Raw genomic sequence first — 72089 nt, 5'->3', positions numbered from 1 at the left:
TGTCAAGACAAATGTCTTGAGCTTTGATGGTATTGCTTTCACAAATAAATCCCTGTTGTTCTCACAAAACACATGCATCAACATCAATAGTTTGCCATTTATTCCCATTTTTTTGGGTCCATACTCTATGTTCTATTTAATCCTAGCGCAATGATTGGGTATATGATATATACCGAAGCATTGCGTATTGTCAAAACAAAAGCTGTGACTTTGCTGTCAGTGGAGTCGTAAGTAAAATTGACTAGACGTCACCAAGCTTGAAATTCTTTTTCAAATTTAGTTGCATTATCCCAAACTACCTTTCGGATTTCAGTGGGCAAGGTGCCCTCATCACCTTCCCTTATAATTGCTGCCACGGTAGATTGTATCCATAATTGAGCCTGGATGCAGCTAAGAGCTAGAGAAATATTATTTTGAATTGTGCCAAATGTATTTGTGATTAGTTGGTGGTCCCTTTCATTAATTCTTTCCCATGTAGGCAATATATTAGCCAAAAGCCACTGGCTCGTTCCTAATGCTGTCAAAGATGATCGTAATGGGTGTTCTAATTTATGTAAATCTCTTGTTGCTGAATTTATTTTGTTTGCTAAAACTTCAGCATCCATGCTGTTCAATATTCCTAGTCCCGTTCCTAGGATGCCAGTTACATTTCTCCTTGATTGTTTTGGAGAGGTGAGGGTTCATCCATGTAGCCACGCTAACCATCCTGTAAAAGATGTATTCAGGAATGGTGAGCAAGCAGGTTTAATTGTCGAGATATCAACTTGCATTGATAGCTCCACTCGTTTTAGAGACCACGATGGATTAAATAGCACTTGCTGTTGTCCTATGTTCTTGATTATATAGGGACCAATGTTATAAATGTGAGGAGACAGTTTGATAGGAGGCTGAGTTGGTGAATGTGGTTGTGCGGTATCAATCCTGAATTGAAAACCTAAGCTGGAATGAGAGTTAGGGTTTGTCCAAAGACACCTTACGAGTACTGAATGGGATATAGTAAAAGTATACCAACATTCTTGTTGAAAAGGACAGGTATGTATGTTGTCTTTTCCTTCAATGTTGTTTACAAGAATGTGTAAGGTTGTTGTCATACATTTAGTATGATTTTCAATTCGGCATCTTATCAAAATGGTGTCTCCTTTGGTTCCCTTTAAGGATGGAATTTGTTGGTTTTCATTTTCGTCTTTAATAATCCATTCCTGCCTATGAAAGGTGATGTTGTTGTGTAGTGCTATTGCAGATAAATTTAGATTAGATGTAGGTATGTTAAAAGACACATATGCATCAATCCACGGCCACCCTGTCGTACACAAATTCCAAATTTTTCATTCACTAATCATAAAATCAAACAACAGTTCTACACCACGATTACCCCAAAAGCAAAAAGTGAGTACAGGTTGCGTGAAAGTGAAATTGTACCAACAATCTGGTTCTGGTGTCTTATAGCAAGACTTCTCATTGGTTTTAGGTTTAGAGAAATTGGTGTAGTATATTTTAATTTTAGTGGATTTTCTGTGGGTACATCCATTGATTGCATGGCATCCTATTTTTATTTCTTCCTCTGGTGTGGCTCGTAGTGATAAAATTTGATGAATGTTATTATTATTGTGAGATATCTTAATTTCTTTCTGGTGTAGTGTCTCCCATCTCCATTCATCTTTTGAACATGTCTCATTCCCATGTATAACTAAAATAGCAAGGTTCAAGTTTGTCTTTTCTGTTGGTAGGGTTCCCATATTTCCAGTGTAATTTAGTAGTGCATGGTCCCAGGGATCTTGTGTCTGAACTAAAAGGATTATACTTATCTCGACTAAAAGGAAGAATAAAATTGGGTTGGGGAGATGCTGCTGCTGTTGTTGCCATCGGTATAGGTTCATCTTCTTCTGTTTAAAAAAGAAGAAAGAAGACGTTTCGGTGGGGAAGGCCGAACGGGTTACCCCTTTTAGAAAGAAGGAAAAATCCATTTAGTACTGATTCTATGTTTTGCACCACTGCTATCAGTAGCTTCCCAAGCAAGTGGGCCACGGGGTTTAGTTAAAGTCATAGGCACAGTTCCAATTTGTGGTAAATTTACCATAACAGGTTGCCCTGGCTGTAATGTTAGCAGATATTTTCTTTCATCAGTAGGGGGGGTATTAGATTTAGCTTTTACAAAGAATGCTCAGCTCACAGGGCTTCCAGTGGGTCCGTATGGATTGTTTAATTGATGGAGTACTTCTAAAAGTTGTGTATCCCACCGGACTTTGTGTGGCTTAAGGCTCTGTTTTAATAAGCCATTAGCTCGTTCTATCATCCCATTTGATTGGGGGTAGTAAGGGGTGCGGAATACTCATTGAATTTCTTTCTGTTTTGTCCATTCTTGCACTTCCCTATTTGTGAAATGTGTGCCATTATCACTTTGGATAGCATCAGGAGTAGGTAGACTAGAGAACCAAGAAGATAGTCCTCGTACTGTGTTTCTTCTGTGGTGTATGATTGCACAGACCCTCACATATACATGCACAGAATCCTTTATTGTTACAATACTGGAGCCTTTATCATAACAGGGCAGTCCCACAGTCTCTCTCTCTCTCCATTGCTTCACCCTCCTGTTGCCCTCCGTTGCCTCTCTTAAATCTTCCTTCCAGCAACGATCACATGACTGCTCACAATTCCCTTCACCTGTTTTGGCTCTTGAATCAGCTGGTACTCATTGGCTCTTGAATCAGCTGGTACTCATTAGGCCACACCTCAGGGTAACCACAAGCAGCATTCCTAACTGAGAGCTTTTACATTTTGATGTTTACAGTTTCCTTACAGAAGGGACAACTAAGCCAGGTGTTCAGGTCTTTTCTCAGGCGTATGTACGCGCCTGCTAGTTCTCAGCGCACAGGCCAAAGTCCTATCTGATCTTGACTGAAACTCCCGATTTCACAATTCTTCTCCACATTCTTCCATCAGCTTTTCGGCATTTAGTTGCCATAAGCAAGCCGGAGACTACTTCTACCCCTGTGAGGATATATCGATATCCTGCAGACGATTTTAGTGGCCCAATGTAATCAATTTGCCATGTAGACCACAGAGTCTTTCCCTGACTGATATGTAAGGGGGGTGCTTTAGCAGGGTGATTCATTTGTAATTTTAATCTACATTGAGGGCATTCTGTAAGAATAATTTCACAGGTTTTCCTGTTTAGGGGCCAACCCCTACTTTGTGCAGCAAAATAAAGTGCTGCTTTACCTGTATGACCTAATTTTTGATGTAGCCATTCTCCCAATCGATACCACTCAGAATTTAAGGAATTTCCTATTTTTATTTTTCTAATTTTTGCCAATTCATCTACCTTTTGATTCCAGTTTGTGGCTGGTTCATTATTTTTGGCATGAGCTTTCACCCATCCCATCTTGAATGGAGTGTTTCTGGCTATTTTAAGGAATAGTTGCCAATCTTGAGATCTCCAAACTGGAGATCTATTTACTTCCCAGTTCAGGACTTCCCACTGACAAAGCCACTGCGTGGCACCTGCCCACACGGCACAGGAGTCGACATAGATCACTTTTGCTCCGTTTTGTGCTGCTAGAACAACTGCCCTTAATTCTCCTACTTGTGCACTACCTTCACCTTTTTCTATGATTTGTTTGCCAGTGTTGATGTTTAATGCAGCAGCCTTGTATTGCCATCTGCCATCTATTCTCCTTGCTGAGGCATCAGTAAACCAAATATCTTCTGATGGTGTTCCCTCGGTGAGGGGAGGTGAATTTAAAATAGGTGATGGTTTAAAAGGTTGTTGTAATGCTAATGGGTCTGCATTTATAGGCATCTGTAATTTAGAGAGTTTAGTGTGTCCTTCAGTTAATCTCATTTCTTCTGCAATTCCTGTCAAATAAGCATACCATTTCCTAATTGTAGGCTTTTGTGCAATTCCTTCTGGGGGGGCAGTCCCCTTTAGAACTGCTTCTAATAAATTAAATGGACCTCTGGTTTGTACAGGTTGTTCCTGGTGTATTTTCTCAGCTTGTTTCACTGCTCGGACTAAGGACAGAAGTCCCTTTTCCCACTCGGAATATCTCTGTTCTGTCTCTTTAAGTGCAGTCGAACTGAACATCAAAGGTCTTTTTGGTCCATCAGGGCCAGTTTGGAACAGGTTACAGTAAGTACCGTGTTCAGCAAAAACCCATTCTGCTATAATAGGGTCGTGGGGGTGTACTGGTCCCAATGATTTTAATTCCTGAATTAGAGTTTTGACTGCCTCTTCATGTTCTGAATTCCATTCCCATGATTTTCCTTTTCGTAAAAGTGAATATAGTGGGCGAGCAATGATAGAAAATCCAGGTACATGTTTCCTCCAATATCCTAAAGTACCCATAAGCTGTTGTAATTCTTTTCTAGATTGGGGCATCTGCAATTGTTCTATTTTACTTAGGGTGTCTGGTGGAATTGTTGCACTACCTGCAATCCACCAAATACCTAAAAATTTTACTTCTTTACTTGGTCCCTGACATTTCTCAGAGGGAATTTCAATTTCTGCATTATGTAACACTTGCCATACTGCTGTTGCTGCTTCCCCTACCTCTTCAGAGGAATCTCCTCCGATTAGAATATCATCTATATATTGGTACAGTTTCACATTCTGGGGAAGTGAGACTGTTTGTAAAAGCTCAGCAAGCGTGGCATGAGCGATTGTGGGTGAATGTTTATACCCCTGTGGGAGTCTGTTAAAGGTGTATTGTATACCTTCCCAAGTAAAAGCAAACTTCTCTTTATCTTTTTCCTGTAAAGGGACCATAAAGAACATATCCTTTACATCTAATGCTGCCATCCATGGGTGTGCGGCTGCTTGTAATGTGGCTGTTAAAGTTGCAATATTAGGTACGGCAGCCGTTAGCGGAGCTGTGTTGGCATTTAAGCACTGATAATCAATTGTTAATCGCCACCTCCCGTCTGGTTTTCGCACTGGCCAAACTGGTGAATTATATGGGGAGTGGGTTTTGGAAATAATGTGCCATTTTTCCAAATCTGTTATTACTTCAGAGATTCCAACTCGTGCCGCAGCAGAAATCAGATACTGCGGGACGTTAGTGATTTTTGAATCAGGGAGTACAGGAGCTGCACGGAGTACGCGCACTATCATTTCCTGATTTTTATCAGGGTTAGGGTCGACATTTGAACTGAAGGACCACACGCTGCCGTCCGGCAGACACCAGGTTCGACTGTTCAAAACATCGAAACCTAAAATATTTTCATTGTGATCTTTAATTGCAAATCAAGTAGATGATATACGTTTCTCACCCGGGAGCCATAAATTAACTTTTGCAGTTTGGCACATAACACTTGCTCCGTTCACTCCAGTGATTTTAACTCTTTGCCGTCCGGGTCGTACACCCAGCTTCTCGGCATCTTGCTGTGTTAATATTGAAATTTGTGCTCCCGTATCTATTAAAAATTTTACCAATTGTTGTCAAGGACCAACTGGAATTAAAATATATTTTGCTTTAATGATGGGTCTAGCCTCATATTCAGAGGAATCTAAGGGGAACAAGGGGTCATCATTTCCCTCATCATAGTCATCAGGATCACCACAAATATCACCATCCAGTTCCTCAGCGGATACAATTAATTTCCTAATCTGTACAATGTCAGGGGGATTGGGAGCCCGCATAAGCATCGTCTCGATCTTTTCTTCCAACTTTTGTGATTTCTCCTTTTCTTCCTGTAACTGTTTTTGCAGCTGCTCGATTTTCAAGGACAGTATTAATTCAGCTGCCTTTCTGCCTTCTATTTCTTCTTTCAGGTCCTGCTCCCTTCTATTGTTATTCTTTCTGTACTGATAAGCAGCTTCCAAACAGGTGCCTAACATTTTGCAAATAATTCCTTTTCCATCTTTTATATAGCCCTTAGCTACTTTTAGTTGTTTTTCCACAGCTTCCCAATCATGCCAATTATTACGAGCCCATTCTTCTGAGAATTTAAGACTTGGATTTATTCCATGTTTTTGTAAGTAATCAGTGATGCTACTTGCCATCCTGCCGACTACGCCAATTTGTCGCGAGTGAGTGGTTTAGAGGCCGCTTAAAGAATCACCGTCAAAGAAACTAGCAGAAAGTGATTTTAATAGAGATTTATAAAGGTGCGACCTAATAGAATTCGATGGCAAGGTTCACTCTATTACTTATTACATGGGTGAAACATATAAGGAAAATCATCTAAGGGTTTATATTTCAGGGACAGTCTAGGTTTCATTCACAATTTAGCAACACTTAGTTATCAACTAATCATTAACAAACTTTAGTAACGCCTAATCATTAACTATTCAATATTTGCAAAATAGGTTAGTAAGTCTACTACAATCACAACTTAATTACAGATTATGCTTACTATTAGTTCACACACACACAGAAACATATATATATATAAAAATATACAGAAGGTATAGCTGTTAAAAATTCCCCTCGATTCCAGTGAAGAAATATTCACGTCGAATGTCTAGGCATTCCCTCTCGGGGAAGATCATGGAGCGGTTGGTTTTGAGGGTGCTCACGAGCCATGTCCGGGACAACCAGGGGATCAGGCCCAGCCAGCACGGGTTCATGGAAGGCAGGTCCTGCTTGACCAACCTGATCTCCTTCTATGACCAGGTGACCCGCCTAGTGGATGAGGGAAAGGCAGTGGATGTGGTCTACTTGGACTTCAGTAAAGCCTTTGACACTGTCTCCCACAGCATTCTCCTAGAGAAGCTGGCGGCTCACGGCCTAGACAAGTACACTCTTCGCTGGGTAAAAAACTGGCTGGACGGCCGAGCCCAGAGAGTTGTGGTCAACGGAGTTAAATCCAGTTGGCGGCCGGTCACGAGCGGTGTTCCCCAGGGCTCAGTGCTGGGGCCGGTCCTGTTCAATATCTTTATCAACGATCTGGACGAGGGGATCGAGTGCTCCCTCAGTAAGTTTGCAGACGACACCAAGTTGGGCGGGAGTGTTGATCTGCTCGAGGGTAGGAAGGCTCTGCAGAGGGACCTGGACAGGCTGGATCGATGGGCCGAGGCCAACTGTATGAGGTTCAACAAGGCCAAGTGCCGGGTCCTGCACTTCGGCCACAACAACCCCAGGCAACGCTACAGGCTTGGGGAAGAGTGGCTGGAAAGCTGCCCAGAGGAAAAGGACCTGGGGGTGCTGGTTGACAGCCGGCTGAACATGAGCCGGCAGTGTGCTCAGGTGGCCAGGAAGGCCAACGGCATCCTGGCCTGTATCAGAAATAGTGTGGCCAGCAGGAGTAGGGAGGTGATCGTGCCCCTGTACTCGGCCCTGGTGAGGCCGCACCTCGAATACTGTGTTCAGTTTTGGGCCCCTCACTACAAGAAGGACATGGAGGTGCTGGAGTGTGTCCAGAGGAGGGCAACGAAGCTGGTGAAGGGCCTGGAGCACAAGCCTTATGAGGAGCGGCTGAGGGAACTGGGGTTGTTTAGCCTGGAGAAGAGGAGGCTGAGGGGAGACCTCATCGCGCTCTACAACTACCTGAAAGGAGGTTGTAGCGAGGTGGGTGTTGGTCTCTTCTGCCAAGTAACTAGCGATAGGACAAGAGGAAATGGCCTCAAGTTGCACCAAGGGAGGTTTAGATTGGACATTAGGAGAAATTTCTTTACTGAAAGAGTGGTCAGGCCTTGGAACAGGCTGCCCAGGGAAGTGGTGGAGTCACCATCCCTGGAGGTATTTAAAAGACGTGTAGATGAGGCCCTTAGGGACATGGTGTAGAGGGCATGGTGGTGTTGGGTTGACGGTTGGACACGATGATCTTAGAGGTCTTTTCCAACCTGTATGATTCTATGATTCTATGATTCTATAAACAACTCATTCTGATTCAAATCTGGATCCAAGCTGGAAGTGCCTTGGGTTTAGCATTTAGCACTGAGCCCATTTCAACACAGAACAAACAGCAGAAAGTTTCCACAGCATTTGCAGTTTTATTGGAAATCAGCAGATGGTGCTTCCACAAGGCCCTTTACAAGTTCTGCTTAATGAAATATATAGGTGGCTAGGTCGTGCTGAAATGTTAATTTTAACTGTCATGCCTGGCTGTGTATCCCACCTGTAAGGTCTGTTCATTGACCGAGTTTCTTGCATTTTTTTAATTGCTGACCTACCCGTAAAATGGGCGAATTATGTCAGAAGCTTCACTGTTACGCCTCTACGGATGACATAGTAGGTATTCAGAGTCTGTCATTCTACATCCCCTGAAGCTTGAACCAGTGATAAGAACAAACTGCATAGCTACTTTGCAAGGTTTCCTTGAAATCTAAAAATACTGACTTAAGTTAGACTGTGGGACAAAGCCCTGTGCAATCCTGGAATAAGTATCCCACCTGAAGAGGAAAAAGAGCTTCAGGGATCAAACAGCAGGCTTGGGACAGATAACAACTGGTGCTAGCACTGATGTGTTTAGGGGTAAAAGTATCAAAAGCAGAGGCGCAGCTGCTTGCACAGCCACCATCTATCTTGATTTCAGGGCCAGCAAGGGAAGTTACTCCATGCCTCCACTTATTTGGCTTGTACCCTCAGCTACACAGATACCTGTCCTTCTCCCCTTCCCTTCTGCCCCACAGTTGGCAAATAGCGGAGGGAAACAGTCATGAGGCAGAAGCCTTTTGTGCCCTCTTTCAACATGTGCCACCAGAACTGTTAGGATGTGACAGAAGAGATCATATGCTGTCAAGGGACAGTATGTTCCTCCTCTCCCTAGAGGCAGGCTCCCTTTCCACCTCCAGTGCAGCACGTGGGTGGGTCCTCCCTCATCTGGGTTATCAGACAGATAATCTGAGCACTGGTGACTGCATTATCCCTGCAGCTACCTGGTGCACATTCTGTATTTGACAGCAGAGCCTCAAAATAGGCCAGGACCCAATATTTCATTCATAATTGCACTCATATTATAACATGCAGATATATTATCATTACTGTAAATTTACAGTGACCTAGGACAAAACAAATGAAATTATTTTCTCAGAATGACACAAGAAAGACCAGTAGGGATTTTCCAACTGCTATGTTCTATTTTAACCCCAAATCCATCTTTCTCCTTTGCAAATTAACCTTACCAGTACAATGTCAGTCTATTTATATCCAATACCTTATTCCTTAGCAGTGGATTCCTGAAGGTATTCTTGCAAAATGCTTAACAGCCTAAGGCCTGGGAGAAATAAAAACTGTTTCCTTGGTTCCCAGCTATTTCTGATGGGATGAATAATCCCTTTAAATCTGACAGCAGCTAATATACCCAGTCAGTGGTAACAATTATTTCCTGAAAGCAACTGATCTGTGTACCTCAAATTCCGTCTTTCCTTAGAGATATCTGGGGAAAGGAAGCCACTCCAGGAACAAAATAAGATGTCATCATAGTTTGAAAAGGTCATCTGGTGAAATTCATGGAGAAGGGAGTCAAAGAAGTAGCTACTGACAATTTAAATTTAAAAGGAATCAGTTTCATGATCCTGAAGATGTCCCTCCACCCATCTCCCTAAAAAAACCCTAGAGTTTCCATTTTCCTTTCACCTTGGGATCTCTGAAGCTGATTTTTATTTACTTACTTTACAAGGAATTCAGATTAATACAAGTTTGCTATTTTCTGTTTTCTCCACAAAAGGAGAATGGCCACCAAAGCTCAGAAACCATCAGCAAAACAGGTGAGGGAATCTAGAGCAACCGCATGTAATCCTTGATGTGACATGAATTAACTGTGCAGAGACAAGACATCTGAGAGGGCGGCACACCTCATAGACCTTAGACCGTGGGGTTCCCATGGACCTGGTGGGAACACTCCTCAAGGAACACAGCAGAAATGCCCCTCTGGACAGCTGCATGCTAAACATCTGTCTTTCATTAAGGCCTTTCAGAGCATCAGAGCTCGGGTGCGATCAGAGTGGTCTCAGGGGGGGCATCCCTCGTGGCACGTTGTTAGAAAGACACTGGAGACATTTCCCGCATGTGACTGAAATCCCATCCTGTTCCACTAGAGGGTTATGCCTAAAGGATAAGCCTAAGCAGCGGCAGCAGCGGCAGTAACAGGCAGGATGGTGTGCTCTGCCTTGGTGTAGTGCTAATTTTCATTTTCCAAATACAGGGGTACAGCTTCTACTTTACACCACTAGTTGTTCTTGCAGGAACAATTTATGAAACATAAAAACCCCTAAATGTTATCCTTTTCCCCAGACGGTGTCTCTGCGCCTTCAAAGCTCCCCCTACAAATCTTTCTCGGTCTGATTTTGCTGCCTATGGAACAAGAAAACTTATCTGATTATAAGACATTAAGAAAAAATAAAATGCTAAATGATATGTAAGCTCTGCCATACAAAAGAACTACTTTTTTAATGATAAAGCACGTTTACAGCATAAAAAAGGAATTTTTGCAGAAGAGTTTGGCTGAAATAACAGACCATGCATAATAACCATGTAACTGAGAAAGTGATGGATACTGGTCTAATAACAGACATCACCTCTACCTGTATACCTTGTCTGAAAAGGAATGCTCAAAAAAGAGATATCAGATTTGAAGATAACCTTAATTCTGCCCATAAAAGGACATTGCTGTAATTGACTCACAAACATCCTATCACTTTAAGCAAAATATTAAAATATTAAAGAAAAAAAATTAATTGTAAATAAAAACCTACTATCTACCTTCGCTCCCCACATCCATACATACTTTTAGTTGTGACAATTCATCTTTGTATCAAGTTGTTACGTTTTTAACTTGGGGCTGGAACCTTGTTGCAGTTTAACCCGGCAGGCAGCCAAACACCACACAGCCACTCGCTCACTCCCCTCCTGCCACAGTGGGTGGGAATTGGAAAAAAGGAAGAAAAATTTGTGGATTCAGATAAAGACAGTTTAACAGACCAGAAAAGGAAGGGATAAAAACATTATTATTATTAATATTATTATTATTAATAATAATAATAATAATAATAATAGTAATAATGATGGTAGAATATACAAAGTAAGTGAAGCACAATGCAAATGCTCACCACAGGCTGACTGATAACCAAGTAGCGATCGCTACTTCCTGGACCACGCCTCCTATTTATATACTGAGCATGACGTCATATGGTATGGAATACCCCGTTGGCCAGTTGGGTTAGCTGTCTCGGCTATGCTCCCTCCCAGCTTCTTGTGCACCTGGCAGAGCATGAGAAGCTGAAAAGCCCTTGACTAGCAGGGTACTTAGCAACAACTAAAACATCACTGTGTTATCAACATTCTTCTCTTACTAAATCCAAAACACAGCACTAGGAAGAAATTTAACCCTATCCCAGCCAAAATCAGGACAGTATCCACCCCTTATTCTATACCATCTACATCATGCCCAGGTCTCACATTTTCCAATACATTCCAATTCATCACCACCACTTTTCCTGCCTTTTGATATATACACACAGATATCATTCCCTTAGTCTATGGGCCATCCCTCTAAAACGTCCATTGAGTTCATTTAGTCCATGACTTTGGGCTCCATCTGTCATAACAGTCTTTCAGGGCAGGAGAGATGGTGTGTGGTGTTGGATTGTTGCGTCCTGAAGCCAGTTCTGGTTCCATTATTGCTGCGCTCGTCCGGTTCTATCATCGTTGCACTTTGCTTGGTTTCATCGGAGTTCCTTCTTCATTAATTTGGGTGATTCTTACTGCAGTACCATTTATATGACATACAGCAAACATAGAAGTGATGACATACAGTATTCTATAGCAATTAACATCATACAATTCTGTTCATTGGCTATTTTCACCCAAAATCAAATCCCCTTGAGGTACACACCAGACTTCCCCATCCTTTCGCATTACCCACCAAGTGCACCCAGGTCCTTGAGCAAAAGCAATCCCACAAATGGGTTTTCCCTTGCCAGAGGCAGGAGTAACCCAGACTGTCTTCCCCACCATATTTCTTATGTGCATGACATGGACTTTATCCCCCTCTACAGTACGTAAAAGTTTTGACTGGGCAAGACCAGCTCGATTGAAAGATCCCCTGGTGTTGACTAACCACGTGGCTTTTGCTAAATGTGTATCCCAATGCTTGAATGTCCCACCACCCATTGCTCTCAGTGTTGTCTTTAGCAGTCCATTGTATCATTCGATTTTCCCAGAGGCTGGTGCATGGTAGGGGATGTGATATACCCACTCAATGCCATGCCCTTTGGCCCAGGTGTCTATGAGGCTGTTTTGGACATGAGTTCCGTTGTCAATTCTTTCTGGGGTGCCATGTCGCCATAGGACTTGCTTTTCAAGGCCCAGGATGGTGTTCCGGGCAGTGGCATGGGGCACAGGATATGTTTCTAGCCATCCGGTGGTTGCTTCCACCATGGTGAGCACATAGCACTTGCCGTGGCGAGTTTGTGGGAGTGTGATATAATCAATCTGCCAGGCCTCCCCATATTTGTATTTCAACCATCGTCCTCCATACCAGAGAGGCCTTACTCGTTTGGCTTGCTTGATTGCAGCGCATGTTTCACATTCATGGATAACCTGTGCAATAGCGTCCATGGTCAAGTCCACCCCTCGATCACGAGCCCATCTGTATGTTGCGTCTCTTCCTTGATGGCCCGAGGCGTCATGGGCCCACCGAGCTAGAAATAATTCACCCTTATGTTGCCAGTCCAGATCCACCTGAGCCACTTCAATCTTAGCAGCCTGGTCCACCTGCTGGTTCTTTTGATGTTCTGCAGTGGCCCGACTCTTGGGTACGTGAGCATCTACGTGATGTACTTTTACAGCCAGGTTCTCTACCCGGGCAGCAATATCTTGCCACAGTGCAGCAGCCCAGATGGGTTTGCCTCTGCGCTGCCAGTTGTTCTGCTTCCACTGCTGCAACCACCCCCACAGGGCATTTGCCACCATCCATGAGTCAGTATAGAGATAAAGTACTGGCCATTTTTCTCGTTCAGCAATGTCCAAGGCCAGCTGGATGGCTTTCACCTCTGCAAACTGGCTCGACTCACCTTCTCCTTCAGCAGTTTCTGCAACTTGTCGTATAGGAATCCATACAGCAGCTTTCCACCTCCGATGCTTTCCCACAAGGTGACAGGACCCATCAGTGATCAGGGCATATTGCTTCTCATTTTCTGGTAGTTTATTATACAGTGGGGCCTCTTCAGCACGCGTCACCTCCTCCTCTGGGGATATTCCAAAATCTTTGCCTTCTGGCCAGTCCATAATCACTTCCAAGACTCCTGGGCGACTGGGGTTTCCTATTCGGGCCCGTTGTGTGATCAGCACGACCCACTTACTCCACGTAGCATCGGTTGCATGATGTGTAGAGGGGACCCTCCCTTTGAACATCCAGCCCAGCACCGGCAGTCGGGGTGCCAGGAGGAGCTGTGCTTCAGTACCAACCACTTCCGAAGCAGCTCGAATCCCTTCATGTGCTGCCAATATCTCCTTCTCAGTTGGAGTGTAGCGGGCCTCGGATCCTCTGTATCCCCGACTCCAGAACCCTAAGGATCGACCTCGAGTCTCCCCTGGTGCTTTCTGCCAGAGGCTCCAGGTAGGGCCATTCTCCCCGGCTGCGGTGTAGAGCACATTCTTTACATCTTGTCCTGCCCGGACTGGCCCAAGGGCTACTGCATGAACTATCTCCCGTTTAATTTGCTCAAAGGCTTGTTGTTGCTCAGGGCCCCATTTGAAATCGTTCTTCTTCCTGGTCACTTGACAGAGGAGGCTTACAATCAGGCTGTAATCTGGAATATGCATTCTCCAAATGCCCACAACGCCTAAGAAAGCTTGTGTTTCCTTTTTGCTAGTTGGTGGGGACAGGGGTGTTATTTTGTTGATCACATCCATTGGGATCTGACGATGTCCATCTTGCCATTTTATTCCTAAAAACTGGATCTCCTGTGCAGGTCCCTTGACCTTACTTTGTTTTATGGCAAAACCAGCCTTCAGAAGAATTTGAATTATTCTGTCCCCTTTCTGAAAAAATTCTTCTGCTGTGCTGACCCACACGATGATGCCATCAATGTACTGCAGGTGTTCCGGAGCCTCACCCTGTTCCAGTGAGGTGTGAATCAGTCCATGGCAAATGGTAGGGCTGTGTTTCCACCCCTGGGGCAGTCGGTTCCAGGTGTACTGGACGCCCCTCCAAGTGAAAGCAAACTGTGGCCTGCACTCTGCCGCCAAAGGGATTGAGAAGAACGCATTAGCGATATCATTTGTGGCGTACCACGTGGCTGCCTTTGACTCCAGTTCGTACTGGAGTTCTAGCATGTCCGGCACGGCAGCACTCAGTGGCGGCGTGACTTCGTTCAGGCCACGGTAGTCTACTGTTAGTCTCCACTCTCCATTGGACTTTCGCACTGGCCATATGGGACTGTTAAAGGGTGAGCGAGTCTTGCTGATCACTCCTTGGATCTCCAGGCGACGAATCAGCTCATGGATGGGGATCAGGTAATCTCGGTTGGTGCAATATTGTCGCCGGTGCACTGTTGTGGTAGCGATCGGCACCTGCTGTTCTTTGACCCTCAGCAACCCCAGAACAGAGGGATACTCTGAGAGACCAGGCAAGGTGGACAGCTGTTTAATTTCCTCCGTCTCCAGGGCAGCTATACCAAAAGCCCACCGGTACCCTTTTGGGTCCTTGAAATACCCTCTCCTGAGGTAGTCTATGCCAAGGATGCACGGAGCCTCTGGGCCAGTCACAATGGGGTGCTTCTGCCACTCATTCCCAGTTAGGCTCACTTCGGCCTCCAATACAGTTAACTCTTGGGATCCCCCTGTCACTCCAGAAATACAAATGGGTTCTGCCCCTTTATAGCCTGATGGCATCAGGGTACACTGTACACCAGTGTCTACGAGAGCCTTATACTCCTGTGGGTCTTATGTGCCAGGCCATCGAATCCACACAGTCCAGTAAACCCGGTTGTCCCTTTCCTCCACCTGGCCGGAGGCAGCGCCCCTCTAGTCCCGGTCATAGTATCTGTTTCTCACTTCTTGCAAACGCGAGTCAAGAATTCCTTCATTACAATCCAAAGTAAGATCAGCCTTTCTACTTTGTCTGGGGAACTGTTCTCTGGAAAGTGGACCGTCGTGAGACAGATTTTTCCTGAAAACTGGAGCAGCATTTTTCCTGGGAGAACCCCCTTGTGTGATTGTTTTTCCTTGCAACTCACGTACACGTGCCTCTAGGGTCAAGGTAGGTTTTCCATACCACTGCCTCATGTCCTCTCCGTGGTCGCGCAGGTAAAACCACAGGGTGCCCCGGGGTGTGTACTTTCTATATCCTCTCTCTTGAGCAGAAAAACGTTGACTCCTAATGGCTGAGATACTGGTCCATACAGGTGGAGAATAGGACATATCCTCTTTGTGTTGCTGGACCTCCCGGGACAGTTTCTCCACAGCCGAGACAAGGGAGGAGGAGACAGTTTCTTCGTATTCCCGGAGATTGCTAACCATTTCATCCATCCTTGGTGCTTATTCCTCTTTCCAGCACAGTACTGCCAACGAACTGGCATATGACGCTGGTGCGCTCCGTACTAATTTCCGCCACATGGGTCGCGTGCACTGGACTTCATCTGGATCTTTGGGTGTTTGGTCATCGTCCAGGTCACTATAAACTTCCTCTAGCGCGCCTAGTTCTCTCAGGTACTGGATACCTCTCTCCATAGTTGTCCATTCGCTTGGGCGATATATAACATCTTCCTTGAAGGGATACCTTTCCTTCACGCTTGACAGCAGTCGCCTCCAGAGGCTGAGGGCCTGTGTCCCTCTTCCAATTGCTTTGTCAATGCCTCCTTCCCTAGAAAGGGATCCCAGCTGTTTGGCTTCTTTCCCCTCTAATTCCAGGCTACTGGCCCCATTATCCCAGCATCGGAGCAGCCAGGTAACAATATGCTCGCCTGGACGACGGCTGAAATCTTTCCGCATATCTCGCAACTCACTCAGGGATAGGGATCGTGTGGTTTCCATCTCGTTTATGAGTTCTTCCTCTTCTTCCTCCCCTCCTCGTGATGGCCCTGCTCTTTCATCATCCCTTTCTAAACGACCTGACCTCCGCTTCCAAGATTTCCTCTTCTGTACAGGGGCGACGGATATCAGCAAGGGTTGGTCCTCTGGTTCAGCTGTAGTGCCTGCTGCTGGGGTTTGGGTAGCTGCAGTGCTTGTCATGGGGGTTGGAGTAACTGTAGTGACTGTTGCCGTAGTTTGAGTGGCTGCAGTGCCTGTTGCAGGGGTTGGAGAAGCTACGGTGACTGTTGCTGGGGTTTGAGTAGCCACAGGGGTTGTCATGGGGGTTGGAGTAGCCGCAGTGCCTGCCGTGGGGTTTTGAGTAGCCACCGTGTCTGTAGCCACCCCCGGGACCCGCTGCTCCGCCCGCCCCGACGAGGCACCGCAGTTTGCCCTCCCTCTTTTCTTGTTCCTGAGGGTTGATCTCTGGACAGTATTCCTGAATAGTTGTTTAACCCTAAACAAGGCCTGAATCACATTCAGGAGACATAGTAGGAATATGAACATGCTTGTTTGAACATCCCAAGGATATTCAAAATTCTCAGGGAATATTGTGGACATCTTTGTGAAGAGGATAGAAGACAAAGGAGTTTCTGACGATATGGAAGGGAAGATGAACAAGTGGGAGAGAGTGTCCCATCCCGTCTCCCCCTTAAATTCATTCTCCGAGGAGAAACAAGTGCAATTACCAATAATTTCTAAGAGGTGGTTCCCGAGGTACAGAAATGACGGCAGTGCCGATTACAGATACCAGATTAGACTTACGACCAACGATTTTATCACCTCATAAAACAGCAACAAAATGATAAACTTGGCCCAGTTCCTAATAATGATAAACAGCACAACAGGGAACATATACTGCAAGCAGGGTATTACATAACGCAACATTGAGAGCCAGCCCCACAACTGTGACAGCCAATACATCAACATTTAGACCAATCAATATAATAAATGCTTATAACAACACACTTAACACACGTTGGTCAGATCTATCATTATCTCAACCCTTCGAGCCCCACGTTGGGTGCCAAAAAGGACTGTCGTGGTTTAACCTGGCAGGCAGCCAAATACCACGCAGCCGCTTGCTCACTCCCCCCACCCCCCAGTGGGACGGGGAGAGAATTGGAAGGGTAGGAGTGAGAAAAACTCGTGGGTTGAGATAAAGACAGTTTAATAGAACAGAAAAGGGAAAATAATAATAATAAATAATGATAGAATATACAAAATGAGTGATGCACAATGCAATTGCTCACCACCCACGCTGACCGATAACCAAGTAGCGATCGGTACTTCCTGGATCACACCTACCATTCATATACTGAGCATGACGTCACATGGTATGGAATACCCCATTAGCCAGCTGGGCTGGCTATCCTGATTATGTTCCCTCCCATCTTGTGTACCTAGCTCAGTCAGTAGGCACGGGAGCTGTCCTTGGACTAGGAGGGTACTTAGCAACAACTGAAAACATCAGTGTGTTATCAACATTCTCCTCATACTAAATCCAAAACACAGCACTAGAAAGAAATTTAACCCTATCCCAGCCGAACCTAGGACAGTGACGTACTTTTACAACCAGGTTCTCTACCCGGGCAGCAATATCTTACCACAACGCAGCAGCCCAGATGGGTTTACCTCTGCACTGCCAGTTGTTCTGCTTCCATTGCTGCAACCACCCCCACAGGGCATTTGCCACTATCCATGAGTCAGTACAGAGATAAAGTACTGGCCATTTTTCTCGTTCAGCAATATCCAAGGCCAGCTGGATGGCTTTCACCTCTGCAAACTGGCTCGATTCACCTTCTCCTTCAGCAGTTTCTGCGACTTGTCCTATAATACTCCATACAGCAGCTTTCCACTTCCGATGCTTCCCCAGAAGATGACAGGACCCATCAGTGATCAGGGCATATTGTTTCTTGTTTTCTGGTAGTTTATTATACAGTGGGGCCTCTTCAGCACGCGTCACCACCTCCTCCTCTGGGGATATTCCGAAATCTTTGCCTTCTGGCCAGTCCATAATCACTTCCAAGACTCCTGGGCGACTGGGGTTTCCTATTCGGGTCCGTTGTGTTATCAGCACGACCCACTTACTCCACATAGCATCGGTTGCATGATCTGTAGAGGAGACCCTCCCTTTGAACATCCAGCCCAGCACCGGCAGTCGGGGTGCCAGGAGGAGCTGTGCTTCAGTACCAACCACTTCCGAAGCAGCTCGAACCCCTTCATATGCTGCCAATATCTCCTTCTCAGTTGGAGTGTAGCGGGCCTCGGATCCTCTGTATCCCCGACTCCAGAACCCTAAGGGTCGACCTCGAGTCTCCCCTGGTGCTTTCTGCCAGAGGCTCCAGGTAGGGCCATTCTCCCCGGCTGCGGTGTAGTGCACATTCTTTACATCTTGTCCTGCCAGGACTGGCCCAGGGGCTACTGCATGAACTATCTCCCATTTAATTTGTTCAAAGGCTTGTTGTTGCTCAGGGCCCCATTTAAAGTCGTACTTCTTCCGGGTCACTTGATAGAGAGGGCTTATGATCTGACTGTAATTTCGGATGTGCATTCTCCAAAAGCCCACCACGCCTAAGAAAGCTTGTGTTTCCTTCTAACTAACTGGTGGGGACATGGCTGTTATTTTTGTTGATCACATCCATTGGGATCTGACGACGCCCATCTTGCCATTTTATTCCTAAAAACTGGATCTCCTGTGCAGGTCCCTTGACCTTACTTTGTTTTATGGCCAAACCAGCCTTCAGAAGGATTTGGACTATTCTCTCCCCTTTCTCAAAAACTTATTCTGCTGTGTTGCCCCATACGATGATGTCATCAATGTATAGCAGGTGTTCTGGAGCCTCACCCTGTTCCAGTGCGGTGTGGATCAGTCCATGGCAAATGGCAGGGCTGTGTTTCCACCCCTGGGGCAGTCGATTCCAGGTGTACTGGACGCCCCTCCAAGTGAAAGCAAACTGTGGCCTGCACTCTGCCGCCAAAGGGATTGAGAAGAAGGCATTAGCGATATCATTTGTGGCATACCACTTGGCTGCCTTTGACTCCAGTTCGTATTGGAGTTCCAGCATGTCCGGCACGGCAGCACTCAGTGGCGGCGTGACTTCGTTCAGGCCACGGTAGTCTACTGTTAGCCTCCACTCTCCATTGGACTTTCGCACTGGCCATATGGGACTGTTAAAGGGTGAGCGAGTCTTGCTGATCACTCCTTGGCTCTCCAGTCAACAAATCAGCTCATGGATGGCAATCAGGGAATCTCGGTTGGTGCGATATTGCCGTCGGTGCACCATTCTGGTAGCAGTCGGCACGTGTTGTTCTTCTACCCTCAGCAACCCCACAACAGAAGGGTCCTCCGAGAGACCAGGCAAGGTGGAAAGCTGTTTAGTTTCCTCCGTCTCCAGGGCAGCTATACCAAAAGCCCACCGGTACCCTTTTGGGTCCTTGAAATACCCTCTCCTGAGGTAGTCTATGCCAAGGATGCACGGAGCCTCTGGGCCAGTCACAATGGGGTGCTTCTGCCACTCATTCCCGGTTAGGCTCACTTCGGCCTCCAATACAGTTAACTCTTGGGATCCCCCTGTCACTCCAGAAATACAGGTGGGTTCTGCCCCTTCATAGCTTGATGGCATCAGGGTACACTGTACACCAGTGTCTATGAGAGCCTTATACTCCTGTGGGTCTGATGTGCCAGGCCATCGAATCCACACAGTCCAGTAAACCCGGTTGTCCCTTTCCTCCACCTGGCCGGAGGCAGGGCCCCTCTAGTTCTGGTCATAGTATCCATCTCTCACTTCTTGCAAACGCGAGTCAAGAATTTCTTCATCGTAATTACAATCCAAAGTAAGATCAGCCTTTCTACTCTGTCTGGGGAACTGTTCTCTGGAAAGTGGACCGTCGTGAGACAGATTTTTCCTGAAAACTGGAGCAGCATTTTTCCTGGGAGAACCCCCTTGTGTGATTGTTTTTCCTTGCAACTCACGTACACGTGCCTCTAGGGTCAAGGTAGGTTTTCCTTCCCACTTCCTCTTGTCCCCTCCGTGGTCATGCAGGTAAAACCACAGGGTGCCCCGTGGTGTGTACTTTCTATATCGTCTCTCTTGAGCAGAAGAACGCTGACTCCTAATGACTGAGATACTGGTCCGTACAGGTGGAGAATAGGACATATCGTCTTTGTGTTGCTGGACCTCCCGGGACAGTTTCTCCACAGCCGAGACAAGGGAGGAGGAGACAGTTTCTTCATATTCCTGGAGTCTGCCAACCACGTCATCCACCGTTGGTGCTTCTTCCTCTTTCCAGCACATTACTGCCAATGAACTGGCATACGATGCTGGTGCGCTCTGTACCAACTTCCACCACATGGGTCGCGTGCACTGGACTACATCTGGATCTTTGGGCGTTTGGGCGTTGTCCAGGTTACTATAAACCACCTCCAGCATGGCTAATTCTCTCAGGTACTGGATACCTCTCTCCATAGTGGTCCATTTGCCTGGGCGAAATATAACTGTCACTCCAGAAATACAGATGGGTTCTGCCCCTCTATAGCTTGATGGCATCAGGGTACACTGTGCACCAGTGTCTACGAGAGCCTTATACTCCTGTGGGTCTGATGTGCCAGGCCATCGAATCCACACAGTCCAGTAAACCCGGTTGTCCCCTTCCTCCACCTGGCTGGAGGCAGGGCCTCTCTAGTCCTGGTCATAGTACTCGTTACTCACTTCTTGTAAGTACGAATCGAAAGTCCCTTTATTAAGATCGGAAGTGGAATCAGCCCTTCTACTCTGGGGAACTGCTCACTGGAGACTGGAGCAGCAGTTTTCCTGGGAGAACCCCCTTCTGTGATTGTTTTTCCTTGCAACTCACGTACCCGTGCCTCTAGGGTCGAGGTAGATTTTCCATCCAACTTCCTCATGTCCTCTCCGTGGTCACGCAGGTAAAACCACAGGGTGCCCTGCGGTGTGTACCCACTATATCTTCTCTCTTGATCTGAGGGACGCTTACTCCTAATGGCTGAGATACTGGCCCGTACAGGTGGGGAGTAGGACATATCCTCTTTGAGTTGCTGGAACTCCCGAGACAGTTTTTCGGACAGTTTCTCCACAGCAGAGACGCAGGCCCGTAGGGAGGAAGAGAGACTTTCTTCGTATTGCCAGAGTTGGCCAGCCAATTCATCCACCGTTTGTTTCTCTCCATCTTTGCAGGTCATTATTGCCAATGAGTTTGCATGTGATGCTGGTGCGCTCCGTACAAACTTCCACATGACCACATGGGTCGGGTGCATTTGACTTTATCTGGATCTTTGGATAACTGCTCGTTGTTCAGGTCATCATAAATCACCTCCAGCACGGCTAATTCCCTCAGGTACTGGATACCTTTCTCCATGGTGGTCCACTTGCCTGGGTGACATATAACATCTTCCTTGAAGGGATACCTTTCCTTCACGCCTGACAGGAGTCGCCTCCAGAGGCTGAGGACTTGTGTCCTTTGTCCAATCCCTTTGTCAATGCCCCCTTCCCTAGAAAGGGATCCCAGCTGCTTAGCTTCCCTTAGCTCTAATTCCAGGCTACTGGCCCCATTATCCCAGCATCGGAGCAGCCAGGTGACAATGTGCTCGCCTGGATGACAACTGAAATCTTTTCGCATATCTCGCAGCTCACTCAGGGATAGGGATCTGGTGGTTTCCATCTCATTTACGGGTTCTGCCTCTTCCTCCTCCTGTTCTCGTGATGGCCTTGGTTCATCTTCATCCTTTTGTAAATGAGCTGATTTTCTTGTGTATTTCTTCTTGTGTATAGGGGCAACTTATACCAGCACAGGTTGGTTCTCTGTTTCAGCCGCAGTGCCTCTTGCCAGGGTTTGAGTAGCTGCAGTGCTTGTCACGGGGGTTGGAGTACCCGCGGTGCCTGTCACCGGGGTTTGAGTAGCCTCAGTGGTTGTCACGGGGGTTGAAGTAGCTGCAGTGCCTGTGGCTGGGGTTTGAGTAGCCACCATGTCTGTTGCCGGGGTTGATCTCTGGACAGTATTCCTAAATAGTTGTTTAACCCTAAACAAGACCTGAACCACATTCAGGAGACATAGCAATAGGAACATGCTTGTTTGAACATTCCAAGGATATTCAAAATTCTTAGGAACTGTTGTGTAGGGCTTCATGAGGAGGATAGAAGAAAAAGGAGTTTCTGGAGATATGAAAGGGAAGATGAACACGTGGGGCAAAGTGTCCCATCCTGTCTCCCCCTTAAATTCATTCTCCGAGGAGAAAAAAGTGTAATTACTAATAGCTTCTAAGAGGTGGTTCCTGAGGTACAGAGATGACGGCAATGCTGAGTACAGATACCAGATTAGACTTACGACCAATGATTTTATCATATCATGAAACAGTGTTACACAGTGCAGCAAAATGATAACCTTGACCCAGTTCCGAGCAGTCATAAACAGCACAACAGGGAATATATACTGCAAGCAAGGTATTACATAACCCAACATTGAGAGCCAGCCCCACAACTTTGAGAGTCAATAAATCAACATTGTGACCAGCGACTATTAAACCAATAGAATGAATGCTTATAACCAATTTTGCCTTAACACGCTTTGGTCAGATGTGTCGTTATCTCAACCCTTCGAGCCCCACATTGAGCGCCAAAAAGGACTGTTGTGGTTTAACCCAGCAGGCAGCCAAACACCATACAGCCGCTTGCTCTCTCCTGCCTGCCACAGTAGGATGGGGGAGAGAATCGAAAAAAGAAAAGTAAAATTCGTGGGTTGAGATAAAGACAGTTTAATAGACCAGAAAAGGAAGGGATAATAATAATAATAATAATAATAATAATGGTAGAATATACAAAATAAGTGATGCACAATGCAATTGCTCACCACCCACTGACCGATAACCAAGTAGCGATCACTACTTCCTGGACCACGCCTCCTATTTATATACTGAGCATGACATCATATGGTATGGAATACCCCATTGGCCAGCTGGGTCAGCTGTCCTGGCTATGCTCCATCCCAGCTTCTTGTGCACTTGGCAGAGCATGGGAAGCTGAAAAGCCCTTGAGTAGCAGGGTACTTAGCATCAACTAAAAACATGTGTGTTATCAACATTCTTCTCCTACTAAATCCAAAACACAGCACTAGGAAGAAATTTAACTCTATCCCAGCCGAAACCAGGACATATTAAAATATTAAAGAAAAATAAATAATTGTAAATAAACCCCTACTATCTACCTTCTCTCCCCACATCCAGACATACTTTTATCTGTGACCATTCATCTTTGTGTCAAGTTGTTACGTTTTTAACTTGGGGCTGGAACCTGTCCAGGATTTGACCTCTGTTCTGGTTTTGGCTGGGGTAGAGTTAATTTTCTTCATAGTAGCTAGTATGGGGCTATGTTTTGGATTTGTGCTGAAAACAGTGATGATAATACAGGGATGTTTTAGTTACTGCTGAGCAGCGCTTACACAGTCAAGGCTTTTTCTGCTTCTCACACCACTCCACCAATGAGTAGGCTGGGAACGCACAAGAAGCTGGGAGGGGACACATCCGGGACAGCTGACCCCAACTGACCAAAGGGATATTCCACACCATATGATGTCATGCTCAGCATATAAAGCTGGGGGAAGAAGAAGGAAGTGGGGGACGTTTGGAGTGATGGTGTTTTGTCTTCCCAAGTAACAGTTACGTGTGATGGAGCCCTGCTTTCCTGGAGATGGCTGAACACCTGCCTGCCGATGGGAAGTAGTGAATGAATTCCTTGTTTTGCTTTGCTTGCGTGCGCGGCTTTTGCTTTCCCTATTAAACTGTCATTATCTCAACCCACAAGTTTTCTCACTTTTACCCTTCTGATTCTCTCCCCCATCCCATTGTGGGGGGAGTGAGCAAGCGGTGCTTAGTTGCTGGCTGGGGTTAAACCATGACACTTCCCTTTTCCTTGAAAAGAATATGATTTTATTTCTGAGAAGCTGTCGTGGTTTAACCTGGCAGCAGCCAAATACCACGCAGCCGCTCGCTCACCCCCCCCGCCAGGTGGGATGGGGGAGAGAATCAGAAGGGTAAAAGTGAGAAAAACTCGTGGGCTGAGATAAAGACAGTTTAATAGGGAAAGCAAAAGCCACGCATGCAAGCAAAGCAAAACAAGGAATTCATTCACCACTTCCCATCGGCAGGCAGGTGTTCAGCCATCGCCAGGAAAGCAGGGCTCCATCACACGTAACGGTTACTTGGGAAGACACACGCCATCACTCCGAACGCCCCCCCTCCTTCTTCTTCACCCAGCCTTATATGCTGAGCGTGACATCATATGGTATGGAATAGCCTATTGGCCAGCTGGGCCAGCCGCCCTGGCCACACTCCCTCCCAGCCCCCTGCACATCTGGCAGGGCATGGGAAGATGAAAAGTCCTTGACTAGCGTAAACAATACCTAGCAACAACCAAAACATCAGTGTGTCATCAACATTATTCTCACACTACATCCAAAACACAGCACTATACCAGTTAATAGGAAGAAAATCAACTCCATCCCAGCCAAAACCAGGACAGTATCCACCCCTTATTCCATACCATTTACATCATGCTCAGGTCCCACACTATCCAATACATTCTCATTACCCACCATCCCCCTTCCCATCTTTTGATATAATACACAGATATCATTCCCTTAGTCTATGGACCACCCCTGTAAAATGTCCATAAAATATCCATAAATGTCCACAAAATGTCCACTGCGTTCATTTAGTCCATGACTTTGGGCTCCATCTGTTATGGTGGTCACTCAGGTCAGCAGAGGTGGTGTGTTGCATGGAGTTACTGGGCACCAAAGCCAGCTCAGGTCGAGTCACTGCTGCACCTGCGCTGCTTCTTGTAAAGTTTGTCCTCCGTTGGTTCAGGTGGTTTCTGCTATAGTAATTCCTATAACATGCAACTCAAATCATGGGTTACAACAATTTAAAGGTATATCCATTACAATCTCCACCCCTGGTCCCTTTGGTCCAGACCATAGGGTTTAACATTGCAATGAACTCCTCCCCTTGCCCCTGCTCCGGCTTGGATTTATCCACAGACTGCAGTCCCTTAGGGTGTACCTGCTCCAAGTGGAGCCTTACCTATGAGCCACAGTCTCTCCAGAGGTATACCTGCTGCGGCACAGACTTGTCCACAGCCACAGTCACTTCGAGGTGCACCAGTCCCAGCGTGGCCTTACCCACAGCCACAGTCCCTTCAGAAGTAAACCTGCTCCAACACGGCCTTACCCATGGCTGCAGTCTCTCCAGGGGTGTACCTCCCCTGTCATGGGCTTATCCATGGCCACATGCTTTGAGGTACTCCAGCATGGCCTCATGCACAGCCACTGACACTTCAAGGTGTACCTGCTGCAGCATGGACTTATCCACAGCCACAGATGCTTCGAGGTATACCTTCTCCAGCATGGACTTATCCTTAGGCCACAATCCCTTCAGTGGTATACCTGCTGCGGCATGGACATAATCACAGCCACAGACGTTTCAAGATGTACCTGCTTGGGCATGGGCTTATCCACAGTCACAGACGCCTCGGGGTGTCCTGTCCCGCATGGACTCAGCCACAGGTCACAGTCCCTTCAATTCGAGTTCACGCTGCAGTTCCAGCCTGTCCAGCACAGCAGCACAGAAGCAGCAGCGATGCCCTGGCCATCTGCCGGCCCAGGCGCATCCCCATTGCTGTTATCAGAATGTTCCCAGGCACAGCACAGTAAGACGATGAGCAGTGCAGCAGTACAGCAAGCAGCGAGAGCAAAAAAGCAGCCACTAACGAGCACAAGACTCTAATACACATTAAGGCAAGCAAGCCCCATGGCAAGCACAAGAGCCTGCGAATTAATAGCTAAACAGCAGTAACAGCTATAAATTCAATCATCTAGCACATTCCAATCAAACCTGTCGTTATCTCGAACCCTTTGAGCCCCACGTTGGGTGCCAAAAAGGACTGTCGTGGTTTAACCTGGCAGCAGCCAAATACCACGCAGCCGCTCGCTCACCCCCCCCGCCGGGTGGGATGGGGGAGAGAATCAGAAGGGTAAAAGTGAGAAAAACTCGTGGGCTGAGATAAAGACAGTTTAATAGGGAAAGCAAAAGCCGCGCACACAAGCAAAGCAAAACAAGGAATTCATTCACCACTTCCCATCGGCAGGCAGGTGTTCAGCCATCGCCAGGAAAGCAGGGCTCCATCACGCGTAACGGTTACTTGGGAAGACACACGCCATCACTCCGAACGCCCCCCCTCCTTCTTCTTCACCCAGCCTTATATGCTGAGCATGACGTCATATGGTATGGAATAGCCTATTGGCCAGCTGGGCCAGCCGCCCTGGCCACACTCCCTCCCAGTCCCCTGCACATCTGGCAGGGCATGGGAAGATGAAAAGTCCTTGACTAGCGTAAACAATACCTAGCAACAACCAAAACATCAGCGTGTCATCAACATTATTCTCACACTACATCCAAAACACAGCACTATACCAGTTAATAGGAAGAAAATCAACTCCATCCCAGCCAAAACCAGGACAGAAGCTCATAGTACATTTTGGAGTTTTTATCTTTTTTTTAACTAAGATTAATGAAATCAACACCCTCATACTGGAATCTTATTAGAATATTCTAGAAAATGGCAAAAATTGCCTGCATCTGTCCTGCTGCAGGATAACAATGATGAGCATGTGCTAACAAAGTTAGGAGGCTTAAAGAAGATCTTAAAAATTATGTGCATTTTAAACAAGGCGGGGTAAAAATACTACTTTTATTTCATTTTAAGTGGTTCCAGACATTGCAAGTTACATTGTTGGTATGCTGTTATTCTCCGCAAAAGAGTCAGTTACCTCACTTGCAGTATTGAATTTTGGGATATTGTGGTGGGAGCCAAATAACACACAGTCTGATGCTCAAATGTCTCTCTTACTGTCTAAATTTGTTATGCCTTCATCTTTGAGATACTTCAGAATTAATTCTTTTAAGGACTTGTGTTTTTCTAGTAGCAGGTTACTAAAGCATGCTTCAAAATTTTGTGGATAAAGCATTCACTTGGCTGTAGATGCACTTACTTTCCACCAAATGGATGTCAAATCAGTTTTGACTTAGGTCTTCTCTGGAAGGCTTTCCTTTATTCTATTTTCCTTTGTTTTACCAACAGGTGAGCAAGTTACACAGACATCAAGGACACCTAAGAACAACAGAGCTAATGGAATTCATCCTTACTCCTCAAGAGGTCTCTCTTATTTTATTAATTCTTTGTAGATATAAGTCAGTTTGGAGTAGTTAACATTATTTTAAATCAATATTTTTTCTGATTTTCAAGTTCTTCCTCAAAACCTCCTTTACTGTTTACTGCTAAGATCCCTCTTTAATATTTTTTTCTTTTTTTTTTTCTCTGCCAAAATACTGTGAATACCAACGGAAAGCTAATAGCACAAGTTTGTTTTGATTCTCTACTTTACAGTCCTCTCTGGAGGTTCTAATTATTCCATTATTTACCCCTACACTTTCCTTTCCCTTCCCTCTCCCCTGCCCCTCCACCAAAAGCTCTTGAGTTTCTGTAAATTAATATGAAGAAAATTGTCTTTCTCTGACAATCATATTTATATATAGTAGGCCACTTCTGCTATTCTGCTTTCACATCTTTCAAGACCAGCACAGCCCCATACCTTGCAGGCCTAAATTGCCTAGCTGGAAATTCTAGTGTTTCTATCAAGGACATATTTGATGTTCTTCTTAAAACGCTAGCTACTGGAATCCAGACCACATATAAGAATCTCAGCTTTCATTTTTTAAAAAATTATTTACAAAATGTCATTGTTCTGTAGAAAGACCTGAAAACATGATTGCCATCTCAGAAACCAGAAAGTAGGAAAGAAAGAGAACTCAATTAAAAACTACTTATTTAAGCTCGCTTGTTTGAGTCAAACCTCACGATACGCATACATTCAGGACACTTGACCTTGGCAATACTGCAGTTCACTGAGGCGAGCAGCCATTATAAGCAAAGGCTTATGAGAATCTCTGGTGAGAGGAGTGCGACCTAAGGCACCCTCTAGTTAACCATTACTGCTATCACTATAGAGAAACAGGGGCCTGCCAAGACTCTCAGATTTGCTGGTTTTGCTCATACATAGTGAATAGCACTATTACAGCATTCAATTTAGGAGTCTGAATGATCTAACGGATCAATTTTGGACTATACTGTGTCTTTTCCCATTTACAGAGATGGCCTTCTTTATACACAAAGCTGTCTTATCGCAGCTGGAAAGGAGACTACGCCACCTTCTCACCATCACCACCACAGAATTTCATCTTCCTTTTGAATCCTATGAAGGATGCTCAAAAAGTTCAATGAGCTCAGCAGGATATGGCCAATGAGTGTGATGAGGGACTAGAAACAGATCAAGTTTAGACTTAGAAACAGGGACTTTCAAGTTTGTGCAATTAAGGTGGAACTATGAGGCTAGAAATAAGGAATACATGGATCCTGGGCCACACCACTGTTACCTTCTACTTCCTGTGATGGAAGAAAGTGGCACAAACTTGACAAGTGAACCTCAGATAATTCTTTTGGGTCTGCAAGGTTATTTGAGCACCTGCACGTGAAACTTCAGAAAAAGTGATTCAATAGTAAATGTAATAGATAGAGATAAAAGACAGCCACCTAATACAGACCAAATCCTGAATGTCAGGATTTTATGATGCATTCATGAAACAATTTTTCTTTTAATAATCAACTTTTCTTTATCATTTCACATTTTAAAGCATGGGGCCAATTCAAGGCTTTTTGCATGTGTAAATGAGATAAAGTAACACAGCAGCAAGAAAGGATGGCCAGTGGAGACAGATTTAGTTGGGATTTGGGGTTTCTCCCTGCTATTCCACAGCCTATACATATGCCTTTGGGCACATCACTTTGTGCTTGATTCAGTTCCTAAACAAAGACATTTAATGACATTTGTAACAATATAGTATACCCAGGTTATTCATACAAGGCTAGCAGATGTGATGCCACATCTGTGCAAGACACACACACTTCTGGAGCAGCAGCTGGAGTCACGATAGGATAGGCACGTGTCCTGGTTCCAGCTAGGACAGAGTTAACTTTCTTCCCAGTAGCTGGTGGGGGGGTGCTGTGTTTTGGGTTTGGTGTGAGAGGAGCGTTGATGTCCCACTGATGTTTTGGTTGTTACTGAGTGGGCTTGCACCAGGGACTTTTCGGCTTCCCATGCTCTGCCAGGTGCATGGGAAGCTGGTAGCGGGGAGCATAGCTGGGGCAGCTGACCCAGATGGCCAATGGGGTATTCCATACCATATGATGTCATGCTCAGTATATAATAAGGAGGCGTGGTCCAGGAAGCGGGGGCTCTCACAGCTTGGGACGGGCTGGGTATCGGTTGGCGGGTGGTGAGCAGTTGCATTGTACATCGCCTGCTTTGTATATTCTATTACTGTCGTTATCATTGTTATTATTACTGTTCTACTTTGTTTTATTTCAATTATTAAACTGTTTTTATCTCAACCCGGGAGCTTTCCTACTTGTGCCCTCCCGATTCTCTCCCCCATCCCACCGGAGGGGGTGGTGATCGAGCGGCTGCGTGGAGTTTATTTTTTGCTGGCTGGGGTTAAACCACGACAGTCCTTTTTGGCGCCCAACGTGGGGCACGAAGGGTTGAGATAACGACAGATTATTTAGAGCATATTAAGGAATTTAAATCTGGCAACATATTAATTTGTTCTGCACCATGCTCTTGTTTTTACTGTACCTGTTAAAAATTGGAGTTGGGTTTTGTAGTCTGCTGTGCTCTGCAGAGATTAGTGATGTTTTGTCTGGGAGGTTTGTTACTAAAACGCTGGCATTGGGGGTTATTTGGTATTTGGGATTTGTACTGAAGCTGTTACTGTATTTCGGGTACCACCTCATGGAGACCATTAGCAATTATACCTCTTCCTCTGAGAGATTTTTTATGGAGGAAATAGAGAATGGCACCCTCACTACCTTCTATGATGTCGTCTCCTTTGTTAAAATAACTTGCCAGTACCTTGAGCATCCCTGGGTAGCTAAGATACATCTATTGGTACTCCTTGGGAATATTGTTGTGGTTTTGTCCAAGGTTAATAAGCAATTTAAGAATATCATCCAGAGATCTGCCCCAAGGCTGGATAGTTATGAGTGGCAGGGCGAGTGGGATAGCATGGGCAAATGCCTAGGACGGTGGGCACCCCCAGTGTTCTGGAACTTCACCCCTGAACAAGTGCAGAATCCTGAACAATTAGTAGAATATTTGGAAGAAGTATGTTGTCACCCTGGCAATTCTAGGGAGACACAAATCACTGCAGTGTGCTAGGGCCTGGCCCATGCCTACCGAGCCCTGTTCAACACTATTCAGAACCCGCAAGGGGAAGAAAAGGTCTCTGCATCTGATGACAAAGCAACAGTTGCTGTGGCTACCGCAACCCTCACGGCAGGCACAGCGGCTACTCCACCCCCTGAGACAGGGAACCAACCCATGCCGGTATCAGTCGCCCCTATAAAAAAAGAAAATACACAAGAAAATCAGCTCGTTTAGTAAGGGATGGAGATGAACCAGGGCCATCACGAGAACAGGAGGAGGAAGAGGCAGAAGCCATAAATGAGATGGTAACCACCCAATCCCTATCCCTGAGTGAGCTGCGAGATATGCGAAAAGACTTCAGCCGTCCTCCAGGCGAGCACATTGTCACCTGGCTGCTCCGGTGCTGGGATAACGGGGCCAGTAGCCTGGAATTAGAGGGTAGGGAAGCCAAGCAGCTGGAATCCCTTTCTAGGGAAGGGGGCATTGACAAGGCGATTGGACAAGGGGCACAAGTCCTCAGTCTCTGGAGGCGACTGCTGTCAGGTATGAAGGAAAGGTATCCCTTCAAGGAAGATGTTATATGTCACCCAGGCAAGTGGACCACCATGGAGAGAGGTATCCAGTACCTGAGGGAATTAGGCATCCTGGAGGTGATTTATGATGACCTGGACAAAGAGCAGTTATCCAAAGACCCAGATGAAGTCAAATGCACCCGACCCATGTGGCGGAAGTTGGTATGGAGCGCACCAGCATCGCATGCAAACTCATTGGCAATAATGACCTGCAAAGATGGAGAGGAACAAACAGTGGATGAACTGGCTGGCCAACTCCAGCAATACGAAGAAAGTCTCTCTTCCTCCCTACGGGCCTGCGTCTCTGCTGTGGAAAAATAGTCTCAGGAGGTCCAGCAACTCAAAGAGGATATGTCCTACTCCCCACCTGCACGGGCCAGTATCTCAGCCATTAGGAGTAAGCGTCCCTCGGATCAAGAGAGGAGATATTGTGGGTACACACCCCGGGGCACCCTGTGGTTTTACCTGCGTGATCAGGGAGAGGACATGAGGAAGTGGGATGGAAAACCTACCTCGACCCTAGAGGCACGGGTACGTGAGTTGCAAGGAAAAACAATCACACAAGGGGGTTCTCCCAGGAAAACTGCTGCTCCAGTCTCCAGTGAGCAGTTCCCCAGACAGAGCAGAAGGCCTGACTTTACTTCCGATCTGTCCTGGTTTCGGCAGGGATAGGGTTAAATTTCTTCCTAGTGCTGTGTTTTGGATTTAGTATGAGGAGAATGTTGATAACACACTGATGTTTTCAGTTGTTGCTAAGTGCCCTCCTAGTCCAAGGACAGCTCCCATGCCTACTGACTGAGCTAGGTACACAAGATGGGAGGGAACATAATCAGGACAGCCAGCCCAGCTGGCTAATGGGGTATTCCATACCATGTGACGTCATGCTCAGTATATGAAGGGTAGGCGTGATCCAGGAAGTACCGATTGCTACTTGGTTATCGGTCAGCGTGGGTGGTGAGCAATTGCATTGTGCATCACTCATTTTGTATATTCTATCATTATCATTATTATTTTCCCTTTTTCTGTTCTATTAACCTGTCTTTATCTCAACCCACGAGTTTTTCCTCACTCTTACCCTTCTGATTCTCTCCCCGTCCCGCTGGGGGTGGGGGGAGTGAGTGAGCGGCTGCGTGGTATTTGGCTGCCTGCCAGGTTAAACCACGACAGTCCTTTTTGGCGCCCAACGTGGGGCTCGAAGGGTTGAGATAACGACACATCTGACCAGAACGGGTTAAAACAAATTTGTTATAAGCATTCATTATATCAGTTTAGTACTCGCTGTTCACAATGTTGGTTTATTTGCTCTCAGAGTTGTTGGATCTGTTCTTGGAGTTTTGGTATGTAGCACCTTACTGGCTCTCTATACTGCTGATTATCAGTTTGTATGTGGGGTTGGTCATCTCTGGGAAATGGATTAAGGTCATTGCTTTGCTATACTGTGTGACCTGGCTTTATGTTATGATAAAATTATTGGTCACGAGCCTGTACTCAGCACTGCCATCATTCCTGTTCTTCGGGAGCTATCTTTTGGAAACTATTAATAATTACACTTTTTACCTGTTTATCTCAGAGGATGAATTTAGGGGGGAGACAGGATGGGACACTTTCTCCCACTTGTTCCTCTTCCCTTCCATATCTTCAGAAACTCCTTTTTCTTCTATCCTCTTCATGAAGACGTCCACAATATTCCCTGAGAATTTTGAATATCCTTGGGATGTTCAAACAAGCATGTTCATATTGCTATGTCTCCTGAACGTGGTTCAGGCCTTGTTTAGAGTTAAACAACTATTCAGGAATACTGTCCAGAGATCAACCCCAGCAACAGACACGGTGACTACTCAAACCCCCACGACAGGCACTGTAGCTACTTCAACCCGCACGACAACCACTATGGCTACTTAAACCCCGGCAACAGTCACTGCCGTTACTCCAACCCTCACAACAGGTACTACAGCTGAACCAGAGGACCAACCGTCGCTGGTATCCGTCGCCCCTGTACAGAAGAAGAAATCTTGTAAGCCAAAGTCAGGTCATTTCGAAAGGGATGATGGAAAAGCAGGGCCATCACGAGGAGGGGAGGAGGAAGAGGAAGAACTCATAAACAAGACAGAAACCACCCGATCCCTATCCCTGAGAGAGTTGTGAGATATGTGGAAAGATTTCAGCCGTCGTCCAGGTGAGCATATTGTTACCTGGCTGCTCCGATGCTGGGATAATGGGGCCAGTAGCCTGGAATTAGAGGGGAAAGAAGCCAAACAGCTGGGATCCCTTTCTAGGGAAGGGGGCATTGACAAAGCAATTGGAAAAGGGACACAGGCCCTCAGCCTCTGGAGGCGACTGCTGTCAGGCGTAAAGGAAAGGTATCCCTTCAAGGAAGATAACGCCCAGGCAAATGGACCACTATGGAGAGAGGTATCCAGTATCTGAGAGAACTAGGCGTGCTGGAGGTGGTTTATAGTGACCTGGACGATGACCCAAAGATCCAGATGAAGTCCAGTGCACGCGACCCATGTGGCGGAAGTTGGTACGGAGCACACCAGCATCGTATGCCAGTTCATTGGCAGTAATGTGCTGGAAAGAGGAAGAAGCACCAACGGTGGATGACATGGTTGGCAGACTCCAGGAATACGAAGAAACTGTCTCCTCCCCCCTTGTCTCGGCTGTGGAGAAACTGTCCCGGGAGGTCCAGCAACACAAAGACGATATGTCCTATTCTCCACCTGTAAGGACCAGTATCTCAGCCATTAGGAGTTAACGTTTTTCTGCTCAAGAGAGACGATTTAGAAAGTACACACCCCGGGGCACCCTGTGGTTTTACCTGCGCGACCACGGAGAGGACATGAGGCAGTGGGATGGAAAACCTACCTCGACACTAGAGGCACGGGTACGTGAGTTACAAGGAAAAACAATCACACAAGGGGGTTCTCCCAGGAAAAATGCTGCTCCAGTTTTCAGGAAAAACCTGTCTCACGACAGTCCACTTTCCAGAGAACAGTTCCCCAGACAGAGTAGAAAGGCTGATCTTACTTTGGATTGTATTTACGATGAAGGAATTCTTGACTCACGTTTGCAAGAAGTGAGAAACAGATACTATGACCAGAACTAGAGGGGCCCTGCCTCCGGCCAGGTGGAGGAAAGGGACAACCGGGTTTACTGGACTGTGTGGATTCGATGGCCTGGCACATCAGACCCACAGGAGTATAAGGCTCTCGTAGACACCAGTGCACAGTGTACCCTGAAGTCATCAAGCTATAAAGGGGCAGAACCCATCTGTATTTCTGGAGTGACAGGGGGATCCCAACAGCTAACTGTATTGGAGGCCGAAGTGAGCCTGACCGGGAATGAGTGGCAGAAGCACCCCATTGTGACTGGCCCAGAGGCTCCGTGCATCCTTGGCATAGACTACCTCAGGAGAGGGTATTTCAAAGACCCAAAAGAGTATCAGTGGGCTTTTGGTATAGCTGCCCTGGAGACGGAGGAAACTAAACAGCTTTCCACATTGCCTGGTCTCTCGAAGGACCCTTCTGTTGTGGGGTTGCTGAGGGTTGAAGAACAACAGGTACCAATCGCTACCACAACAGTGCACCAGCAGCAATATCGCACCAACCGAGATTCCCTGATTCCCATCCATAAGCTGATTCGTCGACTGGAGATCCAAGGAGTGATCAGCAAGACTCGCTCACCCTTCAACAGTCCCATATGGCCAGTGCGAAAGTCCAATGGAGAGTGGAGACTAACAGTAGACTACCGTGGCCTGAACGAAGTCACGCCGCCGCTGAGTGCTGCCATGCCGGACATGCTAGAACGCGAATACGAACAGGAGTCAAAGGCAGCCAAGTGGTACGCCACAAATGATATCGCTAATGCGTTCTTCTCCATCCCTTTGGCGGCAGAGTGCAGGCCACAGTTTGCTTTCACTTGGAGGGGCGTCCAGTACACCTGGAACCGACTGCCCCAGGGATGGAAACACAGCCCTGCCATTTGCCATGGACTGATCCACACCGCACTGGAACAGGGTGAGGCTCCAGAACACCTGCAATACATTGATGACATCATCGTATGGGGCAACACAGCAGAAGAAGTTTTTGAGAAAGGGAAGAAAATAATTCAAATCCTTCTGAAGGCCGGTTTTGCCATAAAACAAAGTAAGGTCAAGGGACCTGCACAGGAGATCCAGTATTTAGGAATAAAATGGCAGGACAGACATCGTCAGATCCCAATGGATGTGATCAATAAAATAACAGCCTTGTCCCCACCAACTAGCAAAAAGGAAACACAAGCTTTCTTAGGCGTTGTGGGCTTTTGGAGAATGCATATTCCAGATTACAGCCTGATTGTAAGCCTTCTCTATCATGTGACCAGGAAGAAGAACGACTTCAAATGGGGCCCTGAGCAACGACAAGCCTTTGAGCAAATTAAACGGGAGATAGTTCATGCAGTAGCCCTTGGGCCAGTCCGGGCAGGACAAGATGTGAAGAATGTGCTCTACACCGCAGCCGGGGAGAATGGCCCTACCTGGAGCCTCTGGCAGAAAGCACCAGGGGAGACTCGAGGTCGACCCTTAGGGTTCTGGAGTCGGGGATACAGAGGATCCGAGGCCCGCTACACTCCAACTGAGAAGGAGATATTGGCAGCATATGAAGGGATTCGAGCTGCTTCAGAAGTGGTTGGTACTGAAGCACAGCTCCTCCTGGCACCCCGACTGCCGGTGCTGGGGTGGATGTTCAAAGGGAGGGTCCCCTCTACACATCATGCAACCGATGCTACGTGGAGTAAGTGGGTTGCACTGATCACACAACAGGCCCGAATAGGAAACCCCAGTCGCCCAGGAATCTTGGAGGTGATCACGAACTGGCCAGAAGGCAAAGATTTTGGAATATCCCCAGAGGAGGAGGTGACGCGTGCTGAAGAAGCCCCACTGTATAATAAACTACCAGAAAATGAGAAGCAATATGCCCTGTTCACTGATGGGTCCTGTCGCCTTGTGGGAAAACATCGGAGGTGGAAAGCTGCTGTATGGAGTCCTATATGCCAAGTTGCAGAAACTGCTGAAGGAGAAGGTGAGTCGAGTCAGTTTGCAGAGGTGAAAGCCATCCAGCTGGCTTTGGATATTGCTGAACGAAGAAAATGGCCAGTACTTTATCTCTATACTGACTCATGGATGGTGGCAAATGCCCTGTGGGGGTGGTTGCAGCAGTGGAAGCAGAACAACTGGCAGCGCAGAAGTAAACCCATCTGGGCTGCCGCATTGTGGCACAATATTGCTGCCCAAGTAGAGAACCTGGTTGTAAAAGTACGTCACGTAGATGCTCACGTACCCAAGAGTCGGGCCACTGAAGAACACCAAAACAACCAGCAGGTGGACCAGGCTGCTAAGATTCAAGTGGCTCAGGTGGATCTGGACTGGCAACATAAGGGTGAATTATTTATAGCTTGGTGGGCCCATGACACCTCGGGCCATCAAGGAAGAGATGCAACATATAGATGGGCTCGTGATCAAGGGGTGGACTTGTCCATGGACACTATTGCACAGGTTATCCATGAATGTGAAACATGCGCTGCAATCAAGCAAGCCAAGCAAGTAAAGCCTCTCTGGTATAGAGGACAATGGCTGAAATATAAATATGGGGAGGCCTGGCAGATTGACTATATCACACTCCCACAAACCCGCCAAAGCAAGTGCTATGTGCTCACCATGGTGGAAGCAACCAACGGATGGCTGGAAACATATCCTGTGTCCCATGCCACCGCCTGGAACTCTATCCTGGGCCTTGAAAAGCAAGTCCTATGGCGACATGGCACCCCAGAAAGAATTGAGTCAGACAACGGGACTCATTTCCAAAACACCCTCATAGACACCTGGGCCAAAGAGCATGGCATTGAGTGGGTCTATCACATCCCCTACCATGCACCAGCCTCCGGGAAAATTGAACGATACAACGGGCTGTTAAAGACAACACTGAGAGCAATGGGTGGTGGGACATTCAAGCATTGGGACACACATTTAGCAAAAGCCAACTGGATAGTTAACACTAGGGGATCTGTCACTCCAGCTGGCCCTGCCCAGTCAAAACTTTTACATGCCGTAGAGGGGGATGAAGTCCCTGTTGTGCACATAAAAAAAATGCTGGGGAAGACAGTCTGGGTTATTCCTGCCTCTGGCAAGGGAAAACCCATCCGTGGGATTGCTTTTGCTCAGGGACCTGGGTGCACTTGGTGGGTGATGCGAAAGGATGGGGAAGTCCGGTGTGTACCTCAAGGGGATTTGATTTTGGGTGAAAATAGCCAATGAACTGAATTGTATGATGTTAATTGCTATATAATACTGTATGTCATCACTTCTATGGTTGCTATATGTCATATCAACGGTATTGCAGTAAGAATCACCCAGGTTAATGAAGAAGGAACTGTGATGAAACTGAGCAAAGTGCAACGATGATAGAACTGCATGAGCACAGCGATAATGGAACCAGAACTGGCCTCAGCATGCAACAATCCAACACCACACACCATCTCTCCTGCCCTGAAGGACTGTTATAACAGATGGAGCCCAAAGTCGTGGACTAAATTAACTCAATGGACATTTTAGAGGGATTGCCCATAGAGTAAGGGAATGATATCTGTGTGTATATATCAAAAGACAGGAAAAGTGGTGGTGATGAATTGGAATGTATTGGAAAATGTGAGACCTGGGCATGACGTAGATGGTATAGAATAAGGGGTGGATACTGTCCTGGTTCCAGCTCGGACAGAGTTAACTTTCTTCCCAGTAGCTGGTGGAGTGGTGTTGTGTTTTGGATTTGGTATTAGAGGAACGTTGATGTCCCGTTGATGTCCCATTGATTTTTTGGTTGTTGCTGAGCAGGCTTGCACCGGGTACTTTACTGCTTCCCATGCTCTGTCAGGTGCATGGGAAGCTGGCAGCGGGGAGCATAGCCGGGGCGGCTGACCCAGCTGGCCAACGGGGTATTCCATACCATGTGACATCATGCTCTGTATATGAATAGTAGGTGTGTTCCAGGAAGTAGCGATCACTGGGTTTTTTTTGGGACATTGCTCAGCAAGTACACTCATTTTGTATATTCTATCATCGTCATCATCATTATTATTATTATTATTTTCCCTTCCTTTTCTGTTCTGTTAAACTGTCTTTATCTCAACCCACGACTTTTTCTCACTCTTACCCTTCCGATTCTCTCCCCGTCCCACTGGGGGAGGGGTGAGTGAGCGAGTGGCTGTGTCGTGTTTGGCTGCCTGCCAGGTTAAACCACGACACTTGGTTAGTTCACATATGCTTTCTTCTACACTTGATCAAGAGGTGACTTGAGGAGCCAGAAGTCCTGAATAGGAGGACTGATATCCAGACTGCCAGTTCTTACGGTATGGTAAGTTCCCTTCCTCCTTGGATGTCTGGAAAAAGAGTAGATAGTGCATCTTCTGTGCACAGGGCAGCCAGTTCAGTCACAGGTTTGCAGGACAGTCCAGAACACATGGGTTCGAGCTTCTGCTTTCTTGTCTCTGCCCTGGCCCTCACCTCTTCTAAGGATCAACCAAGACCCTGGTTTCCTCCGGTCATCAGAGCGGGGCCGATAGCTGTGGGGCCTCCAGCTCTGAGAACCTGCTAATCCTTAACGATTTCATTGTAGAGGACCGCTGTGAGAATAGGAAGGGTAAGCATGGAGATGATCTGATTCTCAGATGAGAGAGGCTGAGGTAGAGGCAGGAAAAGGGCTTTAGTAATTTTCCCGCACAATGTGCTGTCATGGTTTAAACCTAGTCAGCAACTAAACACCACGCAGCCGCTCGCTCACCCCCCTCCTCCAGTAGAATGGGGGAGAGAATCGGGAGGGCACAAGTTTGATAATTGAAATAAAACAAAGTAGAACAGTAATAATAACAATGATAACAATAACAGAATATACAAAGTAGGTGATGCACAATGCAACTGCTCACCACCCGCCAACCAACACCCAGCCCGTCCCAAGCCATGAGAGCCCCCCTTCCCGGACCACACCTCCTAATTATATACTGAGCATGACGTCACATGGTATGGAATACCCCGTTGGCCAGCTGGGCCAGCTGTTCTGGCTATGCTCCCTCCCAGCCTCTTGTGAACGGGAAGCTGACGAGTCCTTGACTAGCAGGGTACTTAGCAACAACTAAACACGTGTGTTATCAACATTCTTCTCATACTAAATCCAAAACACAGCACTAGGAAAAAATTTAACTCTATCCCAGCCGAAACCAGGACACCAAGTTAGTGGACAGAACAGAAGCCACAAGGCTCCTCCTAGACCCCCTTCTTGGGAGAGTATTAGGAGGACATAAGCCAGTTTTTGTGCTGCTGGAGGGAGACAACTCTCACAGCACATACTGTGAAGCCAACAAACTCTCAGCAGTCAATGCATGGCCTCCACTTCAAAAAAATGTATGCAGTAGGTCCCAAAAGAAAGCATAAATGACCCTGGGCTCTTCTTCCTTTCCATACTATTAGCTAATATTTGTAGTCATATTTATTCCATAAAAGCTTGACTTCAAAATAAGACTTTAGGAGGTCCATAGATACCACTATTCTGCACTGCAGTAAGAGAAGTCTACAGAGTTACTTGCAGTGCCATTTACTTAATATAGCATAATACCTTTAATTTGTACTAAAGATTCATTTTGGAAATTGACTGTTGTTTATGCGATAGCAGAAATGTGCTTTTTAATGGACTGAAAAGAAAATTTTGATGACCTGTGAAGAGTTGTCATACATGTCTGATGCTGTAGCAGATCTTGAAATAAAAATGTTTTAGCACTAAGTGCTTTTTATAAATATATTTAATTACGAAAGAAAAATTTGAAAGAATCAGGATAATAATGAGATACTCCTTTTCTGCTCATAAAAATAAAGCAGCTCATCACAATTGGGAAAAAAGCTTTTCTTTGCTTCCATCATAGCCATGACCTTAACTTCTCTAAAATTCTTTGTCACAATTAGTCTGGTTTAGAGCATTATTTTTGCTGGGGGCTCTGTCTAATTCATTTCTTTCCTCACATGCTATATATTCACCAATATGTGCAACACAGTACTAGAAGGTGACATTTGGAGTTTATCACATGTACTGTGTAGGATAATTTTGATAATGTCCCAGTAAGCTGCCACTGACTAAACAGCAGTCTAAAATCCATTTGGTTCCATTAATCTCTGAAAGTAAACCATTAAAACTGATCCGCTTCCTTGATGGGCAATAAAGTAAATACAAACCTCACAATAAGAAGTTAATGATCTGTCCCTAACAAGGCTGTAACTTTGACGTACTCAAACACCTACTCTCTCAGTCTAGAAACAAGATCCAGTACATCACCAGATACATGCACTGAGCTGGAAATTGTCCATTTGTTACCCTTTTTGCCATGCTATATTGAGCTTGTCACAGTCGGCTATGGGTATACACTCTTAACAGTGATTTTTATTCCATTTAAGCTCCAGGCCAGGATCTACAGTCAAATGAAGCCTTTTTTGGATTAGAAAACGTGACTTCACATATCCAATGATTCAGATATGCCCTCCACATTAACTTTAATAGAATGAAACTAACAAGAAGAAAAATAAAGTAATAGCAAAAATTAATTGAATTTTCATAGTAGTTATTTACAAACTATGTCCGTCCTCACTTTAATCTTGGGTTTAGTCTCCAAACTTGTTCCAGCTGCAACTGATTGCCAACTGACATGTCTTTTGAAATCTGCCACACAAAATGTTCCAGACCTTAAAAGTACAATAACCACACATAACCTCACCATTCCTAAAGTACCATGCTCCTCATCTATAATTTTAACTTAAAAATTTGAAGTTATATCACCAAGTGTGACGTAGCTCCGCTTGGCAGAGTTGTGGAAATAGAAAAGGCAATTTGCCAGTCAGGAAGCTGGGAAGAGCCATTCTGCAGTTAGCACATGACTTAAGACAGCCAACGGTTAGCTTAATGCTGCCCAAGCTGAAATGGCCTTCCCGGGGCTGTTCTATCTGACAGCTTTGCTCTTTCCATGCTCCCTCCCACTATGCCACTTCTTAAGCCTTTATGTGGAAATGGGTTGTCTAGAGCTAGTGGTGCTGCCTTTCTAACATTTAGGCATTCCTTTAAAACAGTAGCATCCTAAATGGATGTTTTGAGCAGGTTTTCAGCAATAAATACATTTTCTATTTTTTTTTAAGCTTTCAAAATTTCATTTAGAATCAGTGTCAGAATTCCTGCTGCTATTGACAACATTGCAGTCCCAACAGGGGGAGAGTCTTTTTTCTGCCCTAGAAATTCCATGGTCTGTGTGCATTTCTAGTTGTTTTCTGTTCTCTGAAATTATACACAAAAGTATCTGATCAATAGATCAGATCAGTAAAGCAATAGATCAGTATACTTCTTTATCATTTTTCATTTAACTTCCTCAGTTAATGGTTTTAATGCACAATTTTTTTCACTCCTATTTTCCACTGGAATTTTGTACTTTTGTCCAGGTTTTCAATAACCTGGAAAGCTTTTGTAACTTGTTTAGCAACCTGTTTTTATTCCACTCACACATTAAACCTCGTCTTACCAAATCACATCCTGTTTGCCATGGGTACTGAATAATAAGGCTTGCTGCACTTCCTCAGTGCTGGTTCATGGTATTGCCAACACAAGAGAAGAAAATGTCTTTGGAGTGTCAAAGACAGCTTGTCGGGGAAGGTATCCACCAAACTGCAGAGCAATACACAGTTATGTTATTACTCCCGGAATCACCAATAAAAGGTAGGAAAGGGGTCAGTTTGACTCATACCACATATATGTCGATTTTATCTGACCTAAAATGTGAAGTCCACCTGTCTACATGCTCTATGGTCTGAACAAAGCCACAAACACACAGAGTTGCTAAACCTCCATGGGCTACCAGAAACTTTCCATATTTAAGATCAGAGTACTCACAATCACACTGTCCTCCTCTTCTTCCCATGAACCACAATGAATCAGGCTAAATGTTGAGGGTGCCCTCCAGACAGTCTGAGCATCTGTCATAGGGTGGATTATTAAAACTGCAAATTGCTCACCTACAAGAGGACTGCTTGACCATGCTCAATTCCTTTCTTCCACTGAACCACAGGGAGAAGTTTCAAATAGCATACCTGTTTCCAGCTGTCTTGGTCAAAGGTGATGACAGGTTTTCAGATGTGACTTGCCAAATATCTACTGATGATCAAACTTATATTCCCTTTGCAATTTTTTCCAGTGGTATTTATTAGGTAAAATCCCTACTACCTCTTAATTCAATCCATTGTCCACTACCTGAAAACAAACATCAACTTTTAGGTCAACCTAAAGAAAAAAATAACTGTTCAATGTACTTGTATTCATATAGTAAGCACAACACTTACCAATAGCATACAATATAAGTTCTATGTTTAACAGTTTCACTTATGTGTAGGAATAATTTCAGTGTAATAGCACACATCCACTGAAGAACATAATATTAGAATTCAGTTAATACATTTTGGAGCTTAGTTTTATCAGGAATTGGTTTGCTTGTTTTTTATTAAAAAGCCTTGGCCAAATCAAGAAATGAACCTTTGTAATCCAAATTTTTATGCTACTCTATGCTGAGAAACAGCACATGAAACTTCTACAGTAGAAAAGGCTGTTGAAGGCTTGAATTGCCCTATACTGGGGGGGGAAGCAAGCTTATAAAATAGAACAATGCAGTGGTGCTCAGAGAAGTCCTTAAATCTGATATCTAAGATGTGAAAGAGAGGAACCTTTGTAAAAGTGCAGTTCTCCAGAAACAGGCCCTTCTTTTTGTGATAATCAGGACAATTAAGTGAGAGTAAAGGAGGCTCACAAGTTTTCTCTCCTACCAGAAGAGGACGTTCTACCTTTATTTGAGTACTTGCTCTGTGGGAGAAGCCAGTTGTATGAGAAACCACATCGCATGATACATGCATCCAGGACCACAGGAGGGTGTTTGAATCTTTTTCCTCTCCCTTGAATGTTAGGCTAGGAAATGCCAGGATAGGCCTTCACATTTTCTCTTGCCTAAAATCCAGATCCCTTCCAAATAATCAGCTTTTGCTTGAAGTCCTATCTACATCCTCAAAAAACTTTATGCAGACATGCTCCTTATCAAAGAGAGGGTCCTGAGGTGGTCCATTCTTGATACAAGCAACTGCTCCTCTGTTAAGAGGCAGCACACTGAGGGGAAAAGAGTAAAAGGAAATACATTATACTAGTACAGTGAATACTGACTTATCACAAAATAAATATTCCCCATATGTATATGTGTGTGTGTGTGTATATATGTATGTATGTTAATAGCACATGTCACACAAGGTTACACTTGGGGATTATTTTTCCTCCTGCTCGGTATTTTGCTGCAATTTTCTTCAGAGACCAGCCGCTTAATATTTTGGATTATGGAACCTGTTGTAGCTACAGCTATATTAGAGATAGGACAAAGACACATTTTATGTACATTGAGAGCTTCCGAAAGTTTGAGATGTTAGTATATACGGGTTTTTTAAAAGGTTTTATTATTCCAAAATCAGGGCCAGCTGCAAAGATTGGATTCACATCCAAAAACATATATTAAAATGCATACACTCCTTGATAGAAAGAAGCTTTAAAACCTGTCAGGCTGAGAACACCACTCTTTGTGTGTTCTGCCTAACAATTCAGTTACAGATCGACCCTATTGGTTTTTGGGTAATTTAAATGTGATTGTTGGCAAAGCAGAAAGGAGTGGGGGAGTTGTACAGGGAGGCACACAGTGAAAAAGAAGAAAGCATTTTTGATTATACACTATATCCCTGACATTGTTACACACAAACCCAATATTTAGCATTTAAAAAAAGAAGAAAAGAAAAAAAACAACAATAAAAGAAACAGCAGCTGTTTCTATGTGATGTCAGAGAACAGGTGTGATACAAATCTCCATACCAGCGCAATCATATTGATCTCCTGATGATACACGCATGAAGCACGTGTGCAAACATTATCGACCCATCCGGCATCTCATTTCCAGGAATACGGCCTGAAAATGCCTCTCTATAATTGAAAACGTTATCAGGATAAACACCGTATTGGCCAATTATTAAAAAACACTAACAAACTGTGGGGAAAAAAAAAAAGAAAGAAAAGATGAGCCTGCCCCCGCAGCACGCCCTGGTATCGCGGGCGGACGGTGCCTCCTGGCTCGGGAGCAGCCGGGGCAGCCGCCTGCGCTCCCTGCGCTGCCGCCGGGACCCCTTCGGGCCACCCGCGCTTGGGTGAGGAACAGCTCGGCCCCGGCGCTGCCCCCGGGGGGAGGCAAGCTGCTTCAGGAGGTGTGAGGCGGAGGTGCGACGCCGCACCCGGCCGTGGCCGGAAGCCCCGCGGGGCGAGTCGGAGGGGGACCCGGGAGAGGGGCGCCCGGGAGGGGGCGGCGAGGGCAGCCAGGTCTCCGACCCCCACGCCTCGGCGGGGTCCGCGCCGTTTCCTACGCGCCCCGCGACGGGCCGAGCCAAGCTCGCTGTCCCCCACAGCCGGCAGGGGTTCCCCGCGCCTCCCCGCTGAGCCGTGCTCGGGCGGGGGTGGAACCGGCCCCTCAGGGCACCTTGCGCCCAGGATCCGACCTCTCCGGGAGGAGAGGCAGCTTTTGAAACCGGCCCTTTATTTGCGTTTTGCTATTAATTAATGTCATCTGCCATTAGAGGGCACTAAGCAACCAACCCTGCATTAACGCTGCTCCGGCGAGCGAGGAGGGAGAGGCGGGGGGGGGGGGGGAGAGAGAGAGAGAGAGGCACCAATTTGGGAAAAGATTAAAAAGAATGTGGGGTCCCGGAGCTTCTGAAGTGCTCAAAATGCCCGGGCGCTGCTCAGGACGATGATCATAATAATAACAAAACAAAACAAATGCAGCGAGGTCAATCATTTACCAGTCTGCTTCTTAATGCGTGTGACCGCAGGTGGTACCGAGGGGCATTGTGATTCATGCCCACTTTCAAAGCAGGACCAGGGCCCGGTCTGAGGCACCCAAACAACTGTCTTCTAATATTAGCACGGCTGTATTTCTGGATCTATTATAGTCTGTCCAGACAGATCCCATTGTAATGGGATCTTTTATTAAAAGATTAGCACTATCTCCTGCAGTTGGTGGAAAAAAATCTGTTATCACTGAGTTATTTGCAGTTGTGGGGAAGGGTGGCGGGCGGTGGGGGGAGCCGGAGGGCGGGAGCGGGGAGGAGGGCGCAGGCGGCCGCGGCGCACCGGCCCCTGACCCGGCACTGTTCGGGCATTCCTGTCTGCATACTTCGCAGTCTGTTGTGCTTTGGTGGCTCAGAAAAGCGAAAGAATCGAAATTAAAAAGGCGGCTTTTGAATAAACAATACCATTTTCCGTTAAGGAAATTGTTTTGTATAAAAGGAAATATCGCCTACTCGGTTTCATTCAGCGGTGCCAAAAAATGTTATAAATGAGAGACCGCCAACTTTTCTAAGGGGAGAATAATGCCAGACTGTGCTTAATAAACTAGTACTCTAGAAGTTCATTATCGATGTTGCAATCTTTTCTGATTCTGAAAGGAGACCGCCTACGTCGCCCCCATTCCCGTCTCGTCCTCCCGGGCTCCCAGTGAAAAGGCTGTCACTTGGGCACAGCCCTAGGTATTAAACAGTTATTTGGTTCTTGTTTGTTTGTGGTTGGTCGGTTGGGTTTTTTTTTTTGGGCCGAGTCCCGCCGAGCGAGCTGTGTGCGCGCCAGCCGCCTCCCGCCCGTCGGAGGTGCGGGGAGTAGGATTTATTATTAGCAGCGACTTCGCGCGGGGATGGCAACACCCGCGGCCGCGGAGCCGACCCCGGGCGGGCAGGCTCCGCTCCGCGCCCCGGCAGCCTCCGCACCTCCGCGCACCCGCCCGCGCCGTCGGGGGGACAGGGGCGCCCCTCGCGCGGCGGCGACCCCCGCGGATCGCCTGTCCCCGCGGCACGGGCGCGGCCCGCCGTGCGCCTCACAGCTTGCGCGGGCGCGGCCGGCTCCGCGGCCGCCGCGGCCGGGGCTTGCGCTGCTTCCCGCTGCTGCGCTAACAGCTCCGGCGTCTCCGAGTGCGCGCCTGTGTGTGCGTGCACCTAAAGCAGATAATTAGAGAGGGTTTCCAGAAGGTGGAAAATGTCACCTGATTCACACTGAACTTTTTAAATCTCCCCACCCCCGAGCAGACACACACACACATTGGGAGACCGCCCACCGCAGACAGCTAGGACCCCCGTATAGATTTAAAGAGAGACTGCATTCAGAGCCTGACGTTCATTCAATAGAGCGATCATAAGCAGGCTGGCTAGTGCTCGCTCCCTCTCCCTACTCCCCCTCACACTGTTTCTGTGTCTCTCTCACTCCCTGCTATACTGAGGATGTTAAATCAGAGAATCCACCCGGGCATGCTCTTACTCCTGATGTTTCTGTGCCACTTCATGGAAGATCACACAGTGCAGGGTAAGACCAGATTGTTTATTCGCAGATATATTTCTTTATTACTACTGTTTTCTGTCTTTTGGGCACGGTTTAGTTTGCTGCGGTGTTAAACGCCTCTCTCCAAGGTCCAACAGGACAGAAGTTAACTGTGGGCATGGGATTGCTTTGTACCGAAGTGCAGAGGTGTCATTTAGATTCCTTTTTGATCGGATCTTCGCACTGCTCTGCATAGGCACAGAGGACAGATAGGATGTTTCTTGGTATTTATTGTTATTATGCAGCATGAATGAAGAGCAGCATCGCGAGGGAACTTTCCCAGTCTCGGCTCCCGAATGAGTGCTCAAAGTTTGTTGGTAATTTAGCTCAGATTTTTATCTCGCCTGCCTGACGGAAGGAGAGGTGATGATGGGGAGCCTCACAATTACAGCTGACATTTTTAGAAACCAATAAGTGGTCATTTTCCGGACATTCCTTTAATATTGGGATTTCCTCCCCCCTCCCTTTTTTTTTTTTTTGTGAATAAATATTACTGTGTTGTAAACTCTCCTGCACTGAAGAGTATGCTTAAATAAGTTTTTTTTTCCATGCGAAAAAACCAAACTCGAAACTGATAAAGGGAATATTGATTTTTAGTTTTGGGGCTTTTTTCCCTTATCTTGACCGTGTTCCAATCACAACCTGGATGTCTTACCATTGCTTGTTTTATCATTGTTTTTTTCTCTTTTTTTTTTCTTTTCTTCCCCCCACCGAGTTAGAGCATAAATTAAGCTAATGTAGGCAACTGTAAGACGCAAAACTTTTTTTTTTTTAAGGGCGTTGTTTGTTCAATGATTTTTTAGCGGGGGAGGGGGGCAATCTTCCCCCGCGCCCAGCGACATCTCGGCTGGCCGATCCTGACCCCTCGCTGCGGTACATTCCCATCGGAGTAAGGAGGCAGGATCGAGCCCTGGCTGGATTAGCACCAGAATCAATTGGTATTGAGTTGCTGGAGAAGTCACATTGGTTATTCACGAGAGACTCATTCCAACCAAAACTCTCCAGCTAAAAAGCGGGGGTGTGTGTGTCTGTGCTTGGACTAATGTTCTTGGCTTGACTCCACAAATAACAGGGATACTAGTAAAAAAAAAAAAAAAAGGCAAAACAACCCCACTCTATCCGGTTTAAGGACGGTGTACTTTCCTCTGAAATGCTTGCGGGAGAGACGGCACCTATAACTTTTCCAGCTTGATTGATTTTTAAAACTCTGTAGGGACCTCCTACTCTATGTGCCCTTCTATTTTGTGCACTTTGCTCACTTTTTTTTTTTTGAGCTCTGCTAACTTATATTAGTGAAGGAAAGACATTTGTTAATAGAAGCAGCAAAATGTGGAGATTTCGAAAGACTTCGCTAACAGCAAATGTTCCCAATTCGTGCAGATTGCAAAATGGGCTGGGACTGAAACTCTGCGCGGCACTAAAACAATGCTGCTGTGCAGCCGCGGTGAGGAGGAGAGGGCAGGGGGAGGAGGAAGGAATTTGCAAGCGCGATTTTCTTTTTATTCCCTTTTAAATGTACATCCTTTTCAAGCCTCTGTCACGTGCCGGCAGTGCTCCTTCTGCTCTACATATGGAATAAATACCTCCGAAAACTGCCTCGTCCTGTTTTGATCGGGTCTTTTCTTTCTTTCTGTTTTTTGGGGTGTTTGTTTTTGGTGTTTGGTTTTGCTGTTGTTTTTTTTTAAACTGCGCTCCCAAATGGGCCGGAGTAGCTGCGGGTTATGAAATGGGACAAATAAAAATAAACAGTCTAGTAAAAGTCATTGCAAGGCGCACGTGTTGTGTCTGGGTCACTGGTGACTGCCACTGATCCGTCTGTGTGTCTCCCCCCGCCCCCCCCGCAGCTGGGAACTGCTGGCTCCGGCAGGCGCGGAACGGCCGCTGCCAGGTCCTCTACAAAACCGACCTCAGCAAGGAGGAGTGCTGCAAGACCGGCCGCCTGACAACTTCGTGGACGGAAGAGGACGTCAACGACAACACGCTTTTTAAGTGGATGATTTTTAATGGGGGAGCCCCAAACTGCATCCCGTGCAAAGGTGAGGGGGGTGCTGGCGAGCTGTTTCTTGCTGAGGAGCGGTTCAGACAGGGACTGGGAGGAGGAGCGGGGAAGGAGCTGGAGGGGGGCAGCGCGGTTCTCCTGCTTCCTTCCTCGGTGGGGGTTTGAGGCGCGTCTCGTACCAGCTCCGGGATCAGTGAGGGGACCCCCATTTCTTCTCGGCCACCGTGCACATCGCGGGGAGGAGGGGAGCGACCTCCTCTCCCCCCTCCCCTCACTGGCGGGGGGAATTTCCTTCGAGTGGTGTTTCCTGGAGGGGGGGAAAGGTGTTTTCTCTTTATGCCCAGGGGTCACGGTGCGGTGTCTTTTTTTTTTTTATTTAAGCAGTTTTGACACCGGGTCTGTTCTGCACACTCGGTACTAAAGTGGTGCCTCTTTCCTTCCATCAGAAACGTGTGAGAACGTGGACTGTGGACTCGGGAAGAAATGTAAAATGAACAAGAAGAACAAACCTCGGTGTGTTTGTGCTCCGGATTGCTCTAATATCACTTGGAAGGGCCCCGTGTGTGGCTTAGATGGGAAAACCTACAGGAACGAGTGTGCCCTTCTCAAAGCCAGATGTAAAGAACAGCCCGAACTTGAAGTCCAGTATCAGGGCAAATGCAAAAGTAGGTTTGCAAATCTAATCCGATCTCCCTCAAATGCCAAAGGGTGTGTGTCTGAGTGTAGGGAGGAGGAGCTGTTGGACATATTTCCTCACAGGAACCAGAGTGATGTTCCAAATGCTGGGAGACAGTAACTAAACCACGCTCAACAAGCAAGGACGTAGCTGGATTGAGAGTTCCCCACAGTCTAGCAGCACTCGTGTCCCACCAGCTACCCTGAGATGGGAAGGTTTCCTTCAGCGGCTGAAGGCTTTTATCTGATCATTTGTTTCATTGTGTCACCCATTCACTCCTCGCTGGGGCTCTGGGATCTCCTATTAATCATTGTGTGTTTCTGTCTTTATTTCAGAGACCTGTAGGGATGTTTTATGCCCAGGCAGCTCCACATGTGTGGTTGATCAAACTAATAATGCCTACTGTGTGACATGTAATCGAATTTGCCCAGAGCCTGCCTCCCCTGAACAGTATCTCTGCGGGAATGACGGCATAACTTACTCCAGTGCCTGCCACCTGAGGAAAGCTACCTGCCTACTGGGCAGATCCATTGGATTAGCCTATGAAGGAAAATGCATCAGTAGGTATCTCAGTTGGAGGGGTAAGGGTGGGGGGAGCTTCCTGGCTCAGCTGTTTCAGAATATCGTGTGTGGAATTGGATGGATGTAGTGAGCATTGGGGAGGAGGAGGGACTTCCAGCAGCCTGGGTTTGTGCTCCCCTCCAGGAAAAGGAGAGCCAGGGTGAGCTTTGCCCCAGAAAAGATTGCAAAAGGGGTGAGGGAATAGAGGGCCTGATCCTGCTTCTCTTGCTATCGCTGTGGGTGCTGACATTAGTATCCATGGGGAAGTACCTGCCATTAAATAGATGATGACATGGTTACAGCGTAACAAGGTCTTGATATTCAGTGGATCTGGATTCCTGGAAACAATTGTCTTCAAGTGGTCTTGGCAAAGCTTGTGTTAACTTAATTGGAAACATCTGATCACTTTTTCCTCTTTAAAAATATTGCAGAGTTTGGAGACAGTTGGTGGGTGAAGATAGGAAAATAATCTCTCTGCATCCTGACATTTTGTATTGTGATTTCCAGAAATGAGTGATAGTGAAGCATGTTACGAGGAAGCACCTTCAGGGCAGCCTCTGCTCCCCAAAACTGCTGGGGGGATTCGGGGGAATCCCAGGCTGCTTTTAGTTGGCATAAGTTGAGGTGAATTCCCTTTCCAGTCTTGCAGACAACTACTCTATGTGGGTTAGTTTAAAAATAATTTATTTAGAAATGCTGAATGTGTTGGCAAATTCTGCACTTACTGCTAATTTGGGGAGCTGAATTTCCACTGACATCAAATGGAGCAGGAAGGTCATGTACAATTGGCAAATGTAATTCTGTATTCCCAGGGCCAAGCTCTGCTGGCACAGCTGTCTTTCCTCCCCCACATATAGACAGGCAATGGTGTCCAAGGGACTACTTGCTTTAGTAAAATCAGCAAGTATCATCACATCTACTGCATTTGAGCTTTTCACAGTTCACAGGGGAAAGGGAGTTTGGGGTTGTTTTTTGCTTTTCTTTTTCCTTTGTCTTTTCACTTACCTCTAGTATCCTGTGTATATTTTTAGAAGCCAAATCCTGTGAAGACATTCAGTGCAGTGCTGGGAAGAAATGCTTATGGGATTTTAAGGTTGGCAGAGGTCGGTGCGCCCTCTGCAATGAGCCATGCCCTGAAAGCAAGTCAGACGAGGCAGTCTGTGCCAGCGATAACACAACTTACCCAAGCGAGTGTGCCATGAAAGAGGCAGCCTGCTCCATGGGTGCGCTTCTAGAAGTAAAGCACTCTGGATCTTGCAACTGTAAGTGAGATTTTTAACTCTGAAGGCAATCCCTAGGTAATGAAGACTTACACCTTTAAACATAAGAAAGCTTGATTTAGAGATTCGAGATACGGTACAGGTGCCATATAAGTATGTATCTATCACGCACACACTTTGGTTACTGATAAAATGCAATAGATCTCCAACAACCAGTTGGCTTTCAAGTTGGGGTTTTGGGGCTATTCTGAGGACAAGTCATTTTGTCAGAAAGGGGTTGCCCTAGGAGCGTAATTCTAGTGACTTTTTTCCTAATTTGTCTGCTCTCATGTGCTTTGCTGATTGCTTTATTAACACCCGGATAAACTCTGTGTCCAAAAGAACAAGCTTAATGGTAGCACATGGGCACCTGGTTTAGCACAGTTGCCTCTACTAACTCTGAATGAAGGACACAAAGCAGTTAAACCTAGAACACAAGAGCACTTTTTATTTGATTTCAGGAATCTGCCAATAAAACCTGAGCCATTGATTCTTCAGAACTTTCTGCAGTTATGACTTCATAGATTATGTATAAAAAACCTTATTGCATAACAGCAGATGCCAAAGAGCATCTCACTACAAGTTGCATAAAATGAAACGCTGTATTATGGCTGTTCAGAGGGCTTTGAAAACATGCACTGAGCTGCTTCTGCGCTGTTGTTGTCCTTATTTAAACAACAGCTCCCCTGTATTCCCCCATCTAGCCATTAATGAAGACCCAGAGGAAGAAGAGGAAGATGAAGACCAGGACTACAGCTTTCCTATATCTTCCATTCTAGAGTGGTAAAACCTCCATCACTATTGGAACAGCCATTGGGCACAAAATCAATGTCCATACTGTAAATAAGTGTATGCTTATTTATTTTGGGGAGAAAAAAAGTATACATATAGTTGAGTCTGGTAGACATTTATTTATACTGTGTCATGTTTTATAATTTATACATAAAATGTCTGGTTGACTGTACACCTTGTTTTTTGAAGAAATTTATTCGTTAGGGGAAGAGCAGTGTTATTTATTGTGAGGTCTCTTGCTTGTAAAGCTAAGCTTTTCTTTTTTCTTGTAAACTATAAAAGTCCATTCCTTAGAGCTTACCCACATGATCTCATCTCTTTGTTTCACTTACGTTAACTCTTTTCCTCTTTAACAAACTTGCATGTCGGTTTCTGTTATGTTTATTTATTGGATTTTCTGCTTGCTGGTTCTGTACATAAAAGATCCCTCGGGTTTTTGTTTACAAGGAATCTTGACTGACCAAAAAGCATTGTAACTGACTTAAATATACTTCCAGGGTGCAGTGAGGCGATCTTTAAGGAAACTTCTTCCACTTTACTTTTCTCTACTTCTGATCACATCATGTACTGAAGTGATTTCGATGTGCTGAGCATATATACTGTACTATATGCATTCCGGACTCAAAGAAATCAGATTATGAAGGTTGTTAATAGCTACAGGGCTAACTGTAATAAGAATAAAGGGTTTATTTTATTTTAATTGTTTTATTTTTTTGTAACATACATAAATGTTTTGTCAGGTGTTTCCTTTAAGATGGTCTTGCAGTACCACTTTCAAAGTTTTGTTTTCCCAATCAGTGTGTCACTAAAAGTTATATCAAAGCTTTATCAGTTCAAGTTTCTTGCTTTTCGTAATACTTTTTTTCTGATGTAATTTTATATTTTCAAACATGGTGAGTTAAATATAAATTCATTTAAATATATAGTTTTGTACTTTTCTACCATGTAAATGTGCAATGTATATAAAAGTTATAATGTGTATTTGTAAATAAATGATGAGTGAAAAAATAAAAAATGGAGTTTTCCCTAGAGGCAGTCCTCAGTTTTTGGTTCTAAAGGGTTCTGGCCCTCTGGTGCAGAGAAGACATACTGGTGGTTAGGGGAAAGGAGGCTTGTGCATGACATAGCAGCAAAACACACTGGTTAAGGCCAAAGCTTTCAGCTGACATTGATTCAAGAAACCCTTTTTTCAGACAGGAGCAATGTCTCCAGTTCATTGGTATTAATTAATTTTAAATCCAAGTACACTGATGGAGGAGAAGAGATTTGGTGTTTTGTTTCCCTCTCCATCCTCTAAATAAAAAGTCTGTCATTTCTTGGACATACTTAATTTTCATATTTCTAGGAGGTTTTGAACATGCATTTGAATTTTTGCTAAGCTTCAGATCCATGTTACTGGGGTTGAAGTTGTATCACTGTTTTAGATGACTGATAGAAAAAGCAAAATATGGTCTAGTTGCCTAAATGCATGATGTATAACAATTAGCACAAAAGACCAAAAAAAAAACCCCAAACAAAACCCCGAACCATCAAAGAACACATTATCACTTGGAAATTTTTTGCCCCCAAAAGGAAGGTTAATTCAGAAATTCTTTTTGATGAACCAATATTCAGACTGGACACACTTTTAAGAATGGATACTAATAGAGTGAATTGAGAAAAGGTAACAGCCATAAGCACAGCAAGGACCAAAATGCTACCTGGGTTATGCTGTTCTCCCAAATAAGGCCCCACTTATCAAAATTTCTCTATCATACTGCATAAAACTTAAAAATGTACTTAAGCACCTTATTCAATAGTGTTTAAGTACTTTGCTGAACTGAGGTTTGAGAGCAGAAGTTGACTTACCCATTTTGCTTAAATACAGATCATATTTAAAGGCTGTTCCTGCTATAGAGTAAACTCTAATTTGTTATGGATTGTTTAGCATTATCCAAAGCAAATATAATTTATTCATCTATGAATACATAAAAACTACAGGTGTGCATTTATAATATTGTATTCAAAATAATACAAAAAATATACTGCCCCTCATCCTCCTGTTGCTTTGTTTAGACAAGTAGTCTCTTTGGAAGGAAGTACATGATGAGAGGAGCAAAGGGAGCAGGATTTTAGTCTCCCAAGGGCAACAGAACCCAGAATAAAAGAGAACGGGGGCTGGGAAAACAGAGGGATGGAAAAAGAACCTATCGGAAAATCTCTTGTGGAACTAATAAGCACATGACAATGACATAGAGACAAAATGTTTAATAGATGTGGATAGTATCAAAGGAGATTCTTCTCAAATTCAGATAGGTGCCAGCTACTTCATTTCCAACAAAACAATGGCATTAAAAGACTGTTTTTCATTGTAAATATATTTACATGTCTTACAGAGAGACTGTAGCAGAGCAGGATTTCTGGGTTCTAATTTTATGCTGGTTCACAAAATAACTTTGAGAAAGTCACTGACAGCCAAATTCAAAAAAGCAACAAAAATGCCAGGAAGCTATATTTACGCATGTACATGTACGTGAAACAGCCACAAAAATCTACATCAGGTTTTTGCTGATAAAATTATCTAAAAGTTCTGCTACTGCATTTCCCATCACTACTGCTATTTCTATACTGCTGAAGATCTTGAAACCTACCTTGCACCTGCCTGTGATGTACAGGTGAGGCATCTCCTGAGAGGCTTCACGAGGTAGGCATCTTCTGAGCATGCCTAACATACACCAACCTTGGCATGAAGCACAACAGTCCCAGAGACTTTCTCACAGAAACATGTCTAGAGGTTGTGGCAGCATGACTGCCAACATTTTACATAATATCATACTTGTAGATAAGGCACTTGTTCATGAAGTGGGAGATGCAGGTTCACTGCCAGTCTCTTCCTGAGATCATTCCCATATCTCCCAAGAGTGCATCCACCACCAGCTCAATGTGAAGCTCAAGCTGGAGAACTGTCTGTCATGCCTGCTGAAGCCATACTTCTGTATTGGAGAGGAAGCAAGATTCATTGAGAAAGGATAATTTGCAACCCTAATAGGTGCTCCTTTTGAAGAGGAAGTCCTGGGTTCTTGCCCCAGGGGCTGCCTACACATTTTGCATTTGTAATTGAGTAACATACATAAATAGTGCTTGAAGCAGGGGCCAGAATCCAGGTTGCCTCCCCTTCTCCTTCCCCCAGTAGGTAAGTGCCTCCATCCTTAAGCTATGATATCACATTTAACTCCCTGTTTAAATCAAGATTACAAATCTCACATCTCTTTCTATGCTGAGTCATAGCTACATCAGGAGAGGCTTTACTTTTTTCTTTCCTCTCTTCTAGGCTTGTACATGGGGAACTTCCTGGGAAGTGGAAATGTGAACTTAATTCCCTCAGTCTAAGAAGGTGCTGAATCCGTTTTTCTACTTCCTGTCTTTTTTGTGTGTTTTTTGTTTTGGTTTGGTTTTGTTTTGCTTCTTCCCTTATTGCACAGGCTATCCTGGATGTTGTTTAGATGAAGAAGCAGAAACGTCTGGATGCCTAAGTACAAGAAGGTGGTTTCCAGCTCTGAAACCATCTTGCACAAGCTCCTAAAACCAGAAGAGAAATAAATTTTCAGAAATATCTTTCTCTTCAGTGTTTTCTATCGTCTGGCATATGTATTCCCCTTGCTGTAAATCACATTTCTGAAACTCCTAGTTCACCGTGGCGTGTACTTGGTTACTGAATCCTAGGCCTGTGAACTCCATTCACAAATGCAGGCACTTAAAAGTCAGGCACAGTAACACAGAGTGGAGGGTATATGCTTGAAAACAGAAACCCATATTCTGGCACTTAAGTAAAATCAGCTTAATTCCAAGACACCCAGCTTGAGGCATTTGAATGATAAGAAAAAAAAGCCCTGGTTCCCAAATGTATTTGTCTGTGAAATACATGCAAGTGAGTATACATAATTTTGATCACACTCAAATGCATTCCTGATAGCTGTTCATATGACAGACTTAAGAACAATATAAGGGACCTCTTTTGCACCTTTTACCTTGCTTGCTTGCTTTCTGCCTGCTAATACACCTCAACTAAAACTATATTCCAAGCCTCTCAGTAAATTTCAAACAGCTGTCATTTCTTTATTTTATGACATAAAAATGTTTCCTTCTTTCCCTCCAAATGTGAATCAGGTGAAATCAAATTTCAGTATGCAGTGCTGTTCTCTAGGCAGTGACATTTTACTATACAATGAATCAACAGCACAGAAACATCTGTATCTTATCCCTTTGAAGAACTAGGATTCCATGCTTTCTGGTAAAGCATAGCATTTGTACATAGACCAAGGGGTTCACAAGGTATCAGATTTGAAATTCATAACTCCCTAAAGATAAGGCAATTACGTTTTTTGTTTGATATTTCTGTAATTCCAAGGCCTGCCTGACCCATTATGGCAGCATGAATTTTGCAGGTAGTATATGAAAAATAGTACCCACAAGTTAACTCTTCAAAATATTTTCTTTTTCTGGTAGACATAAATACATAATGGACCTTAGTGGCTGGATTTTGCTGACACTCACTTGGGATTACCTGTATAATTCACAGCTTCATTACTCCTAAACAACGTGGCCAATGAAATTATTACACAGTGGAGAAATATGACATGAAAACAAGGTAAGAGCCATAATGTTCAGCTCAGAGACTGATTTGGAGTTAAAACCATACATATGGCTCGTTTTCCTGTAATTTATAGTTACATTCTTTTGGTCTCTTAATCTTTAAATGGATTTGTTCAACTTCACCATGGGATTGAAGAGCACTAATGTGTCAGAAAACTGAGAAGGAAGGAACTTTGGACTTTGATAACAGCTAATCAGACCTACTAGAGGCAGTTACAGGATAATGAGTTTACCAAGGCGGTCCAGTGTAGATTTGAATGTGTAAAGGCCCATGAATTTCCACCAATGCAACTCAGTAATAGCATCTGAACCTCCCAGTGCTTCAGTGAGGTCTACAGATACTCAGAACTACCCCAAAATGAAACCACTGCATTCACATTCAAGAACTAAATTTTAGTCACCTGGTTTTAAAGATTTTTGAAATATTTTAAAATGAATGTTGGAACTATTTTTCATAGCATGTTAGAGGTTCACAGCAAAGGCAGCATTTTAAAAAAAAATCATTATTACCCTGGGTAGCATGATTGTATGCAAAAATATAGTTTTACATAAGAACAGTTTTAAAATCTTTCCCGAGATCCCTTAGCAATTTGGAATGCTCTTATTCAGATAACAGTGTTCTTATTGATCTTCTGCTGAGCTTCATGTTATGTACTCTTATTTTAAGTTTCAGTCACTTCATATTTTAAGAGGCACCTGGAACTACAAGGATGATGTTGATGGGTGGCCGCTGTTAGAAATGCTTAGAAGATACTAAAATGTGCTACCATTTGATTTCTGAATTAGAAGCATTGCTAAAAGAGGTCTCAGGGCAAGATATGTAGATAAACCAGATAGGTAGCTATGCAAGTCCTTGGACAAGGTGGCACTGATGACAAGCGAGCCCAGCAGAGGGCCACCAGGATGCTCAGAGGCTGGAGCACCTGGCCTGCGAGGGAAGCCCGAGGGATGGGGCTGCTTCTGTCTGGAGAAGGGAAGGCTTTGGGGGCACCTCAGAGCAGCCTTCTCCTGCCTACAGGTTCATGCTGGGTATAAGGAAAGCCTTTTTCCCCACGAGGACAATCCAGCAGATGATCTCCTGACATCCCTTCGAAGCTGAATTATCCTATGATCCTATGAAGAGGTATGTCCACCCACTTTTAAGTCTTACAGAGTCCAAAATCAGAAAGGAATGTCCAGTTAAAAAAGAAACAATTCCCTGAAGAAACATTCATGGAACAACCATATCACCACAGCTGTTGGATGCAACTGTCAGCAGGAATATAGTGTATTCCTTCTCTAATATGTCTTTCCCTTACACAATCCTTAAGTGATCCTAAAATTTCCCATAAATGCTATTTTCCCATTGATTTTAGAGAAAATTTTTGCTGTGCAAAGAATGCAGTATCTATTCACTAGAATATTCATTCTGTGCAGAGTGGAATGTGTAGTGGAGAAAATGCAAGCAAATGCACAAAAGTTTCTGTCTGTATTTTTAAGTGAAAACAAGTAAATAAGATGAAAGAGTGAAGTAGTTAAAATGCAGTTTAAAACTATTGTATTGTTCAGTTTGCAAATTTTATTTTAGGACTGACAATAATTCTCAAAGAGACAATAACAAGTACCAGCTAGATTGGTCAAGACAGCAAGGAAAGCAAAAAAACCCCAAGGCAAGACACTTGGAAAAATAATGGATAATGCCCACTGGAGCAACTAAAAAGAGCCCTGCAGGGATGTTTCCCATAATTTTTTCCCACATACAGATGGTTTAGTCAAAGCAATTCAAAACCTTGTTTCAAATGGTGACTCCATCAAAACTGCAAAAAGCCTAAAATGCTTGGCATAAAAGTTATACAAATATTGAGTATTTCCACATTTGGACTCGACCTTTAGAGAAATGAATTTTCATTCATTTTATGAGAAAGGAAAAAGGGACTGAGTCTAGCTCTATAAAGATACAGACTCGGAGCTCCAAATTTACACAGCCCACAAACTTGAGTGTTGCACTTCCCAACCCAGCATGCCTGGAAGCTGTGACAATTTGTTTATTAATCTCCCCGGCATTCTCCACTTATGGACTCTGATGGAACTTCAGCCTTAATTGAAAGGCACTTGCCACTGTCAGCAACCTAGCAAGCAGCACCACATGCGCTGATGGGGAGAAATCTAGCCAGGGCCCACAGCAGAAGCCCAATCAAAACCCTCATTTCCTATCTGGAAGAAAGGCCAGAATCTGAAGCGTTTAGCTGCAGCCTGTGTACCGCAAAGGTAGCGTAACATCTAGACTTGAGGCCATACAGTGTCTTTGTTTGGATGTATTTCATAGATATACTGCAAGTTAGCAAATAGCTGCTTACCTCATACTGCAAAAAATACGCGGTGAGGCTTAGTATGGGCTGTTCTTCATATTAATACCATTTTGTCTGTAAATGCAGGTGGATCATTGCAGTGCACTTTTGGAGCCACACATTCAGATACATACTTAGGACCTTAAAAATATTTGGGAGTAAATCTTACTTACTGCTCCCCCTCTCCCAGTTCTCCTCAGTAACGAATCAGTCAGGATCTAGATAACTTTTCTGAAAAAAAATCAATGAGGAATTTCCACTTTATAAGATTCCCCCCTCCAAATGAGAGATAGCATATGGAAAACTGGGAGAAATAGAGAAGCAACAGAAAAGTGTCATAGCAAGGAAAATGAAAAAAGGGAAGGGCAGAATAAAGATCCCAGGAAAAGAGCACAAGACCAAAAAGAAATAAAATTATGCTAGAAGTCGTACGTGAAGAACTACACACAAGAAGTCCATTTTTATCAGCCCCTCAGATGTATAAGCAATGCTATGAACTCTGAAGTGCCATCTACTGGTATATCTTGTGTTAACTAACCATGTTGCTTGGAGTCCACCATGGGACACATGAAACTGGAGATTCATCTTTTTCTCTGCCACTGACTTTTTGGTGACTGTGAGTAACAGACCTTGCCAGAACAGTGTGCCAATCTCCCCACTGTAAAATGAAGATATTAAGATTTCATAACCTGTGTGCTTTCACAACCTGTGCAAAGCTCTTTGAGATCTATTGGTAAAAAGTTCTGCAAGAGAAGTAGGAATTTTTGCAGCAGCATCTCTGTGTCCAAACATGGCACTTCTGGAGAAGAGGTTAAAAAATGAAGTGGGAGACACAGAAGAAAAGAACAGAAGACAGCGGAGGAAGAAGGGAGAAGAGGGTAAAGACCAGTAGGAGTTAAGGAGGAGGAAAGTTGATAGAATACAGTGTAAGTGATTAATTGCTAAGGACAATACAATTTACACTGCAGTTTTAGCAGATGTGTATGTGTTGCTCCAGCTGTGGGAACAGCAGGCTTTCCAAATCTTGTTTCTGACACACAATAACTGTGAACTCTATTATGTGCAAAAAATAAATCTAAGCAGCACCTCCAACATATGAATGAGAAAGAAAAAGAGGCTCATATTTTCAGAAGTGTTAGCACATATTTGTCAACACCAAACAGCTAAATAGCACAAAGAAAGACTACAAGACAATGGTAACACATACCCAAAGCAGTATGTGAGCTTGCAAGTAGATACGTGGTTTTGAAAATATGACCCATGTTTAATAGGTAAGGCCTTCAGAGATGGCAGACCGTGCAAGGTCTTGGGTAGACTGGATGGGTTTGTTTTGCTGATATATTTACTGGCTGGTATGTTAATTTTTTCAATGTGTTATAGAGCAGTTCCCAAATTAGGGTCATGACCCCACTTGGGCCTGCAAGCCTGGAAGTGAAAATGAAAGTAGGGTTGTGACCCTGGAAGTAGGGTTGCTAAGGGAAAACTTTGGGAAGCACTGATGTTGTGCTACTAGGTGAGACACCTATGTGGATGGTGAGTTTAATCACTGCCGAGGGATAAAGTTTTTAACAGTGCCTATATTTCTCAGAGACTTAAGTCTCATTTCTGACTGATTTACTGCCAGATTCAAGTAAAGGTCTCAGGTACATAAAGAGAGATTTGAGAATTAAATTCAGGATTGTGCGTACTACCATCTTGAAAAGATCAGGCCCATCATGTACTAAAGACAGATCCACCATTTTCTTTAAAACATCCATTGGTAGCTGCAGTCTACTGATTAGAGCATTTCCCTGACACACTCACCTCTGCCATTTTTCAGGAGGGTAATCTTACAACCAGGGCATCATCGTGGGATGTAGCCAAGTTTATGGGTTTTGCCCAACTCTTCAGTGTTACCAGGGGAGGTGGGGGTTGCCCCATACCACCTGCATGATCTTTGGGCAAGGAAAGAGTATGTTTGATTAAGGAAAGAGTCAGTATGTTGAGCAAGCATACTGAATAGAAAGGGATAGCTGCTCTGAAGAAAAGACTAAGTCTTACTCGGTTCTTTAGAAGAAGTGGCACAGATACCTTCTTCAAGAACAGATCCTAAGCCTGAATTCAGCCTGGACTTTGAAGGTTTAAGGTTCAGTTGCCAGTACACACTCATCTAGTGGCACTTCAGGCACCCTAGGATATCCTGGTTGGTCTCCAGCTGCTGTTCCCAAAGGACACAATTCTTCCATAGCTCCTGTGTCATATTTGACAGCCCCATGAGGAAGCTTGTGATACCCTAATGGGTTTTAAATGGAACAAGATCCCTATGTGTGGACAAGTGAATTGAGCCCTTAGGCTCCTAAACCATGTAAGTACTTCTGAATACAGTAATGAAAAGTAGACTTAAAGAGTTGTATCTCCTTATTTCTCATGCTCTATGCACATTTAATCCAATCTCAAATTATACTGTGCTATGACTGCAGCATTCACAGTAGAGCTGGAGAATATTTCTGACTTTCACCTAGAGAAATATTTTGTAGTTAGTAATAGAACATTTGTGATATGTAGCATGCCATTTCAGTAAGTGAAGAGGCATTAACAGCTGATTTTTGGCAGTGACATGTCTTTGTTTCTCATTTATTAGCAACTTGTGCTGATTTATACCAGGATTAATTATTGATGCAAATATTTCACCCATATTTTTTCTGTCACAAGCAGGGAAAAAATGCATGGCTGTGAATAATCCATACAATGGTTTATGAAGCCCAAATTCCTAAGAGAGTATCAGATATCCACCTGGTGTCCCCGAGTGCTGGATTTCGCATTTAGATCTCTGAATTAACAGATGTGTACAGTCACATACAGGCAAAAAGCTCATTCTTGATACTACATCTGAGGAGGCTCATGGGCACTGTTTATTTTAACAAAATCATGGGTTATCTTGTGCTTGTGAAATTTGTTCTAAATCTACTTGTTTCAGAATGTTAATAACCAGTACTCTGCACAGAGCTCAACTTCTAAGTTTTACTTCATAAAGCTGTCGTGGTTTAACCCCAGCTAGCAACTAAGCACCACACAGCCGCTTGCTCACTCCCCCCACAATGGGATGGGGGAGAGAATTGGAAGGGTAAAAGTGAGAAAACTCGTGGGTTGAGATAAAGACAGTTTAACAGGGAAAGCAAAAGTTGCGCGCGCAAGCAAAGCAGAACAAGGAATTCATTCACTACTTCCCATCGGCAGGCAGATGTTCAGCCATCTCCAGGAAAGCAGGGCTCCATCACGCCTAACGGTTACTTGGGAAGACACTAGAGAAGAGCCTAGGGGCGGCACGCCAATGTTGGGGGAGAAATCGGCAGCCCAGCTCAAGTGCATCTACACCAATGCACGCAGCATGGGCGGCAAACAGGAGGAGCTGGAGGTCATTGTGCAGCGGGGTAGCTATGACTTAGTCGCCATCACGGAAACATGGTGGGATGAGTCTCACGATTGGAGTGCTGCAATGGATGGCTATAAGCTCTTCAGAAGGGACAGGCGAGGAAGGAGAGGCGGTGGGGTAGCCGTGTATGTTAGGGAGTGCTTCGACTGTCTAGAGCTCAATGGTAGTGATGATGAGGCCATAGAATCATAGAATCATAGAATCATTAAGGTTGGAAAAGACCTCTAAGATCATCGAGTCCAACCGTCAACCCAACACCACCATGCCCACTACACCATGTCCCTAAGCGCCTTATCTACACGTCTTTTAAATACTTCCAGGGACGGTGACTCAACCACTTCCCTGGGCAGCCTGTTCCAAGGCCTGACCACTCTTTCAGTAAAGAAATTTCTCCTAATGTCCAATCTAAACCTCCCTTGGCGCAACTTGAGGCCATTTCCTCTCGTCCTATCGCTAGTTACTTGGCAGAAGAGACCAACACCCACCTCACTACAACCTCCTTTCAGGTAGTTATAGAGCGCAATGAGGTCTCCCCTCAGCCTCCTCTTCTCCAGACTAAACAGTCCCAGTTCCCTCAGCCGCTCCTCATAAGACTTGTGCTCCAGGCCCTTCACCAGCTTCATTGCCCTTCTCTGGACATGCTCCAGCACCTCAATGTCCTTCTTGTACTGAGGGGCCCAAAACTGAACGCAGTATTCGAGGTGCGGCCTCACCAGTGCCGAGTACAGGGGCACGATCACCTCCCTGCTCCTGCTGGCCACACTATTTCTGATACAGGCCATCCATACAGACCTGCTATGCCACCTGGATGTTCACAAGTCTATGGGGCCGGCTGGGATCCACCCGAGGGTACTGAGGGAGCTGGCGGAGGAGCTTGCCGAGCTGCTCTCCATCATTTACCAGCAGTCCTGGTTAACAGGGGAGGTCCCGGACGACTGGAGGCTTGCCAATGTGACGCCCATCTACAAGAAGGGCCGGAAGAAGGATCCGGGGAACTACAGGCTGGTCAGCCTGACCTCGGTGCCGGGGAAGATCATGGAGCGGTTCGTTTTGAGGGCACTCACGAGCCATGTCCGGGACAACCAGGGGATCAGGCCCAGCCAGCACGGGTTCATGGAAGGCAGGTCCTGCTTGACCAACCTGATCTCCTTCTATGACCAGGTGACCCGCCTAGTGGATGAGGGAAAGGCTGTGGATGTGGTCTACCTGGACTTCAGTAAAGCCTTTGACACTGTCTCCCACAGCATTCTCCTAGAGAAGCTGGCGGCTCACGGCCTAGACAGGTACACTCTTTGCTGGGTAAAAAACTGGACGAGGGGATCGAGTGCACCCTCAGTAAGTTTGCAGACAACACCAAGCTGGGCGGGAGTGTTGATCTGCTGGAGGGTAGGAAGGCTCTGCAGAGGGACCTGGACAGGCTGGATCGATGGGCTGAGGCCAACTGTATGAGGTTCAACAAGGCCAAGTGCCGGGTCCTGCACTTGGGTCACAACAACCCCATGCAACGCTACAGGCTTGGGCAAGAGTGGCTGGAAAGCTGCCAGGAGGAAAAGGACCTGGGGGTGCTGGTTGACAGCCGGCTGAACATGAGCCGGCAGTGTGCCCAGGTGGCCAAGAAGGCCAATGGCATCCTGGCCTGTATCAGAAATAGTGTGGCCAGCAGGAGTAGGGAGGTGATCGTGCCCCTGTACTCGGCACTGGTGAGGCCGCACCTCGAATACTGTGTTCAGTTTTTGGCCCCTCACTACAAGAAGGACATGGAGGTGCTGGAGCATGTCCAGAGAAGGGCAACGAAGCTGGTGAAGGGCCTGGAGCACAAGCCTTATGAGGAGCGGCTGAGGGAACTGGGACTGTTTAGCCTGGAGAAGAGGAGGCTGAGGGGAGACCTCATTGCGCTCTACAACTACCTGAAAGGAGGTTGTAGCGAGGTGGGTGTTGGTCTCTTCTGCCAAGTAACTAGCGATAGGACGAGAGGAAATGGCCTCAAGTTGCGCCAAGGGAGGTTTAGATTGGACATTAGGAGAAATTTTTTTACTGAAAGAGTGGTCAGGCCTTGGAACAGGCTGCCCAGGGAAGTGGTTGAGTCACCATCCCTGGAGGTATTTAAAAGACGTGTAGATGAGGCGCTTAGGGACATGGTGTAGTGGGTATGGTGGTGTTGGGTTGACGGTTGGACTCGATGATCTTAGAGGTCTTTTCCAACCTTAATGATTCTATGATTCTATGATTAAATGCCATCCCTCCGCATGTCCCGCTTCCTTCTTCTTCCCCCAGCTTTATATACTGAGCATGACGTCATATGGTATGGAATATCCCTTTGGCCAGTTGGGTTAGCTGTCCTGACTATGCTCCCTCCCAGCTTCTTGTGCACCTGGCCAAGAATGGGAAGCTGAAAAGTCCTTGACTAGCATAAACACTACTTAGCAACAACCAAAACATCAGTGTGTTATCAACATTAATCTCATACTAAATCCAAAACTCAGCACTATACCAGCTACTAGGAAGAAAATTAACCCTATCCCAGCTGAAACCAGGACAGTATCCACCCCTTATTCCATACCATTTACATCATGCTCAGGTCCCACACTATGCAATACATTCTCATTACTCACCATCCCCCTTCCCATCCTTTGATATAATACACAGATATCATTCCCATAGTCTATGGACCACCCCTGTAAAATGTCTGTAAAATGTCCACAAACGTCCACAAAATGTCCACTGCATTATTCATTTAGTCCATGACTTAGGGTTCCATCTGTTACGGTGGTCACTGAGGTCAGGAGAGGTGGTGTGTTGCGTGGAGTTATTGGGCACCAAAGCCAGCTCAGGTCGGGTCACTGCTGCGCTTGCACTGCTTCTTGTAAGGCAAGGCTTGTCCTCCATTGGTTCAGTTGGTTTCTGCTATAACATGCAACTCAAATTCCGGGTTACAACAATTTAATGGTATATCTATTACAATCTCCACCCCTGGTCCCTTTGGGCCAGATTATAGAGTTTAACATTGCAATGAACTCCTCCCCTTGCTCCTAGCCTGGCTAGCAACAAGGGGTTTCTGCTATAGTAATTCCCATAACATGCAACTCAAGTCCCGGGTTACAACAATTTAAAGGTATTTCCATTACAATCTCCACCCCTGGTCCCTTTGGACCAGACCATAGAGTTTAACATTGCAATGAACTCCTCCCCTTGCCCCTGCTCCGGCTTGGACTTATCCACAGACTGCAGTCCCTTAGGGGTGTACCTGCTCCAAGTGGAGCCTTATCTATGAGCCACAGTCTCTCCAGGGGTATACCTGCTGCAGCATAGACCTATCCACAGCCACAGTTGCTTTGAGGTGCACCGGCTCCAGCATGGCCTTACCCACAGCCACAGTCTCTCCAGGGGTATACCTGCTGTGGCATAGACCTATCCACAGCCACAGTTGCTTTGAGGTGCACCGGCTCCAGCATGGCCTTACCCACAGCCACAGTCCCTTCAGAAGTAAACCTGCTCCAACATGGCCTTACCCATGGCTGCAGTCCCTCCAGGGGTGTACCTCCCCTGTCATGGGCTTATCCATGGCCACATGCTTTGAGGTGCTCCAGCATGGCCTCATGCACAGCCACTGACACTTCAAGGTGTACCTGCTGCAGCATGGACTTATCCACAGCCACAGATGCTTCGAGGTGTACCTTCTCCAGCATGGACTTATCCTTAGGTCACAATCCCTTCAGAGGTATACCTGCTGCAGCACAGACATAATCACGGCCACAGACACTTCAAGATGTACCTGCTTGGGCATGGGCTTATCCACGGCCACAGATGCCTTGGGGTGTCCTGCTCCCACGTGGACTCATCCACAGGTCACAGACCCTTCGACTCAAGTTCACACTGGAGTTCCAGCCTGTCCAGTACAGCAGCACAGAAACAGCAGCGATGCCCTGGCCATCTGCCAGCCCAGGCGCATCCCCGTTGCCGTTATCAAAATGTTCCCAGGCACAGCAGAGTAAGGTGATAAGCAGTCCAGCAGTCCAGCAAGCAGCGAAAGCAAAAAGCAGCCACTAACGAGCACTAGACTCTAATATACAGTAAGGCAAGCAAGCCCCATGGCAAGCACAGGAGCCTGCCAATTAATAGCTAAACAGCAATAACAGCTATAAATTCGATCTAGCACATTCCAATCAAACCTGTCGTTATCTGGAACCCTTCGAGCCCCACATTGGGTGCCAAAAAGGACTGTCATGGTTAACCCCAGCCAGCAACTAAGCACCACACAGCCGCTCGTTCACTCCCCCCACAATGGGATGGGGGAGAGAATCGGAAGGGTAAAAGTGAGAAAACTCATGGGTTGAGATAAAGACAGTTTAATAGGGAAAGCAAAGGCCGTGCACGCAAGCAAAGCAAAACAAGGAATTCATTCACTACTTCCCATTGGCAGGCAGGTGTTCAGCCATCTCCAGGAAAGCAGGGCTCCATCACGCGTAACGGTTACTTGGGAAGACAAACGCCATCACTCCGAACATCCCCCCTTCCTTCTTCTTCCCCCAGCTTTATATGCTGAGCATGATGTCATATGGTATGGAATACCCCATTGGTCAGTTGGGTCAGCTGTCCTGACTATGCTCCCTCCCAGCTTCTTGTGCACCTGGCAGACCATGGGAAGCTGAAAAGTCCTTGACTAGCGTAAGCACTACTTAGCAATAACTAAAACATCAGTGTGTTATCAACATTATTCTCATCCTAAATCCAAAACATAGCACTATACCAGCTACTAGGAAGAAAATTATCCCAGCCGAAACCAGGACAAAAGCACATCTAAAAAAAAAGATAACTGTACCTACTGTAATATGTTTCCAAAACCAAAACAGCCACGATTTTGAGCAGAAGCCCCTGAATCTCAAAAACATACTTTTCTAATGTATGCAATCCTATTAAAAAGTAAATCTTATTATGCATTTTTGCCTGAACATTTCGGTACATGAGTTCCAACACATTTCAAATCAGCTCAGGCAAATAGAATTTATAGAAGTCATTATTATCAAAACTATAGTGTTAAAAAAGAGGAGGTCTCAGAAAGAAGAAACTTGATTTAAAACTTACAATATTTTAAAATACTGCACATTTCAGATCTTTCTATTTGCTGCGTTAAAAGTGGGGATTTGTCCTGGTTCCGGCTGGGACAGAGTTAACTTTCTTCCCAGTAGCTTGTGGGGGGGTGTGCTGTGTTTTGCGTTTGGTATGAGAGGAGTGTTGATGGCCCATTGGTTGTTGCTGGGTGGTGCTTGCACCGGGGAGACTTTTGGTTTCTCTTTTCGGCCTCCCATGCCCTGCCACATGCAGGGCAAGCTGGGGAGCAGGGGGAGCACAGCCAGGGTGGTTGACCCAGCTGGCCAATGGGGTATTCTATACCATGTGACATCATGCTCAGTATAAAAACCAGGGGGGTGGGGGAGCTCGCCCGCCGTTCGTGACACGCGGTCGGCAGTTGGTGAGCAGTTGCATTGTGCATTGCCTGCTTTGTATATTGTTATTGTTCTCATTGTTATTATTACTGTTCTACTTCGTTTTATTTCACTTATTAAACTGTTTTATCTCAACCCGGGAGTTTTCCTGCTTGTGCCCTCCCGATTCTCTCCCCCATCCCACCGGGGAGGGGGGTGAGCGAGCGGCTGCGTGGGGTTTATTTGCTGGCTGGGGTTAAACCACGACAGGATTGTAAGAGCATTTCCAAGCTTTTTCTCCACAACTATGAAGGCTAGAAAGATGGTCTAATATGAAGCACAGACTTCTATGCATTCATGTTATGCAAGAACTTGAGGATTTTAAGAAACAAAACAAAAACGAATATTGAAAAACATGATAAAGTCATAAGTCAGCAGGCCTGACTGCCAAACAGAGGACTTTATTTATTCAGAACTGTTCTGTGTCTATGAAACTGAAGCCTTGTCTGCATTTAAGAACGTCTCTTTTTATTAGTCCCGCATAGGGCAATCATTCCCCTCATCTAGAAATGGTAATTCTAGCTTAAACATGTTTTAAAGGTATATCCTACTTCTGGTCAGTGAAGCAAGAGTCATATCTTCAGCAAGAGCATCAGCATACCTACATCTGCGGTAGGGCAGTGTGAAGCACAGTTATGATGATGAAAAAAATTGCACTGCTAGCAAACATAATCATGCCAGTAAAACTTATTAAGTATAGATCAGACTTGAATACACTATTTTCTGAAGAACCACAGAAACCAAGTTGACATTTGGGATTTGCTTTTTCACAGGAGCAAGTAGCCACAGCTGCTTATAAAGTTTTAATAGATGTGTTTTTCACTACAGTAGCAAATCATATAAGAACAGATCAAATAAGCTTTTATTATAGTCTTGTAAAATAGTCAACAGCATGTATCAAGCCCAGAACCTATGTTCTCACTCTTTGTTCTGATGGTGTTAATAAAGAAAAAAAAAATTTTTATATTTCTGATCCAGAGAAGAGGAAGCATTTAATATGTCTGTCATTGTGAAATCTTCATCTTTTCTAATGAAAAGCAAAATATTTAAGGTCAATTTTTCAACAACTTATGGAAAAAAGCTTGCACACACTATTTGCATATTCAGACCAAATAACTGTCATTACTTGCACATACAATCACTTGATGTACTGTCTGTCTCAGGCAGATTGGTTGCAGTCATGTGCACAGAATCCTCAAAGCTTCCTCGGGTTTCACAGAAACTGAAAATCATAGATGATATCTTTGTTTAAAGCCTTCATGGGGGGATGGTGGCTCAACAAAGTAGAGGGGGTGTAACAACTGTTGTTTATTTTCATGAGGAAGGTTAGACAGTCCCACCGTTACGTGCATTCTTTCTCCCCTCTCCCCAAGTTATGGAGCAGCACTGCTGCCAATAAATAAACCTAGGCTGAGGAAGGAGGTGGAGTTTTTTGCCCTTCCACCCCTTCCATGAAGGCAAGTAGCCCTAAGCCACTGGGTTCGGTAGAGAGAGCTGTGCTGGGGCTTAGGTTACTGAGCTAGAAAGGGACCCTGAATGGTATCCTGAGGCAGGCAGGGATACAGTGAAATCTTCTGATAACACTGCACTGATAAGCTCAGCAGGACCACAGCACAGGTGTGCGACTGTAGCGTGAAATTGTTATCAAAGTTCCTGGCATAGTTTTGGCTCAGGCCAACTACCTCTCTCCCACAATTCAAAGTCATATTTCAGGCTTTTGCACAGGCCAAGGATCATCCCCAATAAGAAGACAGTTAATATAGTCAGAAGGGCAAAAGAGCTAGCCATACGGACATAGGTCTTGCCATCCCAGTTAGCTTCAGGACCAAAGAACATTCCTTAGTCCATTTTATTTACTAATACAGACACAGCCTTCAAGTCAGATTTATATGCTGTATGTGTGAAACCCCTTATTTATATGGTCTAGGAATTGCTTGTATAACTTGCAAGTGATGGAATGACATAAGACAAAGCCACAAATGAGCTGTGCATGATACTCATCTTAATTCTCTAGCAAAGGCACACATGTATCAACCTGTCTATGTTCCTTACTCCTTTAAATGTACAACAGAGATTTTTCTTGAAGAATTGGGAAAGAGAGACAGCAGGTAAGTGAATATACTCAATATCTTAATATGCAAATAGTGTACAAGTAACACGCTGATAACAGAAAATGTGCTTGCTATTAAAATATTCAGGGAAAAAATTGATTGTTTTGAATAACTCAAGTGAACTTCACAATCTGTGTTTCTGAATAGAAGAAATGCCAGATTTGGAATAAGTTGTTGCCTTATGGAATCTTGGCATTTTCTCCTGCTCAGAAATGCAAACTGTGAAGTTCAACTGAGCTATGCAAATCATCTTGTCTTATGCTTCTTTTATTAGGCAATTCTGTCTTGATATTCTGAGTAATGAACTACATAATACAGTTCCAATGGTACATGGAATCAACATGTTACTTCAAGAGTGGAGACACTCTATGTAAATAATTGCTTAGAATAATTTCTTTCATGCTTAAATTAAAGAGCTGCTGTCTGCACAAATATAGCTAGGCAGACTGAAGCAAGGAATGAGAAGGAATCAAGCGCTATTGGACACACCTCGTGGGTTCCTGATATCACTAGGAATATCCTAGGTGCATAGCTCAGTCTGAGATGCTATCTAAACTATGGGATATAGGCAGATAATTCACATTTCCTTTCTTGTATGTCACTGATCTGTCTGCATGAGAACAAGTTAACTGACCTACTAAACATAAATATATCATAAAGCTCTGTTTTATAAAGGATCACAGAAATTTTTACAAGGTTAAAGCAAATGCCAAAATACATCATTAAAAGAGAAAAAAAGGAAGAATGCATGACAATAAATCATATTAAAATAGCCAGATGGATTACTAGTCCTAGCAAGCGAGTAAGAGGAGTTAAATCACAGATGCTTATGTGCCTTTATTTTTATTCCAGAAAGTTGATTTTACAGCAGGTAATTAAAAGCTACCTGTTTGTAGCATCCCAGTGGAGAGAAAGCACTCTAGTTTTCCAGAAGTAACTAAGCAGAGTCAACACTATTACCTTCATACTTCAGAGCAGTAAGGGAATTGCCTTGTATCCATTAGGATTTTACAAGCTTAGTTAGCAGGTACTAGTTGTTCCACTGGGGGGAAAAAAATCCAAGCAAAAAAAGAAAGCAATGAAACCACAGCTTCTGAGCCTTCACTGCAATGCTAGCTGGAGAAATCTGCACCGGATTTGAGCATCCAGGTTAGCCCAGGCCCAGGGAGCCCAGTGCAGTATTACTCTTCCACTCATGAGAGCTGTACTCCCTTTATATGTTCTTCGGAAGATCCCCTTTTATTTCCCCTGCAATAAGATGAGCTGTTCTCTAATTTTTCCATTGGAAGAATTTTCTGTCTTGGGTAGAACTGTCTGAAGGTAATAGATAGACACCAGCACTTTGATGATTTTAGCTTAGATTTTTGCTGCAAAGGAAATGGGCAACCAGCCTGGAGCCTTGGTTAAAGTGAAATCCAGGCTCTAGCAACATAAAGGTAAGCAGTGAGAAAGGCACAAGAAAACTCCTACTTGACTGTTGCATTTCTGAGGCCAATTTTTGCAGTGTGATTTTCTAAGATTCATTAATTATTCCAGCAGACCTAATTGCAACTAAAGACATCTGTCATAAAATTCTCCTGATATCATCTGAAAATAAAGTCTTGATCTCATGCATGGAGGAAGGAAAGACTGTTCTATTTTTCTATCAACATGAGGATTTGTGGGCCAGTTGCCTTTTTTGACATCACCTCTACTTCCATCAAGGTATCTAGACTGCTTGTACACCCTTAAAAGATACAGTCAAGAAGTCCTTTACCAGGGAAGTCACATCCATCCCTAGAAATTATGCTCTTTAAATAAAATAAAATGTCACCCATATTTTCAAAAATTGATAACTTTTTCTCTATATAAAAAATAAGATTAAAAAGATGGAAGTTCTGAAAAATTACTACAACCATCCTGCAAATTAACAGGGATCTTTTTTGTAGTATTTTGCTATTAAAATCCATAAAGCTATGGAGTTTTAGCTGTTGGAAAACAAAAGTAATTAAGTTTTTAGCTTTTTGAGTTTTTTTTTTTACAAAAAAAAAGCCCTCTCATATAAGAATCACTGAAAATAAACAAATGGAAATATATTTTCTTCATATATTTTGCTGAAAATAAAATACATTTTCAGTCATCATGAGACACTTCTGCAAGAGGTCTTCAAGTCATCTTTGGACAGGCTACATTGTAATTGTATTCTAATTCTGGAAACCTATTGTCAGGAACTGGTGATAGAGACATCAGGTGCCTAGGATACTACAAAGAAATACAACTTTCCTCCAAATATTTAGGTAGAATGATATGGAAATATAAAGGACCTTTTGTAATTTCTTTCTGATGACTCCTCTCCACCTACTTTTGCTGTAAAAAAGAGGATGACCTATGCCAGAAAAAAAGCATGACTTGGTGACTTGTCAAAAAGGGAATGAATAATACAAAAACAAGAATAAAATTGGACTAGGCTAGAATCAACTTCCAATAAAAACATTCCTGTTGTGGTTTAACCCG

The 72089-nt window shown here is 45.0% G+C and overlaps 1 protein-coding gene across 1 annotated transcript; it reads left to right on the top strand.

Moving 5' to 3' along the window:
• The first annotated feature begins 46247 nt into the window (after positions 1–46247).
• On the top strand, positions 46248–51626 carry LOC142074811 (follistatin-like). The gene is made up of 6 exons (XM_075135688.1): positions 46248–46329; positions 48189–48380; positions 48790–49008; positions 49355–49579; positions 50612–50842; positions 51544–51626. Exons 1-6 carry the CDS (start codon positions 46248–46250, stop codon positions 51624–51626), a joined length of 1032 nt encoding a protein of 343 aa, XP_074991789.1.
• Positions 51627–72089: the final 20463 nt, after the last annotated feature.

The sequence above is a fragment of the Calonectris borealis genome, chromosome W (assembly GCF_964195595.1).
Source record: "Calonectris borealis chromosome W, bCalBor7.hap1.2, whole genome shotgun sequence".
Taxonomy (NCBI): Eukaryota; Metazoa; Chordata; class Aves; order Procellariiformes; family Procellariidae; genus Calonectris; species Calonectris borealis.
Note: the sequence above shows the minus strand (reverse complement) of the source record. Positions and strands in the feature narration are given on the sequence as shown.

Bases quoted from the DNA above. Each gene is read 5' to 3' on its own strand.
- LOC142074811 (XM_075135688.1), top strand. From the start codon at position 46,248: ATGTTAAATCAGAGAATCCACCCGGGCATGCTCTTACTCCTGATGTTT. The intron at 46,330-48,188 runs GTAAGACCAGAT...CCCCCCCCGCAG, and splicing joins GGAAGATCACACAGTGCAGG to CTGGGAACTGCTGGCTCCGG. The intron at 48,381-48,789 runs GTGAGGGGGGTG...TCCTTCCATCAG, and splicing joins AAACTGCATCCCGTGCAAAG to AAACGTGTGAGAACGTGGAC.